Source organism: Neomonachus schauinslandi, chromosome 7, assembly GCF_002201575.2.
Source record: "Neomonachus schauinslandi chromosome 7, ASM220157v2, whole genome shotgun sequence".
Lineage (NCBI taxonomy): Eukaryota > Metazoa > Chordata > Mammalia > Carnivora > Phocidae > Neomonachus > Neomonachus schauinslandi.
In genome coordinates this window covers 74,684,527-74,756,615 of record NC_058409.1, presented here as the reverse complement: position 1 = coordinate 74,756,615, position 72,089 = coordinate 74,684,527, and positions in this window count along the sequence as shown.

Below are 72,089 nucleotides of genomic sequence, written 5' to 3'. Positions count from 1 at the left end.
GCAGTAATATATGTTCCCATAGATAGAAATCTACAGAGAAAATAAGATAGGGCATTTACTGAAATTAGAATATTTATCAAAAACAAATTGCATTTCCTTATGTATTTGCTGAGCTTAAATGTTAATGAAATTCTCTTTCAAATTATATCCACAAGGCAAATATTAGATAAGACCATGTTATCAAGGATTAAAAAATGATTGAATTGCTGTTTTTACACTTAATAATCTGGAACAGAGATGTAGGTCAATGGGGAAAAAAGGGTATTTTAAGATGTTACTGTTGCTTAGATAAAATGATAGTTCATTCAAAGAAATAATCAACCTTGTGCACACTTGGGGAAAAAAAAAGTGATTTCTTTTCATCCCAAATGTCAACTGAACTGTAAAGGGTGACATTTTGAATAAAGTGAAGTAAGGATAAAAATGCTTACAAAATGCTTATCAAATTGCACCCTTCGATTGCTTAGAACAAGCTCTTAGAATCCTGACTTATTATATTTTCAAATGTTCTGGTTTAGTTTCATTCAAAATGTCTAAACATTTTTTAATAGAATTAAACGTTTTTGCATAAGTGTTCTTGTTATAAAGCCTCAGTAAAATGGAAGCATGGAAACTTCTACCACCAACCACCATCTGTTCTGATGCAAAAACCACTCTGCAAATTTCTGACAGCAATAATGGCAAAATTCTGGCCTAGATGAATTTGTTTCCCTGAGAGAGAGAAAAGTTCAAACAGTGATACTGGATATTTTTACATGTGGATATTTTGTAATATGCTCTTTATTTTTTTTAATTCATATAAATGAAGAGAAAGGAAATGGCCTAACATTTAAGTCATCAAAGAAATGGTGTACATGAAAATAGAGAATTATCAAAGCAGAAAGTCTACTTTATTCCATGTGTAACTCCTGGGATTTATGCCAGTTTCATTCATAGCCAGAGAGAAAGCCTATTGCTTTTATTACAATTAAAATAAATTTTGCCTGGAGTCATTTATTATAATTTATTGTTATCAATATTAAAGATGTATCCAGTCTCTTAAAATATATGCATTGAAACCTAGTTATTAATGTTTCAGTCCAAAATACCTGAGATAAAACACTGTTCTAGGGATGATAAATTACAATAATTGATAAAAAGAAAGACCTATGGAATGACAGAAGAAAATAGAGATACATAGATATTATTCAGACTAAAATACTAAAAGCGTTTATATTGACAATCACTTTTTGGCTTCCCAAGTGTCATTCTGATCTATATTGGATTCTTTCAAACAGATGAAATCTTTGATCCATTCAGCTGTCTGATATTGTTATCACCCATTTTATTGGTAATATCATTGTTATCTCATTATGAATATTTATATAACTTGGTTAGAATCTCCTACAATTTGTAAGCAAATTTTATCTACATATTATTCAGAATCTAACCAAGAAAATAGAAATGACAATAAGGATTTAAATCGAAGGAACGTAGTGTAGGAATACAGTATAGATAGTATAGATCTGAGCATTAATTGCACAGATAATAAGGTTGTTGAGAAGCCAAACAATGGACCCTACACCACCCCAAGAAATAGTAAGTTGCTGCAGGAACAAAGGGAGGTAGAATTTACTGAATTCACGGAAGCTGAAAATGCAACAGCCTGTCTGGCTAGGGAAAAAGCCATAACTGAGAGAGGGGACAGACACTGTACCTTCTCCTTAATTCTATCTTCCAGTATCTTGCCAGTGTTTCCAGTTGCCAGCAAAGCTTGAAGCCAGCTGACCTGGGAGCCTACGAAACTAAGTGTCTCGGCCGTGTGCTGGGTCGCAGGCTTCTGCAATTTCTTTATACCTTCTAAACTGGCTTGTCTGATATTTTACGAAATACTTCTATTATATTCAAGATTTTTTATAAACACAGTATTATGTCTTGATATGTCAGATAGCAGCAAATAATTCTCATGAATGGTTCAGTTCACATTGTTTGGGTATATCTTGGTCAAGCATTAATTTTCTACTAGGGCTGTAAAGTGCTGGTTAACAGCTGAGGATATGTTTCACCTTGAAGCCCTAGAGATCTTTGAAATAATTCTCTCTTGGAATTTGCAAATACATACATTGACTACAGCCATTTTAAGCATCATTAGATACACAGGTTCCTAAAAATTGTCTTGAAACTTTGTATAAAAGCCTAGAATTACTTTGAAGTAATAGCCTCCCCTTTTTCTGGGTCCTTCTCATAACTAAAAACATTATGGGTTGGTTCCCAGGTATATGGACCAGAGCAAAATGTATAAATCCCAAGAGATCCAACAATCAATGCAAAAATCTAATCTTCAATTTAAAGGAGGTATTCTGACAATACGCAGAACACAGGTGTGTAGGAAAGTCACTGATGGGATAGGCACTTGAAATTTCACAGGATTCATCTGATATTTATTTGTCTTACTCCTGTTGCTACTACTTATTCACCAAGTCTAATCACATTCTGTATCATTTGTACTATTGGATTCAACTTAAGGGTGAAGATCAAGGAACAATCTGATTACTGACCAGTCCTTTAGTAAAATTCCTTACTGTGTGCTTGGATCATTTCAACTTTCTTTGTCTAGTGAAGAACAGTTGTAAAAAGTCCTCAAGGAGAACAGAGAAGTTGAAAAAATACTCTAACACTTTCAATAGCAATAGTTACAAAGCTAGTTTCTTAAAACATTGGACTATAAGATACTTGGTCTTAGGGAAGAAAATGTACCTATTCCAAATAGGAGAAAGGATTGGCTTATGATGAGAGATCTGTTAGGCTATGATGGGGAGGTTGAAAGACTGTGCGCACGAGATTGCCTTTCCCAGCACAGATTTTGTAAGGTTACAGATTGTTGGAGAGTTGAGACTTCCCTCGTCTCTTACCTCTAGTCTTAGATTTAAAGGGCTCCTGTGATTAGGTCAGCCTACCTAGATAATCTCTTTTGATTAACCTAAAGTCAACCAATTAGTACCCATAATTACTTCTATAAAATCTTTTGCCATTTAGTATGTAATACCTTACCATAATTACAGATTTCACCCATGCTAAGGGGAGGAGATTATAGAAGGACAACGGTCAGTAGGATCATTTAAATATTCTGGCTACCACAATTTCATTCGCTTTTGCCATTTTAAGGTAATATTACAGATTTTTCCCTTTTATATGTCTTTGAAAAGGCTCACTGCATAATAACTTGTATTATCATGTGCTTTTCACCATTTCCACTTGGTGAATGTAGACTACGTGCATCTGGATGTCAGAGTGACACAGTTCCATGACATTTCAAGAAGGTCAGTTCTGCCTGGGATTATGGATGACACATCTTCAAGTGTCAATGTCTGCAAGGAGATTAAGAAGGGGTTTCCCAAAACAAGATTTGTTTATTTTCAAATTGATTTATCCAGTCTCTCCTGATTGGCCACTTCCATTATTGTTTAGGAAGAAGCCAGAAATGCAATGAGATTTTTAAAAGCTTCATGGAAGTAAGGTTCTTCTTCTTCTTCTTTTTTTTTAAGATTTTATTTATTAATTTGAGAGAGAGAATGAGAGAGAGAGAGCACAAGAGGGGGGAGGGTCAGAGGGAGAAGCAGACTCCCTGCTAAGCAGGGATTCCGATGTGGAACTCGATCCCAGGACTCCAGAATCATGACCTGAGCCAAAGGCAGTCGCTTAACCATCTGAGCCACCCAGGTGCCCAAGGTGCTTCTTGAAAGAGATAAAAACCAGGGACAACAGTATATACTTTTGAACATAGCTTGTGGTGGAACATTTTTCCATCTCCTATATGTGACCACTTGGTGGCCTAACATGGTCAAAACTTCCTAAGTTGCTACAAACCTGGTTGATAGTTGTTTTTCTTTAAGATTCCTTAGGATGTCAGAAACCCACTCACTGTAAAAAAGGGGAATCCTGACACTGATACCAAAATATTTTCATAAACTTTCGGGTAATAGTTTCCTTATACTAAAATAACTTCTGTGCCTTTAAGCTGAGGATATCCTTTTCTAACGCTGGAGACCTAAGGGCCTTGGAAAAGACTTAAAAGGACCCAGAGCCTTCGTGTATTGAGTACAGTTAGAAAAGATAAGGGCCTAGAGGTACTTAGAAAATGCATAAAAGGACCTAGAAGAGTATAGCTGAAGGGGACAAAGAAAACTTGAGAAAAATTTATATTTGTCTTATGTAGGTCCTCAATTATTCGTTGAGCATCTCACACATGAAGAAGTTAAAAACAAGACCGCTCCATGTTCTAGCCTCAGTTGTCATAAAAGGAAGGAGATGCACCAGTACTACTACTTTTAAAAGAAATCTCTTCCAACCATCATCATACGATCAATGGCCATCATGTCATTCAAAAATTTTAAGAAGTTACAATAGACTACCCTTAAAATTGGGCAAAATAATCAAGATGTTAGGTAATGGGTTTATACTATTGTAACTCATATTCTTATCTTGAAAGTAATGATTTGATTAGACCAATGTATACATTTCCCACATATTTAAACATAGGGAAACTCATAACCATACGGTCTGACTAAATACACATTGACTATTAGGAGTGTTTTTTCAAAGCTTGCATGAATCATTTAAAATAAAACCTCACTAGTTATTCACTAAAACTATCAAATGTGCTCCCAGATTTTGCTTAGAATATGTCCTTTTACTCCTCTGGCTGGCAAAACCAAAAAAGTGTTGCAGGATTTTTCAATAAAATAAAGACAGAGTCAGATGCTTATTCATTGAACAACCAAGCAAAACAAGCTGGATAAGCAGAAATAGGTTACAGAGCCAATTCGTAGACAAGCAAAAGTGAGAAAAAGCAGCCCGATATGGCAGAGCTCCCACTGAGGTGGTCCTATTTTAAGCAAAGCCCAGAGGTGGTGAATAGAGTCCGTTATTTCTTCCTATTTTAATTCAATAAAAACAGAACAAAACACGATATCAATTCCATCAGCAAATTAGGTAGAGCTGAGCTGAATGGATTTTACACAGGCAAATGGAATCTTTGAGAGAAGGTGGTAGAAAGCAAGAGGGCCAAATCATTTTAAATTTTATTTTAATTTCCTATTTGGTTAAAATAAATTTCAAAGTATCAAAGGCAAATAAATTAGATATTCTAAGATCAATTTGAAATTCGGCAAAAGCATGCAAGGCAGAAGTTTAAATTAAAGCCAGCCAGGGACAATTTTATAAAATCATTTAGATTGTCAAAATTCTAGCTCCTAATATATTGTATAACAGCTCTAAACCATGTGTAACAAGTACTTCATTTTCCAAACTCTATTTTACTTCACAAATAATTATTATAGAATATTTGTTAAAAGACTAAGTTCCTTTGCAAATCAGTGTATGTGTGTGTGGTTTTTTGTAACTTTTTCAGGGTTTCTCTCTGTAGGCATAACAAAGTTAACCTTAGCATATGTATACATCTTTAAAAGTTGGTATTTGAACACAATTACAATCCTAATTTTTTCTATCATTTAAATAAAAGAAAGGTTAGATAGGGACGCCTGGGTGGCTCAGTGGGTTAAGCATCTGCCTTTTGGTTCAGGTCATGATCTTGGGGTCCTGGGATCAAGCCCTGTATCGGGCTCCCAACTCAGTGGGGAGTTTGTTTCTCCCTTTCCCTTTGTCCTCCTCCCCCTACCCCGACTCATGCACACTTACTGTCTCTCTCTCTCCCTCAAATAAATAAAACCTTAAAAAAAAAAAAGGTTGGCAGTATTTTTTAAATTTTTTATAAAACTTCAATTCATTATACTTTCCAGCACCGTGTCATTGCAGATGGCAAGACTCCATTCTTGTTTATGGCTGAATAATACTCCATTGTATATATATACACCACTCTTCTTGAGCCATTCATCTATGAATGGACACAAGCTATTTCCATAATTTGTAAATAATCCCCCTATAAACATAGAGGTGCATGTATCATTTGAATTAGTGTTTTTGTATTTTGGGGGTAAATACCCAGTAGCTCCATTATTGGATCATAGGGTAGTTCCATTTTTAACTTGTTGAGGAACCTCCATACTGCTTTCCACAGTGGCTACACCAGCTTGCATTCCCACCAACAGTGCAAGAGGATTCTTTTTCTCCACAAACTTGACAATACTTCTTGTTTCTTACATTTTTTTTATTTTAGGCATGTGACAAGTATGAGATGATACTTCATTGTAGCCTTGATTTGCATTTCCCTGATGATGAGGGGTACTGAGCATCTTTATATGTGTCTGTTGGCCATTTGGATGTCTTTTTTTTTTAATTTTATTTATTTCAGAGAGCGAGAGGAGACAGAACACACAAGCATGAACAGGGGAGGGAGAGGGGCAGTGGGAGAAACAGATTCCCTATGAGCAGGGAACCTGCTGTGGAACTGGATTCCAGGACCCTGGGATCATGACCGGAGCTGAAGGCAGATGCTTAACTGACTGAGCCACCCAGGTGCCCCTCGATGTCTTCTTAAGAGAAATGTTTGTGTATATCTTTTGCCCATTTTTTTTAAGAATATTTGTTTTTTAGGTGTTGAGTTTTATAAGTTCTTTATATATTTTGGATATTAACATTTTATCAGATACGTCATTTGCAAATATTTTCTCCTATTCAGGAGGTTGCCTTTTAGGCAACCTAAAACCTAAAAAAGGAAACCTGTTTCCTTTGCAGTGCAGAAGCTTTTTATTTTAATGTTGTTCTAATAGTTTATTTTCTTTTACTTCCCTTGTCTCAGGAGATATAGCTAGAAAAATGTTGATATAGCTGATGACAGAGACATTGCTGTCTATGCTCTCTTCTAGGATTTTTATGGTTTTAATCCATTTTGAATTTATTTCTGTGTATGGTGTAAGAAATTGGTCCAGTTTCATTCTTTTGCACGTTGCCGTCCAGTTGTCCAGACACCATTTGTTGAAGAGCCTTTTTCCTACTGAATATTCTTTCCTGCTTTATCGAAGATTAATTGACCATATGATTATGAGTTTATTTCTGGGTTTTGTATTCTGTTCCAGTGATCTATGTGTCTACTTATGTGCCACTACTATGTTGTTTTGATTCCTCTGTAATATAACTTGGCTGGAATTGGGATATCTCCAGCTTTGCTTTTCTTTTTCAAAATTGCTTTGGCAGTTCAGGGCCTTTTATAGAAAACACTAAAGGCTCCACCAAAAAAAAAAAAAAAAAAAAAACTACTAGAACTGATAAATGAATTCAGTAAAGTTGTAGGATACAAAATTAATGTGCAGAAATTTGTTGCATTTTTATACACTAACAATGAAGCAGCAGAATGGGAAATTAGGTAATCAATCCCATTTACAATTGCACCCAAAATAATAAGATACCTAGGAATAAACCTAACCTAAGAGGTGAAAGACCTGTGCTCAGAAACTCATAAAATATTAATGAAAGAAACTGAAGATGACACAAAGAAATGGAAAGACATTCCATGTTCAAGGATTAGAAGAACAAATACTGTTAAAATGTCTGTACTTCCCAAAGCTACCTACAGATTTAATGGAACCCCTATTACCTGAAATACGTAGCACAAGAGAATCTTCAAACTAAATTTGAGTGGCCCAGAGCACTGGTTCTGGTTGGCGGCCTATACATTGATTTCTGTATCACTCACTTCCTTGCCTTGTTGCCAAAAATTTGAAGGTTGACCATTGTCTCATGGTTCAGAAGAACATTTTATAAAAAACAAACATTGACATAGAACCAGAAAAAGTATTATTAGCTTTGTTGTATTTCATTATTGGCATCCTGGGAAATAATAAAACATAAAACCAATGCCTGAATAATTGTTAGCACAACATTCAGGGGAATGTTTTTTTTTTTTTAAAGAGGTTTTACTTATTTATTTGTCAGAGAGAGAATATAAGCAGTGGGAGGGGCAGAGGGAAAAGCAGGCTTCCCATGGAGCAGGGAGCCCCATGCGGGGCTCGATCCCAGGACCCCAGGATCATGACCTGAGCCAAAGGCAGACGCTTAACTGACTGAGCCACCCAGGTGCCCCCAGAGGAATGATTTTTAAAAGGTATCTCGGTGAAGTCCATAGCAACGCTACTGAATTTGGGATTAATTAATTTTGGGATTAATTTTGAACATCTGGTTCACTTGTTTCTAACTCTCCTGCACACCATGTGTCCTTGAAAGGATAATGGTAAATATATAATGGGCTTCATATGATACAAAGGGCAATAAGGCTGATTTATGGAGAATGACGCAATTTTTACAGAGAGTAGTCTGTGAATACTTGACTAAAATCATGGCATTTTGGCAGAGAGCTGATGAAACATGAAGCCAGAAGAAAGTCTTGTAAATGTTTGGAAGGAAAGATTCCCAGAAAAGGCGAGAGCAAGTTCAGGGACCCAGAACTATAATACACTTGGTAAAATAAAAAAAACACTCAGTAGGTTGTTAGTGCTGAAGGTGGCTTGAGAAGAATGGTGCAAGATTTGGTTAAAAGTGGACCATTAATGCGTGACAAATATTCTTAACACATATTTCTTGCTAGTACCATTATCTCAATTTAAGTTTAAAGCTCTAAACATGTGCAGAAAAGAAGTTCTGAAAAAATCTAACTTGGAATGTTAGGATATGTTTCCTTATAAAAATTATACATAAATCTCTGAATTCAATGTATACCACTGAAAAAATATTTAGAAGTCTAGATGAGATTTTTAATCTGTTTCCACATTAAAAAAATATCTAATATCCTTTTATTCTTCTTGTAACCTTTATTTATGAGGTAGCTGACTTCGATCAAGATACTTTGGTCATTCTTTAACAAGCTATCTTTGATCTGATTTAGAACAGATTATGCCGTTTTTAAACTTCTTTACACCACAAACATACTTGTAAGATTGTGTGTGTGTGAAAAGGATAAAATTTGTTCTGTGGTAGCATTATTAAAGGAAATAAATGTTTGAAAACTCCTTTAAGGCTTTATTTCTTATTTTTACCTTTAATTATATTATATATTTGGATCTTTACTTTTTAGGAATAATCTCAAAATTACAGAAGAGTTACAAGAATAGTAACAAAAAAAAATCCATTTACTCTTGACCCAGCTTGCCTGAATGTTAACCTATTACTGTATATATTCTGTGTGTGTGTGTGTGTGTGTGTGTGTGTGTGCGTGTGTGTATAACATTACGACCCATTTGGGAGTAAGTGGCAGACATAATGCCTTTTACCCTTAAATACTTCAGTGCATACTTCCTATTAAAAGGACGTTTTATGCATAAACACAACAGTGATCAATTGTACACAACAATCAGTTGTCTTGAGACCAGGGCAGTTATTTAGAAGAATGTCCCTTAACTAGGGTTTCTCTGATATTTCCTCATTACCTGATTTATGTGATACATTTCACAAGGACATCACAAAAGCATTTCTGTGTTTCTCTTGGCAAATTACATTTAGCGACTCACAGTTTTGAATATTGCCAATACGGTGAGGTTAATTCAGCTAAAGTTTGTGTGCCAGGTTGTTTGACTATAGTTTACTATTGTTTCCCTTTGTATCAGAGGAAGATATTTTGAGACTGCATAGATAAACTGTTTCTTTTTTTTTTTAAGATTTTATTTATTTATTTGACAGAGAGATAGACAGAAGAGTACAAGCAGAGGGAGTGGCAGAGGGAGAGGGAGAAGCAGGCTCTGCACTGAACAGGGAACCCGATGCGGGACTCGATCCCAGGACCCTGAGATCATGACCTGAGCCGAAGGCAGACGCTTAACCATCTGAGCCACCCAGCGCCCCGATAAACTGTTTCTTGTCAATCTTTTACCCATTCATTTTAGTATTTGTTGATGATACCTGCCTGAACTAAGCATTACTAGTAAGTTTGCAATACAGTGACTGAAAAAATCTATCTTCTCTACTTAGTATTCTATTATAAAAAAGAGCTTTTCCTTTCTCTTATTAATTAATATTACTACAGAATCAAGGATTCCTATTGTATGCAATAGGTTATGTTATTTATTTCAATACTAAAATCATATCGGATTTGGTCAGTGGAAGCTCCTCCGACTCTCATGTGTCCTTCTGACATACCTATCCCATCGTTTGAGCATTTCCTCTTTAGTTGAATATACAACTATTACTTTATTTTTGGCAGAAGCTAGTGCAGCCTCATCTTCCTTTTCTCTGTCCCATTCCTGGGAAATAGTCTTCCTAAAGGAGCCCGGTTTCCTTACCATGGTATACTGAGTAGAAACCAAATACTGGCCTTAGGCGTACTCATAGCCACTAAGGTTTCATTGTTCCTAAACCTCAGCAGACATAGCGAAGGGAAAAACATAAGCAAATATATAGACACATATACATATGAATGTATGTGTCCTCACATGTATGTATATCTCTATGTGCATATCCATCTACCTACCTGTCTAATAAATTGTGAATTCACAGAGATACCTCCAAATCCAATTCAACATCACAGGGTTCATTCTGTCTTTCCACTTTTTCATATATGTCACTTTCTTCTCTGTGAAACCTCTCATTATATTCAGAATACATTAAAACAAACAAAAACCACTGCAAATAAACTTTCCAAAATAGAACTCAGTATTTGCTTACATATTTCTTTTAAGGATTTACATCTAAAACTTTTCATTCAAATGTTAGTTGGATCAGTTTCTTTCTTCCTTTCAATGTGCTTATGTGAATTTTTTTAAATAAAATTTAATTTTTTAAAACTTTTTTTATTATGTTAATCACCATACATTACATCATTCGTTTTTGATGTAGTGTTCCATGATTCATTGTTTGCGTATAACACCCAGTGCTCCATTCAGTATGTGCCCTCCTTAATACCCATCACCAGGCTAACACATCCCCCCTCCCCCCTCCCCTCTAGAACCCTCAGTTTGTCTCTATTGTATTCAAATTTATGATTTTTTTTTGCTTTCTTCTTTAGTTTTCAGGTATTGGTTTAAAAGTCAAAAGTATGTTGAAAATGAAGGAACAGGGAGCAGGTTTATCTTCATTTGCTAACCAGGGAGAATTGGACACTATACAAATGAGCAGTTTTCAGACACTGGAAATAGCACAGGGCAGTGACATCTGAGGGGGGAAAAAGAGATAAATGAGCTGATTCCTATGATTGCCCCAATTTACTTCCAGGATACAGTGCAAATGCATTTAGGAAATAACTTGAGGTTTGAGAAATCTAAGGCAGTTAGAATTTATGGGACAAAATAACAGAGAGGAAGATTCCTCCCAGAGGTCAGATTGTCCTGATTTTTATCTTGCCGACTACTGAATGTGTTGACATTCCTACACATACACTGAAGCTATGTTCTGGGAAGCCTTTTACTTGAAAATAGTTAAATCTTTCAGGTCTTGCTTTTGAGATTGGCCACAAGGGACAAGTCTATGACTAATTATTCCCCATTACCAAGTGAATTATGAGGTAAATATTTTACTTTACTCATTGCTCCATATATTTTGAGATTTTTCGGTCTGGCTGGTGCGAGAGGCACTCTTTCTGGCCCCGGGTGAACATTGGGTACTGTTACCTCTTGTCCTTTTGGATGGTTCTTTCCCTGGCTTGTAGTGGTTTCCTCACAGGAATGCAGTGGTCACTGCAAATTCTCAAATGAGACTCTACAAATGTCTGTGGTTCATTCCCTGCATGGCACGGTTTTCTCCAACACTCTCTGTCCAAGAGCTCTGGCCCCCTTAGTGCCCCCAGATGTTCAGCTCTGTCCTTCCGGCCCACTAGGTTCCAGCTGGGCTCCTGCTCTCTGCATTAATAAGAGAAAGCTCCCTCCATATACTGAGTCAAGATTGTAGTGTTCATTCGATTTGTTCCCATCTCTAATGGATCCCTTTTGTTGCCTGATGTACAGTATCTTGCTTAATGTTGCATCATGTATGTTGTCTGTTTTTTGGCTGTTTCAGAAAGGAGAGTATATCTGGTCTCTGTACATCATTACCTTATATGCTGTCTGGTATCATTTGCCTCCAGTAATCCAATGCTCTGCATTTAGATGGTTGCTCTGTGCAGTGTCTTGTCTCTCTCTAGATTTCAGTTTATTTGGTTGCCCTGTGACCTCAGATTGCTTCCTTAAAGGGAAGTATTACCTTGACATTTTCCCAGTGGGAAAGACCCTCTTTTCATCTTTGCACATTTCCTAACTGAAATCAGAAGACTGTAATAGTTGTGTCAATATTTGTATGTAAAGGAAAAAATACTGTTAGAGAAAGGGAAAGCATAATGGATACTTAAAGAAGAGTCTGACTTACTTGGAAACAGAGTATCTAACATGGGCTAAGTCCATCCTCTTGCTCTCTTAGAAAGTTTCTCTAGAGCTAGCAGAAATTCAGGAAGAGTGAGTTGTACCAGTAAATCATGCATAGTGCTTAATTAGTGCTCACTGTAAATAACTTAGAGCGACACACCCTTTCTATAGTGTTATCATATTAACCCAAGATAAAGGTATTTACCTTTTGATTTAATGAGCTGCTGAAGTGTATTAACCTTTGCAATATGCCAATTTATTCCTTTTAATTGAATAAATGTTTTAAAGGATATCAATTTTATTCAGAATAATGAAAACAATAGAAGAACTAAGTACTGGTTTAAAGATGTAATGATAAATAAATAAATTCAAAAAAAAAATAAAGATGTAATGATAGCACAAGTACTTTATAGCCAATAAAGAAGATAGGGGTTAATCCATTCATGGGTAGGAAAACAGCAATATTTGTTATGTACTTGTCTCCTACTCCTTCTAATTAAATTTCCAGGAAGATAAAGGAAAATATAAAAGTAGATTTGTAGCATCTTGGGAAATTTAATGAAGACCACATGAAATTATTGGGAAGAAATTTATTTAACACCACTGCTAATGTGCTTGAGTTAATATATATAATCTCTAAATGCTGTTACTAAATAATATCAGCTGTATGTTTGGATCTATTTTAATAGTAACTGAGAAAAAATTTTATACCATATCCAAGTGAAAATTTTACTGGGCCCTTTGAATTTGTTTTTATGACTTCAGATTCGAAATAAGTGAAAAACATTTAGTTTTACAAAATCAATGAAAAGTTAATAGCTTTCTTTGTATGTAATAATTTTGTGACTCATGAAAGTATATCTGGTATATAATTATGTGGGTTATATGTGTCGAAATGCTTTATTTTAATAAATGTTTCTTGTAGGCTCAGTAGTAGTAAAATGGTTTTTTTCATTTTAATTCATTTTTTTATGATTCTTTAGTTTTTTTGGCTGTAAGTGTATTTTGTAGTTTTAGTTATTAACTTTTGCAATGATAATGTATCTTGTTACTTTTTTAACGAGAAGTGTTGCTGTGTGCTATTTTCTTAAATACATTTACGTAGATAATTCACAACCACCATTCCTTTTTCGTCACCACTTGCACAGTGTGTGTGCACCATACTTAAGGAGGTGAATCAATTTTACTGAGGTAGACAGTAATTAAACAGAGTAAGATGAAGCAAAGGCCTCCACATCTTCCATATGGTATTTCCAACACCTGTGAAAATATTTGAACAATATCATTAGGCTTTACATGGCAAATACCATTTTCCACCAGCTTTCCATTTTAATTTTTTTTTATGTGTGATGGGATTTCTTTTCATCATGTGTTCTTATTATAACCTTTTTTTTGTGATTTTTTTTCTCCCCACTTTTTAAAATCAATTCATGCAGATTTCAAAATCTAATGAATAAGAGTGCAAAAAAAGAATTCTTAAGACTCACATAGCAGCACCTGGGTGGCTCAGTCCTTTAAGTTTCTGCCTTGGCCTCAGGTCATGACCCTAGGGTCCTGGGATCCAGTCTGCATCGGGCGGGCTTCTTGCTCAGTGAGGAGCCTGCTTCTCCCTCTGCCTGCCGCTCTCCCTGCTTGTGCTATCTCTCTCTCTCTCCCTCTTTCTCTCAAATAAATAACTAAAATTAAAAAAAAAAAAAGAATCATATAGACTCTAGGACAAGGAGGGATCATTTCTGGGCTGATACTCTGTAGGAAAAAAGAAAAGTCTTAAGAGTAAACTGATTAATTTTGCCGATTCTGAAGGTTTAGATTATGTATCAAATTATTATTAAATGTAAGACTTCCATAGACAGTGTCTTTTCCATTTCCTTGCACTTCTCCATAGAAATTTTCACTGGCTAGTTATTGGAATTAATTCCTTTGTCTCTGGGGCGCCTGAGTGGCTCAGTTGGTTAAGCGGCTGCCTTCAGCTCAGGTCATGATCCCAGGGTCCTGGGATCGAGCCCCGCATTAGGCTCCCTGCTTGGCGGAGAGCCTGCTTCTCCCTCTCCCTCTGTCTGCCGCTCTGCCTACTTGTGTTCTCTTTCTATCTCTGTTAAATAAATAAATAAAAATCTTTAAAATTCCTTTGTCTCTATTATGGGACCCTTTTCTATTAAATGGCAGTTTAAGTTAATGAAGGTTCCTGTGTCATTGTATAATTCTAATTTACAATCCTGATTCTGCTGTGGGCTAAGAGAGTTACCCAGAACAAGTGAGCTTACTTACAGGAACCTTAGTTACCTTAGATCCCCAAAATGCAAAATATGAAATTCATTTCAAAAGATTAGGTAGGTGGAATCAGTGTATCTTAGGATCCCAGGGGATACTTTGAATGTCATAGTTCTCAATTAGAGTTAACTAGTTCTCCCTCTTCCCAGACTTCACTCTATGGTTTGTGCATGCTGTGAAAATCCCAGCTCATTCCACTAGTAATGAGGAAAGAAGCCGGTCCATTCCTCTTCTTCTCAAGCCTCAGTTGATTCAATCTGTTCAAGATTTTCCATTACAAAGCCTTTGTTTATCCTGCACACTTTGCCTGGTATGTCTTTACCATTCAATTAAATCTATCTCCGTTTCCAAGTTCATGTTTCTTCCATGAATCAATTTCAGTGCCTTGAAATGCCTATCAGCAAAGCCAGACCTTATTGCAGCATGGCTTTTAAACATGTAATTCATTTTGCTTTGTATCTTAATACAGTAATTATTGTTTAAAATATTTCTATCTTGATATTAAAGATTGTGTATCAACCACAAAATGTGTTCAAAGTGTAGTTAAGTAATTGCATTATTTTAATACTTAGAAGTGTATACACCTATTAGATACTAAGTGGATAAGGCCTTTATTGCTTATTAGAAAACCATTTATCTCCTACCTTATAGGATGCTTTCATACCTTAAGAGCAATAATTTGAGTTATAGTCATAGTTTGTCATCAAATGCAAAATAAATTTCTTAGAAGGGATTTAAGGGGATATGCAGTCAGTCCTCCCTCTGTTCCAGTCAAAGTGGGACAATAAAAATATGCTTTCTGTGCTCCCTGTCCTCTGAAAACTACAAAGCACGCGGTGCTTGGCAAGAGGTATGGTGTAACATGGCAGGGCGTAGTTACTGTGTATCAAGCACAGCTGGTTTTCTGCATGTGTTCACTAATGTGCAAGTGAATGGCCAGGTCACTTCATACTGAGTTTAGAATTACATAGGGCTCTTTGATCAATAGAATGAGTTTGATTATTCATCCACTGACCATATTTTGTAAATGTATAGCAATGCCTTTATCGTAGTAAAATAATCTGGCTCTGTTTTTAATCTATCCCAGGACTACATCTGTGAGAGAGATGGTGAGGAAATAGCCTAATGAAGGTTTTCATTGTTCTTTTATGTTCCTTTTTCCACCTAGACCCTTGTTTCCTCTCCCATTGGTCTCCCAAAGACTACTCTGTACCTTGAGGTTTTCAGTATCTCTCTGTAGTACAGTGCTTCATGCAGTTTGTTACTCATTTATGCCTCTTTATTTTTTTCAATGAATAATAGTTTAGGCTACCCAGATGCAAGCCTTGAGGTAGAGTTTGAGTAAAGACAACTTTTTTTTTTTTTTTGAGAAGTGATTCTAGAAAAACATCAATAAGGTAGTGGGGAATAATAGTAAGCAAGAAAAAAGCCAACACAGAGGGGCAATTGAAGTTCATCCAGCTGGGGAACTCTGGGATATAGTAAAAACATCTTAGAGTTATATCAGTTAAGGCACAGGAAACTAATAGGCTTATCTACTGTCTCCAGTTAGTCATTAGTCAAGTCTTACTTGAGTCAATAAGTCTGACACTTTTGGCTTGTCCTGATTGAAAATAAATGTGCTCCTCCAGCAAGAAAAAAAGAAATTGTAAAACGACCCTCAGATAGAAAGTTGGTATGTTCTGTAGAGGCAGTCTTCATTGTAAAATGTGAGTGTGGATGGGGATCTGGGCAGGGGCAACAGTAACTGCTACAATGTTGATTTGATACTTAGTGATTATGTGGGGTATACAAAATCTTCAAATTGTTTAGGTTTGAACATTAATCATTAAATAGAATAATGATTTTCTTAAATACACCAATTAGTATAAAATTAAAAGTACATATAAATCATTTAAGTTTGAAATGGAACAATTCTAGATGGGAAACAAAAGTAATAAAAATAAGAAAATGCAGGCTAACTTCTGAATAAAGGGTTGCATTTAGGTCAAGTTTTGCACAATATTGTCATTCAGGACTGGATAACTTTTGAAGTGGGGGATATCCAGTGGCCAGTAAGATAATTAATAGCACCTCTAGCATTAATCCATTCTTTATCCTACACTGAGTTTGAAGAAAATACCCTGAGTTTTGCTCTAAGCCATGAGTATATGAAATACTAAGCAACAATATGGAAAGAAAGGGATTTGGGGGCAACTTACATTTTCTTAACAAAAATAAGTGAAACTGCAAACTCAAATACTTTGGGGCAAAAAATGATTGGACATAAAAGGAATGTGGGTTCATGGGGTCCTCTTCATTCAGAATGATTTACAGTGTAAATGTATACTGAATCTGTTTGCTATATAATTGACTTCTATATAGTTTGAGCATCCCTTAGCACTGTCAAGTTGACACATAGTATTAGCCATTAGAGAAGATAACGTCATCACTTCTGTGATGCACTAGATACTTAGAAGTTTGTGGGTTGAAGGATTTAATACTAAACTAAGGTTAGGTCACCTTTAAAAAATATTTTATATTGAAGAACACCTCCTAAAACAGCGGTCATAATGAGAATTACATTTTGAGCATTTCATTTGTATTTGCTTGTATGGAAATTGCCACAGATGTTGAACCCAAAATTATTATAAGAAGGATAATTTTCTGCTTTGATAAGATTTGGGGCCCCATGGAAAAGAAACTGCTAAAGTTGAATATGATTCTAACAAAGAAAGAACAGCTGTATTTATGTGAATTTAAACAGTTTTTAAAATGTTTGAAAACACCGCAGGTATCATAACACAGTAATCAACTTATCAAGCCTAATACATTCAAGAAAAGGGGGAAATAAAACTTAAAGAGAGATAAAAGTTAATATCTACGAGTGTGTGTGAGAGTAATACTTTTGTTCTGAAACATGAGACTCATATATATTTACTTTTAATATACTAAAAAATGATCAAGTTCTAAATATATATATATTTTTTACTTATAGAAAACTGTTAAGTTCGTGAGACTAAAAAAATTCAGAAAAAGAAATTCTAGAAAAGGAAATCTGAAATGGAAGTCTTGTGCTGTTTGAAAAATAATCTTTAACTTATTTCAAAATTCATTATAGTCTAATTTGAAATTTCAAAGTGAAATAAACTCTTCAGAGGATTCACTCCAATTTGCTTATGTTTTAAATGAAGAGACTGAAGTTGTAAATACTTGCTCCCTGTATCAGACAGATAATTAATAGCACATCCATAACTGGCAGTCATGGCGTCTGAGTCAACATCCCATATCCTTCCCTTCTGTTTTTTTTTTTTTTTTCCTTTCTAAATAACTCATTTTGGTGCTCTAAAAAACTTATGTTAAGGAAAATTATCATTGTGAGGGACCTAGAAAGAGTCAAATAAGCGGAGGTAGAGAAATTTATTAGACACTTTTCTATGGATTTTGTCCCCCAACAATGAACCCTTCTAATGGTTTCCATCTCTTTTCTTGCTTGGAGTTTTCAAGCAAGCTGTGACTAAATTACACCAAACTCAGTCTTCGTTTTAGGACAGACACCAAAAATGGTTTATTAAATTTATCTCTGGGGAAAAAATAGATAAGTGAAAAAGACACAAGGTAAGTTAGAATTTCTAAATGTGAAGTTTTAAAGAGATTAATCCAATAGCCCTTTCATAAGTCTTTTATTAGGATAATCATTATTAGGATAAGAAATGTGGCCATTGCCTTTATTTTTGTTTGCTATTCATACTTGTTAATATCATCTAATTTTTTAAATTTAATTTTAATTCCAGTACAGTTAACATACAGTGTTATATTAGTTTCAGGTGTACAATATAGTGATTCAACAATTCCATGCATCACCCAGTGCTCATTACCAGAATTTCATTCCTTAATCCCCAACCCCTATTTCACCCATCCCTCCACCATCCTCTCATCTGGTAACCATCAGTTTGTTCTCAATAGTTAAGAGTCTGTTTCTTGATTTGTCTCATTGTTTTTTTCCTTTGCTTGTTTATTTCTTAAATTCCACATATGAACAAATCATAAGGCATTTGTCTTTTTCTAAGTGACTCCTTTCTCTTAGCTTTCTAGCTCCATTGATGTCATTGCGAATGGCAAGATATCTTTCATTTTTTTTTAAGATTTTATTTATTTATTTGAGAGAGAGAGAGAGTGAGCACGAGAGGGAGGAGCGGGAGAGGGAGAAGCAGACTCCCCGCTGAGCAGGGAGCCCGATGTGGGACTCGATCCCGGGACTCCAGGATCATGACCTGAGCTGAAGGCAGTCGCCCAACCAACTGAGCCACCCAGGCGCCCAATATCTTTCATTTTTATAGCTGAGTAATGTTCATAGTATACACACATACACACACACACACACACACACACACACACACACACCACTCATCTTTACCCATTCATCTATCAATGGACACTTGGGCTGCTTCCACAATTTGGCTATTGTAAATAATGCTGCTATAAACATAGGGGTGCATGTATCCCTTTGAACTAGTGTTTTTGTATTTTTGGAGTAAACATCCAGTAGCGCCATTGCTAGAGCCTAGGGTAGTTCTATTTTTAACTTTTTGAAGAACCTCCATACTGTTTTCTAAAGTGACTGCACCAGTTTGCATTCCTACCAACAGTTCACGAGTGTTCCTTTTTCTTCATAGCCTCGCCAACACCTGCTGTTTCTTGTGTTTTTGATTATAACCATTCTGATAGGTATGAGGTGATATCTCATTGTGGTTTTGATTTGCATTTCCTCATGATGAGTGATATTGAGCATCTTTACATGTGTCTGTTGGCCATCTCTATGTCTTCTTTGGAGTAATGTTTCTTCATGTCTTCTGCTCATTTTTTAATTGGATTATTTGTTTTTTGGTGTTGAGTTGTGTAAATTCTTTATGTATTTTGATACTAACCCTTCATAAGATAAGTCATTGGCAAATATCTTCTCCCATTCAGTAGGTTGCCTTTTAGTTTTGTTGATTGTTTCTCAATATCACATAATTTTGTCTAAAAATCTTTTCTCCTTTTTTTAATTCTACCTTCCATGTTTAAAGATCTATGTGTTGATACAAGATGGATAGGAGGAAAAAAGTATCATATAAAATGTATGAAAGATGATATTGACTAATGTAAAATATCTAGTTATTCATATTTGCTTTCATAATTTTTTAGTTTTCTAAATGTCATGAATCTCCTCAACAACAATTCCAATATTTGATAATAATGTATTCATCACCAAATGTCTTAACTGTTTTATTTTTCTGTAGGTTAGGAAGAACATAAGGGTATTAAGAGCAAATGTGTTATTCATATTTTATACCTATGTCCTATACATATTTATATATAGCCTATATGCAGGTTATAATTTTTCTGAGAACAAGACTTCAGAGATAACTGTGTGCAATATCCCATTGTCATCCAGAGATCTTAGTTTTTAAAGAAATATTACAATTGTCATCCACTTTTTAAAACATTTTATTTTAAAATTTACACATAACAAATTTATTTTTTCACGTACAATTTTATGATTTTGGACAAATGCTATAATCAAGATACAAAATAGTTGTATAACTTCAAAAAATTTTGCTTTACTGTAATAAAATTTTCCTTGAGCCTCTTAATCCCTGGAAACCTGTTAAAAATACAGCATTTGAAGAATAAATTCTTGTGCTTGATACTGATGAGAGACTTAAAAGGATGTAATGGTGATTTTTACATGTTACTACAAACCTAAGAAAAAGTGCAGGTAAGCATTTCATTATACACCATGTCATATTTTTTTTTAAAGATTTTATTTATTTATTTGAGAGAGAGAATGAAAGAGAGAGAGCACAAGAGTGGGGAGGGTCAGAGGGAGAAGCAGACTCCCTGCTGAGCAGGGAGCCCAATTCGGGACTCGATCCTGGGACTCCAGGATCATGACCTGAGCCAAAGGCAGTCGCTTAACCAGCTGAGCCACCCAGGCGCCCCACCGTGTCATATTTTAATTGCAATTTGCAACTGGGTTTTAATTTGTAATTTTCTAAACTTAAATATAAATTGCTCATTTACATACAAAATCTCAGGATCACAAATGTTACTGACTTGAGAGAAAATATTTGATTGTGAAATTGATTTTGAGTATTAGCAATTACTAACTTAATCTTCCAATTTGGAAAGAGATAGTTCACAGAATAAGGAAAAATAGAGAAACAAGGGAAATAGGACACTGTTTTAGGACATTATTTCATCAAAGGGAAATCTCACTGATTATTCTGTGCTTCTGTTTACCAGTAAATCCATAGAATCCGTATGTAGTTGTGGAAACTTAGAAAGTGCTAGGGTATCCCAGGATAATAAAGCATAGACATGATAAATATATTTCATTTAGTTACAGTATATTTTTTGACCAATGTTGTGGAAAACAGATGGAAATTCAAGCTTTGCTGCAATGATTATCACGTGGGGTCAAATATATCAAGGAGCTATTTCTAATCAAAAATAAACATTACATAGCTTCTCTTTTAATGGAACTTATTTCTTTAAGAAAATGAGTTAATCAACTTTCTCATTCATAAAGACAAATTTTCATGGCCTAAAACATTTAAAATACTAAACAGTAATACACTTATAAACAAGTTATTTTAACTCACACAGAGCCTTTTTTCTTGGGGACAGCATGCAAATAAATACATCTTGAATCACGTGTTGTGATTAGTTTATCTAAAATTTTTTTGGTGAGGTATTTTTCCCATATGTGTCATATCGTACCATCTTCAAGAGCTGACAGAAAAATTGTTTTTACATACTTAGAAAATTAAAATTTCCTAGCAGAATGGCCAGAATTATTCTAAGAATACTTAAAATATTCTTCCCTTCTGCTGTTTTTCTTTCCATATGTATGTCTTAGAAGTCTGTTTATCATTAGATGAATCTCTCTGAAGATTTAGAAAAATGCAAAAGCCATATGCCCATGTAACTTTAAAAAATATTTGGAGATTTCCTTTTGTCATGGTGTAAGTTGGTTAATTAAAATAGTAATACAGAAATATTATAACTGTTCTTCCAAAATCCTTATGACTTTTTATGAGTGAGTAGAGCTTGGCTCAAATAACCTAAATTACTAACTGCATATAAACACATCAAAAGCCTTATTAAAATTTAGCTCTGTGCTTCTGGACGTACATTTCAGAATCTGTGGCCCTTGGAGATTATGGGGGTACCTTGAAAGAAGTCAGAAAACGTCTGGCTGGGAGGTTTTAGAAGATTCTCTTGGCATTTAGAAAATTTAGAAGAGTCTTCAGGCATTTATAAAATTCCTTTGATATCATGATGTCTAATGAGAGTAAAGGCTATGTATATCCTCAATCCTAGCTCCCTAGTGGACATAATGAATTGGGCTTTCAGGAGGAAAAAAGGCAAGATTTCATTCTTATTGCAATTACATTTTAATTTTCTACCCAATACCATAAGCCCCTTATCATTTAAAATAATAGGGGCAAATATATTTGAGAAAATTAGCCTGCCCCTGCATCATATACCTTCCTTAGCAGTGTTTGTTAATTAACTCTAGGTTTTTGATCCAGACTCCCTCCCAAATATCAAGCATCAAGACATCATACAGTTGCCCTGAATTACCATCTAGGTTTTTTTTAATTTTTTTAAATTTTTTTTAAAGATTTTATTTATTTATTCATGAGAGAGAGAGAGAGAGAGAATGGCAGAGGGAGAAGAAAGCTTCCCGCGAGCAGGGAGCCCGATGCGGGACTCGATCCCAGGACCCTGGGATCATGACCTGAGCAGAAGGCAGATGCTTAACCATCTGAGCCACCCAGGCGCCCGAATTACCATCTAGTTTACATTACAAATAAGAAAGGCAAATTAAATACACAAAGGCAAAATGGCAACAGATGCACAAGTAACAATGGGGGAATCTGTTAATGGATTAAAAAGTCAGTTGTTGGGATGCCTGGCTGGCTCAGTCAGTAGCGAATGCAACTTGATCTTGGGGTTGTGAGTTAGAGCCCCATGTTGGGTGTAGAGATTACTTAAAATCTTTTTTAAAAAATCAGTTGTCATATAAAGATTGAACCATATGAAATTGCTTATATCAATGATTTTTGGCTGAAAACAAGTTTTTTAGAGATTTATTTATTTTAGAGAAACAGAGTGAGAGCGAGAGTTAGGGGAGGGGCAGAGGGAGAGAATCTTCCACACTGAGCAGAGTCTGCTGTGGGGCTTGATCCCACGACCCATGAGATCATGACCTGAGCCAAAATCAAGAGTTGGATGTTTAATTGACTGAGTTACCCAGGCGCCCTGAAAAGCAACAATTTTATGCATGTATTAGTTTTTCATTATTGCTGTAAACAAATTATCACAAATGTTAATGGTTTAAAACAAATTTATTATATTATGGTTTTTGAGGTCAGAAGTCTGAAATGGGTCTCACTGGCTAAAAGCAAAATGTCAACAGGGCTGCATTCCTTCTAGAAGCATTAGAGAGGAATCCATTTCCTTGCCTTTTCCAGCTTTCAAAGGCCATCTGCATCCTTTGACTCATGACCACTTCCTCCATCTTCAAAGGTAACATCTTTAGATCTCTCTTGACTTTCTTCATACTCATCTTTCCACTTTCAAGAACGCTTGTGAGGGGCGCCTGGGTGGCTCAGTCGTTAAGCGTCTGCCTTCGGCTCAGGTCATGATCCCAGGGTTCTGGGATCGAGTCCCCACATCGGGCTCCCTGCTCGGCGGGAAGCCTGCTTCTCCCTCTCCCACTCCCCCTGCTTGTGTTCCTGCTCTCGCTATCTCTCTCTCTGTCAAATAAATAAATAAAATCTTTAAAAAAAAAAAAAAAGAACGCTTGTGATTATGTTGAGCCCACTTGGATAATCTAGGATATTCTCCCTATCTTAAAGTCAGCTGATTAGTAACCTTAATTCCATCTGTAGCCTTTATCCGTGAAATACGTTTATTTGGGGTCTCAGCTTTTGGTATTTTTCCTCTAATGGGTTCCTGTGGATTTCTTTTATCTTATACCACTGGGGTAGTAAAGTGGTAGTGTTGATTTTCACTTCAATCTAACCATTGTTATATTTGTGGGAGGAAGTGTTTTTCTGAATAAGGAGAGCCCTTAAGTGAAGAATATAGAAGTCAAAGTATTGCACTTAGGACTTTAGATTTTTTTCTACCACTCAGGTATCATCTGGACTTACATTCTGGCTATAAATGAAAAAATTATATATCAACCACTGGATCAAAGTATATAAAATATCATGCAGGAGAGCACCCACCTTTGTAAAGTGGTGTCTCCCCACTGGCACAGTTATTAAATTTTCAACAGATCATTCCATCATTCTATCAGACCAGCTGCTTTGGGTGATATTAATACCAATAAAATCCAATTTGAATGAGTCCTTTGCCTTATATGTTATGAAACAAACTTTTTAATACGAGGTGCATATTGCTGAGGCCCAGTGATTGTTCAGGTATGTACATAAATAAGTGTATCAACCAATTTAAGTTTTCTCTCTATTATTTTATATAAAGTTTGTATAGAATGGTTAATTTCATAATTTTTCTGTGGTCTCGTTTTCATGTATCAGGACTTTCCAGCTCAGAGACTTGAGTCTCATATCTAAAGTTAACTACTAAATGGAAGAATACCTTGTAGCCCTTGTCTTCTGGCTCTAAGTGCATTTCTCTGTGTGATACCAGAGTTGATAGCAAGAGAATGGCTTAAATGTTAATAATACTTGCAATGTATTACCACATTGTGGGCTAATATAATACAATTTTATATTTTCATTGTGCATAGGGATAGTTATTCCTGATTCAATATTTTTTAGATTTCAAATGAAAATCTAAGATGTGATGCAAAAAAAATAATTTATTATTCTATATGAAAAAGGTGTTTTGAATTTCCTGTCAGTTTCAAGAGCTTATATTGTCATATATTTTGGGAAATTATGCTGACAGGATTTATCCCTACCAGTTAACCTGCTTGAGCAAAAGGTGAGATACATTAAATAAAAAGAGATCATTCTAATGAGATACAATAACTGAAAATAAATAGTAATACCTGTTTACATAAAATTTCAATGCTGAAGTATTTTTCCTATAATGTGACTTAAAAAATATTAATCTAAGTGAGATGGATCAAAATGCACATAGTTTAACTTCCATTTACCATATAGAAAAATCAATATCCAAAGGTGAAAATTAAACAATGAAAACAAAGTTAAAATTAAAAAAACAGCATCTATACAAATAAATTGATACAGAGAGTCCTATTCCCTTTCCTTAAAATTAATGTCAACTTTATACTGGCTGAATGTGATGTGGTATCCTGTACTGAATACTAGAACAGAAGAAAAGGAATGGGAACACTGGGGAAATCTGTATAGAATCTGTAATTTAGTTAACAGTATGACACTAATGTTAATTTATTAGCATTGAAAAATCTACCATGCTTATATAAGATGATAACATTAGAGGAACATAATTACATTTATAACTCATTAATAAATCCAAACTTAAAGTTAAAAAATTAATCTTCAACCTAATTTATGTATGTTTGATGTACAGGGGCAAATAAATTCATTATCTCATCAGATAATTTTCCATTTATCTTCAGCTAGACATAAAGAGTTTCATACTGTATGTAAGAACAATGCTAAATCTTTCAAAATTGAATGTTTTCTGTTGAGAATAATTAAGGTGACGGTTACATAAATTTAGATAAACTGTAAGAAAATAGCTATGCGTTTATGATTTATTGAATATGTGTACTATTTATAGTGAGAGTGTTGATGCTGATTGAAAAATTATCAGCTCCTCTGGGAAGGTCATCTAAGCACAGATGTTATAGAGATGGTCCATTATATGCATATATCTAAGATAATGCCCATGGTTGTAAACTAAAAACATTCTTTATCAAAATACAATCTTCACTTTATATGAGTCTCCCAACACTGAGAATATTTCATCTGTCAAAACATGTGATGCAAATTTTGAACAGAAAAGTGATATTTTGGGCATATTTAGTTTACAATAAGAACATGGTCAGATGTAGAGAAGTCACTTTTGGACAGCAACAAGTGACAAATATTAAGGAAATAAAACTTTTTTTAAAATTTTTTATTGTTATGTTAATCCCCATACATTACATCATTAGTTTTAGATGTAGTGTTCCATGATTCATTGTTTGTACATAACAGCCAGTGCCCCATGCAGAACGTGCCCTCTTTAATACCCATCACCAGGCTAACCCATCCTCCCCCCATCCCCTCTAGAACCCTCAGTTTGTTTTTCAGAGTCCATCGTCTCTCATGGTTCATCTCCCCCTCTGATCTCCCCCCCTTTATTCTTCCCCCCCTGCTATCTTCTTTTTATTTTTTTCTTAACATATATTGCATTATTTGTTTCAGAGGTACAGATCTGAGATTCAACAGTCTTGCACAATTCACAGTGCTTACCAGAGCACATACCCTCCCCAGTATCTATCACCCAGTCACCCCATCCCTCCCACCCACCCCCCACTCCAGCAACCCTCAGTTTGTTTCCTGAGATTAAGAATTCCTCATATCAGTGAGGTCATATGATACATGTCTTTCTCTGACTGACTTATTTCGCTCAGCATAATACCCTCCAGTTCCATCCACGTCATTTTAAATGGCAAGATCTCATTCCTTTTGATGGCTGCATAATATTCCATTGTATGTATATATATATATATATATATATATATATATATATATATATATATATATACCACATCTTCTTTATCCAATTTCAAAACTACAGTGAGGGGCACCTGGGTGCCTCAGCCAGTTGAGCAACTGACTCTTGATTTCAACTCAAGTCGTGATCTCAGGGTCCTGGGATGGAGCCCCACATAGGGCTCCACACTCAGCAGGGAGTCTGCCTGATGATTCTTTCTCTCTCCCTCTGCCCTTCCTCCAACTCATGTGCTCTCTCTCTTTTTCTCTCTCCCTCTCTTAAAAATAAATCTTTTAAAAAATAAAACATAAAAACTGTAGTGAGGTATTGATAAATTTCTGAGAAGGAATTAAAACTGTCAGAAATAAAGTCTGAACTCTTATGGAAGCAGATGATTTAACTTTATAGGTAAATGATGCTGGTAGCCCGTATATATAAAGGATAAAAGTTCTTCAGAGTTAGGGCAAAATTGTACGCTTTCATAGGGTTCAAAATCAGTACTCTAACTACAGGATTTAAATTCTTGGCTGCCTTGTTAGAATCACTTAGAATAAAAATAAATTGGAAAATCATTTAAATGAATATTTCACTATGCTTAGAGCAAGCCAGTACAGGAGCTGTGATACTTAAATGGAAATCAATGGAGAAGTAATTGGTGGAGAAATACATATGCCTTCTTTAAGAGCACAACAAAAAGCTTCAAAGCTTAGTCAGTTGTTGAAAACCTTGAAAACGAAAAAAAAAAAAAAACCTCTTCAGAACATGACAACTCAAATGTGGTAATCACATGTAATATGACAAGAGAGACACATGTAAGTCTTTATATATGCATTGAAACGAGCCAGTATTTTATGTGAGCCATTTCATATGCAAAACATATGCCAAAATAAGGCACTTTACTAGAGATCGGAACTATAGAGACCTCATTACAAGGCACTAGGCACGAGTTCAGAGACCTGCCCTTAAAATGGCTGTCACTATCAAAATTTTATGTGTGCCATAGAACCCCTGGTTTATCAAGAAGAGTCTTAAGGCACTGCAAATTTGCTATTGTATTAACAGTATTCTACAATACTGTTTCATATTCTAATTTATATGGGAGCTTAAATTTTGTGATTCAACTCCAAAAAAAAATTTCCAGGAAAAAAATGCCACATGTGCTTCCTCATCTGAAAAAAAAAAAAAATTGCCCCAAAGTAATTCATATACATATATATGAATGCATAAGTTTTTTTAATCCACTTTAGGTTTTGTTATGCATATCATTGGTAAAGATAACTTAAATTTGCTAAAATCAAGACCATTTTCAAAGAACATTTTCTAACATTTTCTCATACTATTTTTCACAATAACTTACATAGGTTGACTGGTCTTAGCTTTCACCACATTAAAATAAGTAAAAAGAGGCTTCAGGAACACTTAGGTATGAAGCTTAAGGTCTTACTATTTATTAGTAAGTGGCTGAATGAGGCAAATAACTTAGAACTCCTGACAACTATACCATTGTTCTTTGCATTTTAGCATCCTGCTCTGTTTGCTTTTTGTCAGCTGTGAGCATGAGCTTCCCTGGACTTTTTTGCATAACTTTGTTTTGGCTAGAAATGCAACCTGTGTGCCCCTTGACAGAATGAGCCAGAAGCAGAAGTCTTTGACAAACCCAATTTTCATTTACAAGAAAAGAAAGCAGGCCATCAATAATATGGTGACTGAAAACAGTTTCAAGTTGCTCTTTTTCTATTGTTATTGTTTATTGTTGTATATGCCAATAGGGATATAGACAAACGTCTGTGTTTATAGCTGCTTGGAATAGTTATTTTCTGTATGGTAAACCCACCACTGAAATACAGTCAGGTTTGTTTGCTTTATTTGACTATTGACTTTTACAGATTGCTTTTTAAGTTTAATTTGTTTTATAATTATATAAAATATTTACATGAAACCAAAGTCATCCTCAAAGCAAGGTAACATAAAATTTTAGCTTTTTTTATATATCACTTTCATCTATTTCCTACTAAACCTTATAATAATTTTTAAATTGTGCTTTTGTTTTCCACTGTTAATCTAATGAAATTCAATGTGTATAAATCTGTATAGTATCTCCTGTCAACTTTATGGTTGGCATGTGTAATATAAAAATAAAATATATTTTATAATATATACTATAATATGAAAATAGCATAATATATACCTTTTTTCTATCTTCTTCCTGATTTAATGAATATCCTTGTGATCTACTCCATAATAATACATAGAAGTGGTCCTTACTATTTTCTATGGCTGAATAACTTCCATTATGTGGATAGACGATATCTTAATTTAACCGGCCCCGTGAAGAGACATTTCATGTTTCTGATATATTGTCATTAAAAAATGTTTAGTGAATAGTCTTATGCATATATATATATATATATATATATATATACTATATATATATATATATATATATATATATATATAGTATTTTTCAGTTAGTAAAAATTACTGGACATATTATTACTGGTTGGAAGTGGTAAATGCATAAGCACTTTTGCTAAATATTGGCAAATTTCTCTCTAAAGGATTGTATTGTTTGACATTCCACAACTGTGACAACAGAGTATGTTATCAAAATTTTGGATTCTACCATTTTAATAGGAAAGATTTGATATTTTAACATTGCTAATTTTTCATCTTATTGTCTACGAAAATTGATAATATTTTATGTGATTAAGAGCTATTTGCATTTTTTTTCTGTTAGCCATTCTCTTGAACTTTCTAGCTAATTTTTTAATAGAGTTATTGGCCCATTTATTTTCAATTTTTAGAAGACATTTAAATACTAGATGGGGGGTATAAATTATAAATATTTTCCCATTAGTCATTTTTTTAAATTGTGGTGTTTATTTAAAATATTTTGGTTTTGGGCGCCTTGGTGGCTCAGTTGGTTAAGCGACTGCCTTCAGCTCAGGTCATGATCTGGAGTCCCTGGATCGAGTCCCGCATCAGGCTCCCTGCTCGGCAGGGAGTCTACTTCTCCCTCTGACCCTCCCCCCTCTCATGTGCTCTCTCTCATTCTCTCTCTCTCTCAAATAAATAAATAAAATCTTTAAAAAAAATAAAATAAAATATTTTGGTTTTTTCCATGTTTTTAAGTAATTAAATTTGTCAATTTTTCCTTTTTTGTTTCTGGATTCTTAAAGTTTTTGTCAGTTCTAGTTATGGAGTTACTTATGCATATGTTTTACTGGTACTTATATATGTACATTTATTTAACATTTAAATTTCTCATACATTTGGACTCAATTGTTTACCAAACAGTGTTTTCATAGGACAATTTTCTCAATTTTTTCCATCACTGGTCCTTAAAAAATTTTATTAAAAAGTCAACATATTTTCCAACTTACTTGAGATATACTTTTCATGTATTAAATATCCATATTTTTCCAATTTCAGTTTTGATATTCTTTTACAATAATTTATCTGACTATTTAGATAATGCCAGACTTCTATGAATGCAAGAGCTCTCTTCATACCTCCTGCCAACTTCTTTCTTTTGGTTTTTCCTAGCCATTTTTGTTTTTGTGTGTTTTTTTTCCTTTTTCAAATACAATACTTCATCATTTTGACCAACTACAGAGAAAGGGCAAACACACAATCAGTGGCCTTTTTATTGAGATTGCTAACTTAGTAAGAATTGACATCTTTAAGTTGTTGACTTTTCCCATCCATGAGTATTGGATTTATTCCATTTAATCAACTCTATCTTTGTCTCTTAGGAGCATTGTATAGTGTTCCTGGATAGGTTTTATGCCTTTTTGCTAAGTTTACATGTGTATTTCTTGTCTTTTCTTTTTTTTTCTATCTTTTCTATCCCTCTTCCTCCTCCTTTGTATTTTGTAGAAATTTCCGTCCTTAGGATAATTAGAATTATTTTAACCAAAACAGGATAATGGAATTGTACCTATTAAATAAGGAGGCTTTGTAAATGAATATGAAATCCTTTGCTTTTTTTCACTTTTGGAAAATAATGCCCTTGAAACCTTGTAAGGGGACATTTATAGTTTCATGAAGATTTTTTAACTTATCTTAGTTATTTTTTAATGTTTTATCCAAGTGTAAAACATATTACTCTAAGAACCTTGTTTTCCCCTTTGTATACAGGAATTTCTTCCTTAGGTACTCTTTCAAAAGTCTCCATATTTATCTGAAATGTTTACATGTAGTGAAAAGTTACACCTTTTTCCTTTGATAGTCTCCTGAAGAATATCAGATTTTAAATATAAAGTGTTACTTCTTTGTATTTAAACACACACAGTGAAAGAGCTCTTGTTGCAGCAAGAACATTTTCAAGGGGATTTCAGTCTATAAATCTAACTCTAAACCATTCCTTAACCTAAAATTTGTAGCTTCCTATATATTTAGCTCTTACAGGGGCTCAATCTGACAAGTACAAACTTCCATGAAGTGTGAATAAAAATCAAGCTTTTCTAGGACCCTTCTTACCCCTGTACATGGCTGTGTTCTCCCATATTTAATGCAAATAAGTTTTTGTGTATAAGTCATTTATTTGATCATTGTGTGGTGTGAATTTGATTTACATCTAGGAGAACAGACTAGTGTATAACTAAAATGTTGCTTGACTATGAAAGTTAGGCAGATATTTAAAAAAAAGACATTAGAATTTGTAAAATCTTACAGAGTCATAATAAAAGTGGAGGAAAAACCCACTGGAATTCATTAGAATTGGAATTCATAAAATCTTACAGGATTCATAAAATCTTCATTAGAATTCATAAAATCTTAGAATTCATAAAATCTTACAGAATCATAGTGGAAGTGGAGGAAAAACCCACTAGAATTAAATAGTACTTATTTTTCAATGGATTGATTTAGTCATCAGAATGATAATCTATATATGTTTTCTAAATTACAAGTGATTAAAAGGAACAACAGGATACATTAAAATTTACCTTTACATGATCAACTGATTGTTGATATATTTTTCTTAACTGTAAGCAGGGCAAGGCTATCAGTAATCTGGTGACATGGGAGTCTCCATTGGCTTCTAGTATTACGGCCAGATGTACAGCCTGCTAACGGAAGGAAGAGAGCATAAGTTATTTGGTAAAGTTAGTGTTTGTGAACTACCCAATTTAGAACTGTATGTTGAAATCCTAAGACAATGAGATTAGATGCTGCCTTTGCAAGTTCTGATAAGAGGAGGCATCCCCAGCATTTCATCATTTACTTTGCCTTGTGCAGTGACCACTTTGTTTGGTATGCAGTTTGTCTTTTTTTTTTTTTAAATCCATCTCCTTTCTGAAAGCTATTTAAGCTCAGGTGCTCTCTAAAGCATGAATCTTCTTTTGGTCTATGGTCCCATGTGCCAGGAACATTTGTTTACACGGCACACAAACTTCTCTGAGATATTAACAGTGGGAACCAAATATCTGTCTTAGCTGTCAAATTAAAAGGTGGGGTGGGCCATGGGGGTGGTTGTTGAGAATACAGTTTGGAAGAAAAAAGAATAGGAATAAGCTAAAACATCTTTATCTTTTTCCTCCTTGATTCCACATGTCTTAATCCACAAAAGCCAATTCATATCCTTTCCGTTCTTCTCAATGACTGTCTGCTTTCCCTTCTCCCCCTGTTCCTCTTGGAAAATGTTTCACCTTGACCTTAGCATAACTGTCCCTCTTCAGTAATTCAAACTAACAAACTCGATAACTGGCTTCATTCATACTTCCTTTATCCTATCTAGAGAAAGACGTATTTGTGTTTCTTTTTGAGACTGAACATAAAGGCCAAGGATTTTTATATAGTTAATTCATTAGATGCCAAAATTTCTTCAAAATTTAAACACAAATACAAGTATTCTAATAAATAAGCTATTTTCCTGGGCAGACATCACAAAGCAAAGCACACAATGGAATGTGGATTTTTGTTGTATTCTTTTTTATTAAAATAAGTGATGAGCAAATTTTTCTGTTAAAAAAAAAAGTATTTTTGACATAATAGCAATATATTCTCTTGAGGCCAGATTTCTAGAAAGGATTCCTTGTTTCCTATCCCACAGTACAAACTTAAAAAATGATTTTGCATTCTGTTTTGAGCTACCCTTTGATTGAATCTGGCATATTACATAGCAGATAATTGGTCTATCTGCTGTGAATACCAGGATCTCAATACATATTTAGGTTTAAATGCAAACATTTAAATTTATCCTACCATTTCACACACATATGTGTGTGTATCTTTAAAATCTTTTGCAGTCTATGTGTCATATGCCTCCTATGGGATATACTTCATATCTGATAAATAAAAAGTATTTGTTGAATTACTATATACATTTAAATATCAATTCCAAGCATTTCAGTAGAAACCAGATTTAGTCATTTGTGAATGATAGTGTCTGTCATACCGTGTAGAGGAAAAATAAATTATTATTCATTTTTTTGCCTTGCAATTAAATTTATAAGCTATTAAGAGAAATACATATTTAACAAATTATAGAGCTTCCATGATAATTAGATTTAAAAAAAATTTCTCATATTCTTTACTACATTTCTCTTTAAAATGACTTAAAAAGTAAAAAAGGGCATCCAAATGCATTTGAATAAATATTTTACATGACTGTACATGAAAAAAAATTAAGACTGTACATGCTTAAAAAATAACACTGCTCATATCAATCTTTTCTTACCTCTAATGCTGTCAAAGATGACTTAGCCTCAATTAACATCGCACTTTTGACTTAGAACTTGTCAAACAATTCATTTTGTCATCTCTAAACTTGCCCCTAGACACAGAAAAAAAAAAAAGGCAGCAATAATCATTAAACATGAAAAGCTGCACATTTCCCTGTAAATAGCAGAATGGCATAGGGTAATGTAAGTAAGTGGGTAAATATATTGACAGTTTGCTTTTAACAAATCAACACTCTTCAACATTTGTTAGCAAGAACCAGGCAGTGTGACAGGAGAACAGAGTGGCAGATGGATCCCTCTTCCCTTTTAGAAAACTGAATAAAATGAATGAATATAGAGAGAAATGTGTGTGAGGTTGAAAAGGCGCATGCTCGACTTGAGAGACTAAATGGATCGTGTTTAGTATTTAGGCAAAAGGATTTTTGCAAGAGGCAAACACACTTCCTTGGATAATATTAAAATGGGAATCTGAACCCTAAGGATCCCCTTATGAGATTTTGACAGTATAAATCAACAGCTTCAGGGTTCCTCATTCCAGTATAGATAGGTCTTAGGGTGACAGTTCCCATCATGGAAAGATTTCTTCACTATTTGGCTTGTTGACACACAGGTTGGTTTGCTTTGTGTTCTGACTTGGGGCTTACAAAATAAAATACTACTCAGATTTTGAAGACAGAGAATGATTCCCACTTGCATTTTGATACTTGTTAGCTGAGATGTCTGAGGGGCCTCAACCCTATAATGGGGATAAACAGCTATGTAACTACTCCTCTTAGGGAAATACGTGAGCTGGCAACTGGAGTGTTCAGTAAGTAATTGAATCCTTTCTTAAGTGCTTGCATCATTTCTTTATCTCTAGTGTTCATTTCTGTAATATAGTTTTTATAATACATTTTTAAAAAACTTGCTGTAATATAAGCAATTTTTAAAATATTCATTTATTTATGTGAGAAAGAGAGAGTGAGTGAGTGGGAGGGGCAGAGGGGGAGATAATCCCATGCAGACTCCCTGCTGAACACAGAACCCAACACCAGGCTCCATCTCACATGACCTGAGCTGAGATCAAGAGTCCGAACCAAACCCATTGAACCACCCAGGTGCTTCTAACAAAAACAATTTATACAGCTTGTCACCACAGTATCTGATTCTTCCCAGTAGTGGATATTTTCCACCAATAGTCCTTTAGTAGAAGACAATAGTAAGACTAATGATCACTGTACCTCAAGAAGAACAGGGCAAAAAAAATAATTGTGCTATAGATGTAGGCAGAAAAACTGAGTTTCTTAAACTTACACTCTTTTATATAAAACATGAGTAACCACTGCTTTACAAACAAAAGTAGTTATTTCAGTCAAAATGAATAAACCTTTTGTGAGCACTGATAGAACCTTAGCTCAGTAAACTGTTTATTAAATTAATGACTCCGTAGTATAGTATTTAATAAAACAGAAGGTAAATATGTGAAAACAGGTAATTATTGGCCCAAGCTTTCAAAATGTCTTGTGTGTCTAAAGTTAAAATTATACATAACTCATCATGTTTCTTTTTAAAAATTTTCCCCATACTGGATATTGGTACTAGATCCATTCAGATCTTTATATGCAAATTATAAGCACTTTTCTTTTAGATAACCTCGCTATAGTGTTAACTTTGATTTTAACAACAACAACAAAATAAGTTGGCTTATTTGAGTAAAGAATAAGCCTTTGTTGTTTAAAACTTAGGTAAAATGTATCTCTACAGCGAAAGGCTACATTTCTTAAAATAGACCTGAATACAAACTAAGCCTCATTTTACTAAGGACCCACAGTGCTCTCAAAGGATTTTACCAGTAAAGAAGACTGTAGTATTTAAGGATGCAAGTGTTACAACTATTTGAAATATTATGAATTGCTTAATGCACTCTCATACTTCTCATAAATTATAGACAAACTAATGAGCTTTGCCAGTCACAGATTCACCCAGTAATTCACATTCACTTTTAAGATCTTAAGTCTATTTACAGGCCATTTCTGAACAACAGCTCACACAGGCACAAATAATGTGTTTGAAAGACCTTTGCCAAATGGAATGCATTAATACTGTTATTTCTTTTGACTTTAAGAGCTCAGAAGTAGTTTGGTCATAATCTTTTGTAAACAACTTTCTAGTATATTTAGTACATATGTAATGTTTTTCTTATTTTACTGAATTATTAAAAAAATACTGAAGAGTATAAGGTGTGTGTCCACAGTTATTTTACCTGTCATCTGAGCTAAGAATTAAAAATTGTACCCAAAACTACTGTCTATTGGCTTCTCCTCAACTTTTACTGAGTGACCCCTCTGAAAGCACTATCTTGAATTTTCTGTTTATCATTCCCTACTTTGAATAAATTATATATAATTTTAATATAAAATATACATGTAAATATGTGTTTACTATATATGACATATAAATATGTTTTGTCGTGTATAATATATACTAAGGTATATTATGATATATGATTCATGTATCACATATGTAAGTATATAATGAAAATAGGTATGATATAGCATGTTATTGATGTATAAATTGGTATAAATGTCCTTTACCATATGCACATATATTTGTGTATATCATGTGCTTTATCATATGTGCGTATATTTGTATATATCATAAACATTTATGATATATATGCCATATATAAATGCATGTAAATGTTTTATATAGAACTACAAACATGTCGTAGCTTCATTTGTTTTGAATTTATAAAGAGTCTATCATATTGGAAATAGTCTTCTGGAAATTGATATTTTGAAATTATTTGCCTATATTCAACAAAATTTTTCATATGTTTCTGGTTTTAAGGTACTCAGTACTTTCTTTTCATTCCCTGATTTTGTAGTTGTGCTGATTTTTGAGTCAAACTGTCTGGGTCTTCTCTTATTTGTCTTTGTGAATTTTTTAAAGGTATATCTCTCCTGTTCATAAATAATTTTGGTTTCGTTAATCTTTATTTTCTTTTGATTGCTGATCCTTCCTTTATTTTTTCATTTCCTTTATTTTTTTCAATTTATTCTATTGTTTTCTTAACTTTTTAAGTTGGAAACCCAGTGTGTTGTTTTTCACCCACTAGACTTTCATAGTGTAAACATTAAGGGCTATAATTCAAATCATCTTTCATTATTACACAAATTTTTATATAATGCTTTTATAAGTCATTAACAGATAATTTTAAATCCCATTATAAATAAGGTATTTTTATTTCCAAATATACATTTTATGTTAAATTTTGTCATAAACTCCTAATTTAATTTTATTGTCCTTGGAGGATATGGTTTGTATAATGCTACTCATTTGAATTTCAGATTTGCTAATTAAAAAAATACAGTCAATTTATATAAAATTTCCATGTGTGCTCTAAATTGCCATGTTAAGCTCCTGAACTCTGTTCAAATTTTCACCTTGGTTTTTCTTTTTACTTGTCCTTCCCCTGTTCTCCCTTTCTGCTTCTGTCTCTTTCTGCTGCTTGTCCTCCATAATTCAGAGATACGTGTGAAAATCCTCCACTACTATTTTGGTAGATATGGTACTTTCTCTTGTTTTTCCCAATTTTACTTGTTGTGATTATAATTTTTAGTGTTTATGATATTTATCTTTCAGGTGAACTTAAGTTTATCATTATATAGCCATTAATATAGGTATACCAATGATTTGCTTTAAAAAGTGTTTTCCAATGTTTTTGTCTTCAATATTTCTATGTTCTTGGAATTAAATTATATGACTTGTAGACAGGCCATTGCTGAATTTATTTTTTTAAATTTAATCAGCTAGCCTGTGTTTTAAAAATCTTGTTTAATCCATTTTTTCTCGTTGCTGATGAATACCTTCTCAACAGTTGTCCCTGTCACTTAACGTCCCTCTGTTCATTAAGGAATGAATGAACAACTTCCTGCTATGTTTTACTGATTTTGTATGTTAAATACTATTTAAACAGGTATTTTTTCTTACTAGCTAAAATAGCATTTTCAGAGAATATTTTAAGACTAGTTGAAACTCATACTTACAAAATTACATCGACTTCTATATTTTATGAGTTACAGTCAGGGCTAAATTTTAGTGGATATAAGGATTCTTAAGACGTGGATCTTGTCCTCAAGGAGATTATTATCTTGTCGATGTTCTCAATCCATTCAGTCTCTTAGAAGTCAATCTTTTAAAAATAGATCTTAGCAAACTATCATATTGAACATTTTTCAAATCTGTTCTTGTCAACATCATAGTCATCAGTATCATTGACAATATTCGCTAACTTTTATTGAGCTCACTGGAGTGTGAACATGTAGTGGTATTTATGCTATTGCATCTTAACCACATACACAGTTATCATTCAACTGGTGGATCCTGGATATCTTACTCATATACTCTCACTGATTCTGTACCTTTCTTTCTTTCTTTTTTTTTTTTCCAAGATTTTATTTAACAGAGAGAGAGCGAGAGAGAGAGCCAAGCACAGGCAGGCAGAGTGGCAGGCAGAAGCAGGCTCCCCACTGAACAAAGAACTAGACATGGGGCTCGATCCCAAGGTCCTGGGATCATGACCTAAGCCAAAGTTAGACCCTTAACCAACTGAGCCACCCAGGCGCTCCAATGTACTTTTCTTTAATTATATACCCGTCACCCTAATTCAGATTTGGTAGTGTAAGGAGTCATGCTTGATGCAAGATGAAAGAAGGAATCATAGTTGTGATAAAATCATTCAGGGACTTGTAAAGCACAGGAATTGTGTTTTAGTTTTAAGAGTAATGGAAAGATGTTGACATGTTCTAGGCAAAATGCCAACTAATGAGATTAACATTTTTTAAAGTACCGTTTTATAGGTTTGTATTTGATACACACATATGGAGTTGTATATGTTTATATCATATAGAAACGTATGGATGGTGACTGGTGTGGAACCATTTAGGAAACTGTTGTAATAGTCCAGATGGGAATTGATAATAGCTGATCTAATGGGATGATGGCTAGCAAGGAAGAAAGGGGACATATTAAAGAGTATTTTAAACATTAAAATTAAAAAGAGATATATTTAATAAGAGGTTAGTCAGAATACAGGTGATAACACTTGTAGTTTTCTGGTTTGAACAACTGGGCTTATAGTGCTATTTACTTATTTAGGAAAAATTATTCCTTAACAGATTTAGAAAAGAGGAAATAATAAATTCCTACACAAGATGGAATCTAAATTGATTTTGAAATTTTTAATCTCATGGGGTGCCTGGGTGGCTCAGTCGGTTGAGCTTGTGACTCTTTGTTTCAGCTCAGGTCATGATCTCAGGGTAGCAAGACTGAGCCCCATGCTGGCCTCTGTGCTCAGTGAGGAGTCTGCTTGAAATTCTCTCCCTCTGCCTCTCCCCCCCCATGCTCACTCATGCTCTCTCTCTCAAATAAATAAATTAACCTTAAAAAAATAAATTTTTGATCTTGTGTAAGATCCTGGTTGGCTTTAGACCTCATAAAAAAGGTAAGGACCAGAGATATATAATGATTAAGTCTAAGTGAAAATTAAACTCATTTTGTGGATCCAGATACTATACTTCTTACTGGTGTGTGTGTGTGTGTGTGTGTGTGTGTGTGCGAGTGCGTGTGCATGTCTGCTTTGCAAGATTAGCTTCAGAATAAAACTAATATCCTCAAACAAATGCAGAATAATTCTGAAACTCTAAATCAAATAAGAGTTATTAACTTTGCTCAAGGTGTTGAGTTAAGGGTCCTGTGATCAGGGATGTGCTGGAAAAAAAAACACTCATGTTCTCCCAGCACACCACAGCTTATATATTTAACATGCTAAGTTAGATTCTGTGCATTTCAGTTGAAAATTTTTTCCTATAGCTTAGCGCAAATCAAAAACAGTCTACGGAAAAAAAAAATGAGTGTACTTTTTGTTAACATCACTCGTTTCTTAGACCCTCCTTGTCAGTTTAATTTTTGCTTCTTCCACATAAAAGACTTACCATATTCCTTGTGATTGGCATTAAGATCAGGTCTGTCTTGGTCCCTGTAAACAAGAACCGTACTTCCTATTAAGTTCAGAACTCTCAGTAAGAGGTGCATATGCCTTCACTTCTGGTGTGCCCTTCTTGACTCATAGATATGGAAAAATTTGACCCATTTACTGAGGTTGGTCTTATTTAGAGTTATCTCCTAGAATGTGTAGAATATTTCTTAGTAGAAATCTAGGAGGTTCAGTTGGAGTATCTTTATCAGTGAATGCCTCATCGTCTTGGTTGTGATAATGCATCTTGACTTCCAGAAGGTAATTATACCTGATATATGTACACATAACTACCTCTGTGATTCCTAATATACTTGATCCTTTAAATTGAAGACGTGGTGACATGGATTCCATACTGTTCAGTTAATTTCTGAACCTGAACCCATATGTGAACAGTGATTTTCTCTGCCTCAGTGTTCTGACTCTACACTGGCTCTCTGGAACCTGAGAGAGTCTGGAAACCAGACTCTCTCGTTTTTTATGATCTACCAACTCACAGATTTCAGATGCTATAGCAACTGTTTTTCTGACAAAGGTGGTGGTTCTCTAATTTTTAGATATTAGTCAGCACTTAAGTATTTAATATTTAAATGTTGGAGTTTTTAAAAGCACTTGTCTTGGAGTAACTCTGAGATTGGATTCATGTTTTTTCCATTTTTTTCTTGTGTTACTTAGGTAAATTGGTGAGCCTTCTTGGCCTTGGTTTTTAAAGTTTTGTTATCTTGGGATGATAGAAATAACAGTAATAATAGTAACAGTAGTACTAAGTAAGGAACATAGTCATAAAAAGAATAAATTGAAAAGATAAATTAGTAGCAACATGACATTTTTAACCACCTGTACTGAAAGTGTACCTAAATCTAGGTAAAAATCAAATTGAATTTCTATACACATAGGGTTTTCCAAATATGATGTTTACTCTGATTCTACCACTAATGATTCACCAAATTTCAAAAGGATCACCTCATTTGACTGAAAATACTAGATTAGGACATCTTTTTCAATTCTACCTCTGATGAAGAACTGAAACTAGGTTTTAGTTAATAATTGATCATCTGAAAATATATATTTTGTAACCCAAGTGACATGTAAATCTACCAAATTCTTTACTATTCAAAATATTGACACCCTCACATTCATTTTTTTAAAATAAAAAGCTGAGTATTTCATGCAAATTCCTTGACATTAAACAAATGATGCTTACATAGGGGCATCAGTTAGGCACTCAGTCCAGTAAGTCATCTTATCTACCTGACTATAAGACCTGTACAATGTTTGATATCCTCAAGTTCTCTCTTTGAGCCAGTGGATTTCAGTTAAATCACTTGAGCTATACTTGGGTCAATTCTTTTTAAGGGTGTATACTAGACTCCCATTTTTGTCTACTTAGCGCTGCAAGATTGCCAAAATGCTGTTTTGCTTTTCAGTGACTTTATAATAATTTGATTGTGCAATTGACACGAACAGTTTTAAGAAATGAGTTCATCGTTCAGTGGGAAACCAGACTCTCTCATTTCTCAGTGTTTGCTCCTCCTACCCCTGGAATATTGGATCCTCTCTTCAGGGCTTTGGCAGCTCTGAACTTCATTTTGTGACTAGAGCAATCTAAAGCTGGCCTTGGCCTGTCTGCTTCTTAATCATGACTCCTTTCTTGGATTCTGAGTCTTAGCTTCTAATAGACTAATGCCTTCAGGAAAACAATGGCTCCCTTCTCTTACACTTCCTTGTCTCTGGGATCTTAACCCACAGGCTAAATCCTGAGGCCCTAGCTTTCACAGAGGCACACCAATGCTTTCATTCGTGAGTTATTTGCATAGGATCTAGTTTTCCTCACTTGTTTTCATTAGAGGGGTCAGTCATCACAAGTAACTCCATATTATCCAGGAGACCAGTATAGTTTTCCCTCGCTATTCTCTTGTTCATTTATCCCTCACTTTCTCCCATTCCCCATTTGCTAAGCGTACAATATGGAGCAAGAGTATAAGAGATGTAAATTAAAAGAAATATCTAGCAACTCATGAATGTTTCTGGGGTGTTCAGGCCTTAAGATTTTATTAGATTTCCCCATTTATAGTGGTGTTTTCCAAATGTTTTGAAATTGATTATGGTGATCTCATTGCTTTGGTAATAGGCTTGGTCCCACGTGGTCCTTCAGCTTTCAGTCTTCTCTCTACATTTGCTTTTTATACAAGTCTGCATAGACAACATAAACAGGAGTGTGAAAGTATTTGTAAACTGTCCCTTCCCTGGAATCCATCCAAATTTAGTTAAAATCTACTTTTCCTCATCTTGTCAATTTTTTTTTCCCAATAAGAAATGTCTTAGTACACCTTTCTGAGTTAAAATTCTATAGAAAGGTTAAGATTCAAACAAATTAAAATATTTGGTAGCAGTCCCAGACTCCTGAAGTACGTATATAAAGGGAATGCTGCCATGAAAATTCTTAACTGTACACATAAGCAAAAAATAATCATGGTAATTTTAGAATCAGTCCTGTCATGTTTCACATATGTCAAAAGAATTTGCAAGAGAATATCCACTTTTACATAAAACACAAATAAAAAAACAAAACAAAACGACTATTCCTTTGAGAGATAATAACTGATACATAACAATTGCTATATTTGCCTTCAGATTTGGGAGTATTATTTTATGGAATAAAATTTTTAAAAATGAACTACTTGAACTAAATGAAGGGTAAACTAAAAATGTTTATCATAGAAATGGATTCACAATTAAGTCATATGTACAATGTTGTTTCTGATATTCCATGGGATTATATGTGGACTAACCATAGAATAACTATTACCAGATAAAAATATCAAAAGTGCTTTGACATTCCAGAGTATGAGTGGAAGAATGAATTTATAAATTTGAAAGATTTATAAATAATAAAACATTTTCTTCCACTAAATTTCAATGACATGTTTGTCATATATCGGGTGACCATATATGTAATGGTGAGTTCATCAATTCTGTATTCAGTACCAAGGGTTTATTTGTATAGCATTTCACCAGTACCATACTGTCTTTATTACCAGAGCTTTGTAAAAAGTCTTGATATCTGATACTATAAGTCTTCCAGCATGTTTTTTTTTCTATTTTAAGATTATTTTGATTATTTTAATTCCTTCAGAGTTCATGTTAGTGTTTTAAATCAGCTTGTCAGTTTTCACAAAGTCCTTCTGGGACTTTGAATGAGACTGCATTGAATCTTTTAATCAATTTAGGAGAACTGGCATTTTTCCAACGTTGTTTATCCCCAAAAATCATAAGGATTTACCTTCATTTTTAAAATATTTTCCAAATTTCTATTAACCATTATTTTAAAACATTAATTATATAGGTTTTATATATCTTTTGTTAGATTTGTTCCTTTTTATTATATATTTAACTCTTTCTGAATTTCAGTAGTATGTGGATGTACAAATTATATTTTATATTAAGCTTTTCTCTAGTATCCATCAGTGAAAATAATTACTGATTCTAATAATTTTGTATATTTTTGGATTTTCCATCTACACAATAATTTCCACATCTACATTTACTATCATTTGTGATTATTGGCCGTTTAATTTTTTTTTTATTTACCATCTTTAAACTTTTATTTTTTACAGTACATCTCAGTGTTACTAATATCTGAGCATTAAAATGTAGAAGATATACATATTGATATTAGATATTGAATATGAATCATTCTAGATACATTCCATACAGCTCTTTTTGGAGAGGTTGAAAGACTAAAAATGTTATTTCAACAACTCCAAAGCTACGGGGGCTTTGAGGGCGCTCATGAGATTTCCCATATATGGTGGTAACAGCTCCAATAGCGCAGTATCATGATTGGATTTCCTAATCTCTGAAACAAAGCTTTGGGTGTCTCTATTTTAACTTTAGATTTGGTGGTAGGGGTAGCAGCTGTGGGAGCAACAGTAACACTGGGTTAATCAATTCGGCATCATTTTAATTCTGGTCTCACTAGTAGTTGCTTCCGCGTTGTTTCAGTTCTTCATGATTTTGGACCCAGGTGAATAATTTCAGTTGAGAATCTTTTATAACACTTTCACCTATTTCGCTCGTACCTATTTTTTTTAACATATTTATTATTTTTAATTAAGCTTCCTAGAGTAGTTTATTCTTTGTACTCATCCCTGATTAATAAAGGGTTTTATACAAGAGTCCCTTAAATAAATTAACCTAGGGTTAGTTATCTGGCATGATTATGGTTAAAATTAATGATGACTGAACCCCAAATCATCATAAATCAAATTATACTAGCAATTCTTAACATATTAGGCCAAAATTTTTCTAAAGTTGAACTTGTGGGGCATTTGCCTGCCATAATAACTGGAATGAGAAATACGGAAACTTTGAAGTGGGTACATAGATTGAATGTGTTTGTTTCCTTAGAATTCATATATTGAGATCCTAACCTGCAAGGTGATGGTTTAAAGAGGTGAGTCCTTTGGGAGATAATTAGGTCTTGATAGTGGAGCCCTCATGAATGGGATTAGTGCCTTGATAAGAGGCCCCTCGACCCTTCTATCATGTGAAGTTACAGGGAAAAGACAGCTTTGTAGGAAGTGGGTGCTTACTGAACACTGAATCTGATGGCATCATGATCTAGTGCTTTGCAGCCTCCAGAACTGTGAGAAATAATTACATTGTTTATAAACCATCCACTCTATGGTATTTTATTATAGCAGCCCAAACATACTAAAATAGTAGGATACCTGCTTCTGATTACAATGCACAATTTAAATACAATAAAAATATTCTGGGCTTTATTTTCTTTAAATTTTTTAAAAGATTTTATTTATTTATTTGAGAGAGAGAGCACAAGCAGGAGGGAGGCGCAGAGGGAAACAGAAGCAGACTTCCTGCTGAGCAGAAAGCCAGATATGGGGCTCGATCCCAGGTCCCAGAGATCATGACCTGAGCCAAAGGCAGACGTTTAACCAACGGAACAACCCAGGCACCACCCCCCCCATTCTGGGCTTTAAATACTCCATGAAAGTCACCATAAGAAAATGAATTAATTATATGACTACCTTAAAAAATATAATAAATTTTGTACCATAGGACCAATGAAATAATAACAAATAGTGTCTAAGCCAAGGGATTGTTTAAATACATTGTACAGATTGTATTTTTCAAAGGTGACTACAAAGTTATCTTCCATTCCATATGCTCTTTTGAAATGTGACCTGGAACATCCCATCAAGAGGAGGAGTTTATTTCTTCATTGCTTGGTATGTAGACTTGCCCTGAGACTGCTTTGTCTAATAGAGTAGTGGCAAAAATGATCTCATGTCAGGATGTCAGGTCTAAGTGTCTTTATAAACAAGAATTACCTTACATTGCTATCAGTTACTACAACTTACAGAGTTGTACAGTAGCTCAAAGACCGAGACCAAAATTAGATAACATGGAATTGTGTCTTCTTGATCATGGAAAAGGACAAATTGGACATGGAAAAGGACATTGAAGGACAAATAAGCCTAGCCTACTCTGGTGATCTTGAAGGTGGGGTGAAGAGAAAAAGAGGGAGAGAGTGAGAGAGAGAGGCTGATCACATGGAAGTATAGAGGAACTAGACATGTAAATGAAGGAACCATCCTGCATACCTAGCCCAGTCTAGCCTCAGTTGACTGTAGCATCCATCGCTATATGATTACCACTGCATGTGAGATCCAATGAAACCGAGCCCAGTAAAGCTACAGAACCACAGGCTAATATATTTTTTTTTTTTTTCTAAGCCAAGAAGATTTTAGTGGTTTGTAACAGTGTCATAGATAGCAGAGTGAAACTTGTTGGGAACAAAGGTGTTGCCAAACAGAAATCTACAACATGTGGCATTGGTTTTGGAACTGGGTAGCAGGAAGTGGCCAGGAAGACTTTGAGGAAACTCATGAAGAAGCTTGAAAAATACTGAGGAGATTATTACCGGTGTCTGGATGTAAAGCAACCTGTGTTAAGGAGCGTTGGAAAGTATAGTAAAACTGTCACAAATTGTAACTGGAAAACGGAAAACATTTATAGAAAGTATTTAAAGAACTGGTAAATTTGGCTAAAGATACTTCCAGGAAGAATGTTAAAAATGCCAGCTGATGATATAGAGAGAGAGATGAATTAAAGAAGGAAACGGGAAGCCTGGGGTGGCTCAGTCGGTTTAGTGTCTGCCTTCAGCTCAGGTCATGATCCCAGGGTCCTAGGATAGAAGCCTGAAGTGGGACTTCTAACTCAGTGGGAGCCTGCTTCTCCTTCTGCTGGCCACTCCCCCTGTTTGTGCTCTCTCTCTCTCTCTCTGTCAAATAAATAAATAAAATCTATTTTTTTTAAAAAAAAAAGAAGAGAGCATTCAATTTTAGAGCAGTATTTACAAGAAATACAGGGTAGCCTGTACATCTTTCTAGCCAAAGTGTTCTTAAAGTAAGAAATGGTCTCAGGGTAAAGATCAAGGTCAGGGCACTTCCAATACAATGTGTCCTCCCAGGAAGTTTAAATTAAGGATGTTGCTCAAACATTCTTTAAAGACATTGGAAAGATTTAAGGTTACATCTCTTAGATAGACAAAATGAATATCTTAAGAGCATGCTTTCTAGGCTTTATCTGCTAAGCCAAATGGCTTCTAAGAATCATTAGGCTGTTGTGTAACAACAATTTCATGCTCAGTTTCCAGGTCTCATTGAGACAGACTCACATCTCTGAGAATAGTGTGTCTTGAAGTAATTTGTGAGTATGAGTTTGGTTGAATGGTAAAAACACTAATAAGATTCATAGAACCGGGACACCCGGGTGGCACAGTCAGTTGGACATCTGACTCTTGGTGTCTGCTCAGATCATGATCTCAGGGTTGTGAGATCGTGCCCCACAATGGGCTTTGCATTCATTGTGGATTCTGCTTGAGATTCTCTCTCCCTCTTCCTCTGCCCCTCCCACTTGGGCTTGTGCTCTCTCTCTCTCTCTGTCTCAAATAAATAAAAAAATCCTAAAAAAAAAAAAAAAAAAAAAAATTCACAAAACCATCACAAAGCTTTTAAGAGAATTGGGTCAGCAAAAGCACCATTGGCTTGATCTAAAATATGCAGAGACAGTTCAAAATGAAAGTCTCCAGGACTCCCAACCTTCAAGTGTCAAGAGACAGATTAAGAAAGCTAATCAGCTTTTTTTTTTTCTTAAAATATGAAACATTTTTTATCAAGAAGATGGCTAATCAGAGTTAAAATAAAAGGAAAACCAATTCTCAAGAGCAGAAGTGATTCTTATCAAGGAACTTGTGAAATGTGCCCAGGCAAATTCAAGAATTTCTATGGAACAGTGACTCTTTGCTTTCCTGTTGTCTGCTTCACCCATCTATTTTGGGTAAATGTGGAGGTAGATAACGTCACTTTTTAGTTGACAGGTCTTCAAATAATCCCCAATTGGGGTGCTTATTGCCTAATTTAGTTGAAAATGTTATCCATAGCTTCTCTTTCACTCGGCCTTTTTAAGGATTTGTGGAAGTTCAAAAACAAAGAACTATCCATCTCCTCCACATACTTACTACTAATAATATTCTATGTTGCTTAAAATAAGAGTTCCAGGGAATTCCTTGATACCCATTTGGATTTTTTAGGTAACTTTCTCTCTTTTAGTAATTGTTGATTCATTAGTTTGTAATCAGAACTTAACATTTTAGACCTCTTTTTACCTCATATGTGAGAGTTTCATGAGATAAACTTAATAATGTTTAGATAAACTTAAATGTTTATGATCTTTCCAGTATCTTATCAAAGAATTTTGGCACACATATTTGATCTAAGTTTTGCCCTGAGGCCACATTCTACTAGAATGCCCTGGATTTGATCTTCACCCTAAGGCAATTTCTTGCTTTGAGAACATTTTGTTGGCAGAAAATACCATAACTATAGATTTCTAAAGCTTTAGCTTGGTTTTTATTGTTGGTTTTTTTTTTTTAAGTTATTTTTCTTTCATGTTTTCCTTAAATATAGAAATCATATGTGGCTAAACGTGACTTCAATTTTTATGCAATTACAGGCTCCAAACTTTAGATTCCATTTCCTTCCCTAAGATCTTATCATAATCACTTTTCAAGTGATTATTCCTAAATGGTCAGTTAAGCTGAAAACAGCATTTCCCACTGTGAACAACTCCTTGAATCATATGGGGGAGATACAATTTTAACAAAAACAGATCAGATCTTCTATTCCAAGTCTCTTCTTTTGGAAGTCCATCACAGAATATATGATAAAATGGAATTTATAAACTTTTGAATAAGATAGATTTAATTGTTAGGTACATGAATTTGAGGGATGCAGTTAATAATTCAAAGTCTATCACTATATTGGAATAACTTAAATATGAATGTTTTTATTTTATAAATTTTAAGATTAATGATATCATGCATGTAGAATGGGCAACAGAACTTAGGTCATAGAAAAGGGTTCAACAAATAAATTCTCTTTTCCATTTCCCTGTTCCATTTTTAAAGCTTTGAATAGGAAGGCATTATCTGTGCATGATATTTAGCCAAAAGACCTGTAGTATATGCCCATGATATCCCAGTTATCATTCAGAAGTTTTCACTATATTTTAACCCTTAAATCCCCCCTACAGATGATGCCCCCATTCACATACAATGCTATTCAACACTCTTTGCTCTTGACTGTACATTGATTTGTCAATTGATACACTGGTTTCTTTTTTTTTTTTTTTAAGTTTTTATTTAAATTCCAGTTAGTTAAAATACAGTGTAATATTAGTTTCAGATGTAGAATTTGGGTTAGCCTGGTGATGGCATCAAGGAGGGCACGTACTGCATGGAACACTGGGTGCCATACGAAAACAATGAATCATTGATCACCACATCGAAAACTAATGATGCATTTTATGGTGACCAACACAACACACACACACACACACACACACACAAAGTAAAGAAAAGAAAAAAAAAATAATTTAGTGATATAACACTTCCATACAACACATACATGCATTCATGATACTGTACATAAATTATACATGAATCAAGTTGATTAAAAATCATGAGTTCCATACATGGAATTTAAAAGACAAAACAGAGGATCATAGGGGAAGGGAGGGAAAAATAAAACAAGATATACTGGTTTCTAAGCCAAATGCTGAGGTTTAAAAGTAAACTCACTTTGCCTTACCCATGAAAATTCTGATTCAGTATGTATGGGATTAGACCAAGATTTTGCATTTTAAAAATATCCCCCAAGTTTTTTTTTAAAAAAAAAAAAAATTTTTTTTTTTTTTTTTTTTTTTTACTTTTAAAGAGGAAGGAAAAGAATTTTATTTGAGCCCAAGTTAGGACAGCTGCCCAGGATATACAGTCTTAACAAAGAAGAGAGTACTCTGGGGAAGGAACATTTGGTGCAGGGTTATATAAGTTTTTTTATATAAAGAGTTACACATCATCATGATGAAGGGCATTACAGAAAGTTACAGACTTTATATCATGTTTTTAGTATTTGCAAGTCTGTAAGATGAGGGTTTTTTGTTTTTCTTATCCTTACATTTGGAATGCTCCTTTTTGGTTATTTACTTATTTATTTATTTTTAAAAAGTAGTTGTACAATATGTGCTCAGGGCAGAAATAGAGCCCATGCTTTGAGGTTTTGTGGAGTCATTCTGACCTTGGTAAATGTTGAAGTGTATCTTCTGCTGGACCCCAGGAGCAGGGCCCACAAATGTTAAAAGTTGAAAATTTCCCTTCTTACTCTGATACATTTTCAAGCCTTTGGATTAAAGAAACTAATATATACGTCTTTTCTATAATCTGAAAAATAATGTCACAATAGAAAAAAACATTAATAAGTGAACAGAAACAACTGTGATTCTTAAATTAATAATAAGATACTGTTGGCAAAAGTGTGTAATTGAGATCCTGAGATATGGCTCATTTTCCTTAATCAAACTAATAGTTTAGCACTATTTTCAGAAAAACACTATATCACTGGACTTGAAGACCTGAACTTGTATTAAAAATTAGGTAATTTAAATAATTATGTAAGTCAAAAATTATATAAGTTGTATAATACATACTTGATATTCCAAGTCTTCAAAAATTTCATTTTTCCTAATTTATTTGTGTAATATCTAGTTAGCTTTCTCCCTTCTTTTTTCTTTAGATTCTTTTCTTTACATACTAGGAAACCAAGAAGAGACTCAGTAATTCCTGATGAAATATATTGTTTTAAAAGAGCTATTGCTAGTGGAGAGAATGTATTAAATAGAGTTCCACCTGTAACCTCTGGTAAAAAATTAACCTTTAGCAAATAACTTACCATATTCTGTTAGTATTTTTACAGTTTAATTGAATTGTATTCTGAGGATAAAGTTTTAGCTCAGGAAAGTTTTCATTAGCAGAAACTTCAGTCATTTACTACCAAGGCCTATTTTTTTTTTTTTAAATAACACAAAGTTACCTTAGTCTTTTGAGTTCTGAAAATGTTGGTCTTAGTGTTTTTTGGAAAACATATGATCGTATTTTCTTTGTTATTCCTTTGGGTGAGATAATCTGTGAATGGTGGCAAATGCGGTTAAGTTTCTCCTGTAACTTCAGGGTTTGGATTTAGCAACCGCATCACAGAAATTGCTTTAAGTCAGAAGAAATGGTGGTTTGGCAACCCTGTCTGGCTAAGCAGTTTGTTCTGGCTCTTTTGTCAATAAGTTATTTTAATAAATGCATCTAATTTTCTAATCAAAAACTAAAAAGATAAATGAGGAAAGTCTAAAAGAACCATTGGAATCAATAGAATGAGTGTATAAACCCAGGATAATTTAAGAGAAAGATCCCAGTTTTGGTACTCCAGCTTATTTCATTTTAATGAAAAAGATAGATAGGTAGACAATACATCATTAAGTAGTTTTTGATCTATCAATAGATTAAGAAAATCTTCTAACTTATTATAATGGAGATAAAACACACAAGCATAAAACAAATCAGGATTTAATAATTGATCTAAAAGAGACATAAAGTGCCAATGGTCACAGAAAAAAAATACTTTAGGTATCATGGAAAGCTTCAAGAAGATTACATTATTTGTGGAAGTAAATCATTGGTAGGATTAAATCATTTGTAATATCATACGAAAAATAGGTCTGTGGGCTTCAAAAAATCAAATGTGATGATACCCACAATCTTGTTATTTTAATGCCTTTTATTTTTCTCCATTTCTGTACCAGTGATTATTGCATAACTAATGAGCTATTATCCATGCTGTGTATAGGTGGATGATGTTCTCTATTCTTACATTTATAAACAGCAATAAAGAGTACACCGAAAATGTGATGGAGTAATGCAATTGCATTTTAGGAAAATATCTAGTATTTAGGTAGCCTTACATTTTGGGATCAGATTAATATCCAAGTGAATTTACTGTATGCAATCTCCAATATACAGAGAAGAGTTTTCTCCTGCAATCAAGGAGAGACAGAGTGATAGTCCTCAGAAAAATCACCGCTGCTCTTATACCAGAGAGAAATCTCTTACATTTGCCTTCCTTAGCTCTAATTAATTTTATTTTAAGAACACCAACAAATAACATAATTTAACACAATAAAATGTTAGCATACCAGTCGCTAAGGCTTTTTAAGATTTTAACAGTCTTATCTGGAATGAAGGTGAGTAATTCTGGGACAGATTTAACAGTTTCTCCCTAATTTAGTTGAGGCTTTGAACTTTTTTCAGAAGTTTTTCTGGGAATGTTTATCTTCATAATTATTTCATGAATCAAGAAGCAAAATTCTGTGCATTTCTGAGCTATCAGGTGAAGCAACATGTGACCACTGACCCGAGAATCAGTCACAGATGGAAAAGAGGCCGTCACAAAGACTCCGACTTCAAGGCATGCTCGGCTGTCCTGTGGATGTCAGCCACATTCATTAGCAATTAGTTACCATATCTAGACATGGCAGATGGCAAATTGTCCTTCAAACAGCAAATAGAAAAATAATTTTAAAAGTCAGTGCACATTAATAGGAATAGGAACCATTTTTAGAAAAGTTTTCCAAGTCAACTGAATTAGCTTTTGATTTTGAGAGTCCCATTCCAACAATAAACATACACATCCACAACAAACGTTGTTAAGTTGAATGCTACTGTGGTGCAAGGACGTTATCTTTTTTGGTATTATTTCAACTAGTTGACACAAGCAGTGAAGCTGATGACTTAACTTAAAAACTGGGTTTGCTGATAGGAAGAAAAGTAAATTGATTAATGCCATAAGACAGCAGTGTTACTTCCAAATGATATTTGTTTAATTCCATAGGCAATATACTTTTCCTTAATAATCAGAAAGCCAGTACATCTAGAAAATGTAGAAAAAATGATTTTCAAAGGAATTAATTATAGTCAAGTGATGCACTCTTACTTCTTCTGGTTGTTTTTCAAAAAACAATTAAAAACATGTATGCTTTAAGGGTGCCTGGGTGGCACAGTCAGTTAAGGGGCTGACTTTTGGTTTTGGCTCAGGTCGTGATCTCAGGGTCATGACATCAAGCCCCATGTCTGGCTCTGTGGTCAGTGAGGAGTCTGCTTGAGATTCTCTCTCCCTCTCCCTCTGACACTCCTGCTCTCTCTCGCTCAAATAAATAAATACATCTTTTTTTAAAAAAAGTATGCTTTATTAGAATCAGTTTTCTTTTTTTTTTTATTATGTTCAATTGTTTTCTACAAATAGTAACTCTCAAATGAAATAAGAGCGAATGATTTAAAATAGTGGATCTGCTTTAGTCTGGTACAACATTATGACAAAGAATAAAGGAAATAATCCACATGTTGTAAAACCTCTCTGTGGGATTTTTGTATGTCATGGAGCACATCCAAACCTACTGCATAAAGGTACATAACATCTTGGAAGGCTAATGCGTTTCTTGTTTTTGTTTCTTCTAAAAAGCTTAGCAGAGGAAATAACCTACTTTGGAGGTTAAGGAAGCGTCTAGAAAAATGAGTAAACGTAGTTTTTCAGTTCAGAGAAATACATCACTGAAAATAATTTGGAGGTGAGTTCAGACAATGAGCCTTTTGGAACTCCATCTCAAGAATGTGACTCAGGCTACAGGGGAATTATTTCCTTTAAAATGAAAATAGAGCAATAGATAGAAGGAAAGCAGCGAAGGGAAGATAGATGTTAAGTCTTTGCACTGGTGCGTAAACATGGTGCTGCAAGGAACAGATTCCATGGGCTGTCTGAAGAAAGTCTTGAGTAGCGGGTGACAGCCACTTAGCACTGCACCTCCTAATTGCAGAAACCTTATGAAGGCCCTTTTGTACCTCCGCTGTAGCAGTTCATGTTGTGGTTCCTAAGCTGAGGTCCTTGCTTCTGTGGATGCCCACTCCCATATCATGAGGTGTCCTTGTCTCTACAGTATCACTGATCCTGGAAATCAAAGACCGAAGTCATACAGCAGCACTGTAGAACATTTCATTACCCAGGCTGGAGCCACACATTGCACCACTTAGATATTAGTCCCACCGTTTTAAAATTGAGAACTAGGGACAACTCGTTTTGTTTCTCCAAACCTAAGTTATTTCATTGGTAAAAGGAATATTTTAATATGCCTTGAGATTGAGTATTTGTAAGAATCAAATGAAATAAACAATAAAAGCATTTAGCAGAACATATACCCAATGGATGAAAAATGTCAGTTTTCAATGTAAATATTTCTGAATTTAGCTCTGCTTCTGATACATGACTATCTAATATATAATAAAAATTTTGAAGAACCATTTTAGACAATGAAATACTAGTATAATTTAGATGTGTCCTCTAAGGTTAAATATAATTCTCTTAAATGTTAGAACTAGATGTATTTTACTACACTCTTCACTTCTTTTGAGCATATTTGTACATGACAAACTCTAAAGACTATGAAACTTTATTTTCTCCTTGATAACTCATTAATGCAAGAGAAGGGCCTCTCTTCTAATATAAAACAAACTTATTTTCTTACACACTTTGTTGATCCTCTTTCCAGTGCTACTTTATTCTTTTTTTTTTTTTTTTTTAAGATTTTTTTTTTTAATTTATTTATTCATGAGAGACAGAGAGAGAGAGAGAGAGAGAAGCAGGCTCCCAAGGAGCAGGGAGCCCGATGCGGGACTCGATCCCAGGACCCTGGGATCACGACCTGAGCCGAAGGCAGACGCTTAACCATCTGAGCCACCCAGGCGCCCAAGTGCTACTTTATTCTTGGCATAAACTTCTGAATCAGTTCTCAGTCAGTCCCCTTTCTTTAGGCCCTTGTTTCTAGCTTGATTTTTTTTTTCACTTTCTTATGAGTTCATTGAATAGCTCTTAGTAATTATGTTATCAAAGAATGTCCCCCACCTTGCATATTTGGTAAAATGCTGGCTATTTGCTTGATAGTTCTTACTGTAACTTCAATGTATCTTTCTTTTCCTAGTCTAGGAAGTACATTTCCTAGATGTGTGCGTGTCTGAGTAACACAAGGGTTTTTCCTTATTACCTTACCTTGAGACTAATATTCTTTTATTATGATCACACAAATTTATTTTCCCATTAGACAATGATGCTTATATTGAAATGGTATATCAGATACTAAACTGGAGACAATGTGATTGATGGTGGTTTAATATTTAACTATATATAATATTCAATGTAATTTAGAGAGCTGATATTGGAGTTCAAAAGAACAATTTTTACTATAGCACTTGGAAACTGTTGATTATTATGGTCATTATTGTTATTTTGTTCTTGGGTAATTCTAATGCACACTCATGATCACATTATTAATTATCACAGTAAATATAAGAAAATTCAACATTAATTATAAATATTAAGTCTGTGTAACATGAATGGAGAAATAGAACATGAAGAATTATTGAGATACATTAATGCAAGCTATCTTTGAAACTAAAGTAGAATTAGACACTCTTAATAAAAATATTTACTTTCTTCTCTTTACACATTTATTTTCTTCCTTTTGGCCAAACTTAATGTTATAGTTCTTCTGCATTACAATTGAAAAATAAAGTAGCAATTTAATTAGGAGGAGAAAAGTAATGTCACTTTGACATAAGACATTCATCATCAGAATTGCCATGTAACAGAATAAATTCTCAAAATCAGTTGTGGATGGCACATTAAAACATGACTTCTCTGATTAATTAAGTCTGTTACCGAAGGAAACTTCTCAATTTTTCACTCAACTGAGTGTGAAGAAAATTCTAAATAGTTCATATAGGTAAAATACAGGTTTAAATATGTACTGTAAGTACAGAGCTGCTATAGATTCATCTCAACATATTATAACTTGTAAAAATTATCCAGGAAACATTTTAAACAAAGGGAAGATGTGGCAAATATAAAGTTATATTGTATAGATGCATTATATACTGAATTATAACTAGTAAGGTAGTAATTTCAATGACATATATCTATTTATACCTACATTCAAATAAATATAGTTCCTATCATAATTTCAAATATATATATACTATAATATATATAATATACAGTCATTGAAATCTGGGGTATTAGTAACAGTATGTCAACTGCGTCTTTGAAGAATGACAAAACAGAGACTAAGTGATTTGTTCATAATATTTTAGCTGTCAGAAGTACAGTAGGGACACAAATTTCAGTCCCTTTCTCTAAATCTTATATTCTTCCATCATGGAATGGCACCTGTGTAATTGAATCAAAGACCTTGAAAGGGTCCTTTGAGATCATGTGAGTTAGACTTGTGCCTTCATGCAAATCTAACTATTCATAACTGATAGCTTCAAGAAGATATCTATGACCTTCCTTATGCTTCCTCTCCCAACAGAAATCTCCTTTCCTTCAGTTCCAATTCATTTACTTATCTATGACTCCCAGTGGCGATGATGAACAAAGAGAGAGAGAAGGAGAGAGGGCAAACACTCCTAAGTGTATACTATCTAATTGGCTTCATTCCCTTTGTTCATTTCCCAGGGTCTAACTATTTTAAAGAATAATCAAAATGTTAAAAATTTGGTTTGTTGGTTTTTTTTTTCTTGATCTTCAGCTATTAGGCTTTCAATTTTTAAAATTATGTAAATTCTTACAGCTATTTCTATCAAATATAATCAAATACAATTTCTAGCTTGCAGGTTGTCTTATTCAGTTACTTGAGCCTTGTTATACCCTTCTCATCATGAGTAAGCATTATTAGTTCCTTTTTCATAAGATTATCAGTTATATTTTCACTAATAAATTACTTTGTTTTGTGGAATACTGATTTCCTAGTTTGTCTTCCCAAATATTCAGCATATTTTTTGTCATTGCAATAACAAAAAATTAATATGATGAGTTCTCAGGAAAAAATTGTATTGGGACACTAATCAGTACCTTTCTACTTAAATAATAAGAAATATAGGTAAGATGATCTAAGTGATTTTTCAACTAATATTTTAAGTATTTTATTTGATTGGCATTTTTAGTGAATATATTTAGTAGAAAAATTGTTAGATTTTGCTGAAATTGGACATTTATTTTTCCTTGTTTATCCAAGAGTTAACAGTGATAGCATTTGAGAGATTTATTTTTTTATCCATTCGCATAAACTTTTTAGATACTCAAAGTTACATTTTGTATTGCTGACTAAACTTTCTTTCTTCTATTAATTGCAAAGGAAAAAAGTCATTACAGTTATCTTTCATCAACTTAACTGTGTGAATGCAATTTGGCTCTCTTAATAATGGGACACCTTATATTATTCACCTCTGTCATGCTGAAAATAAAGTACACAGACTCATGTATGATTTATTTTTTTAAAAACCCAGATCAGGAGCGCCTGGGTGGCTCAGTTGGTTAAGGGACTGCCTTCGGCTCAGGTCATGATCCTGGAGTCCCAGGATAGAGTCCTGCATCAGGCTCCCTGCTCAGCAGGGAGTCTGCTTCTCCCTCTGACCCTGGCCCCCTCCCATGCTCTTTCTCTCTCATTCTCTCTCTCTCAAATAAAAAAGCATAAAGCAAATCAATTAGAAACAACAACAAAAAACCCAGACCTAACTTCTAGATTACAGGAAATACAAAGAACAGAGAAAAAAGTAAATTATGCAAGAAGAATACCCTCAGGCAACACTAAAATGTGGAACACCCTAAATGATAGCTGGCCTGGACACTTCAAAAAGTTCATTTTCTCACCTCGTGGCTCCCCTAGAAAAATTGGCCAAAATATCATCACCATCATGGCCACAGTTTCATGAACTACAAACAACAAGGGAGAACATATAACATCTATTTCCCATGCTTTCTGCACATTTGGAGTACAGAGAGGATCACAAACTTTAAAGTACATATAGTGAATGGGCAAAGAAACCAGAGAGTAAGTTTCTAGATTGACTTAAACCTTTTCTAAGAATTAGTTTAGAACTGAATATAATAGAGAAGACTCTATCTAAAGGTCCTCAGAGAGATAACTCACAGATCATATCAACCAGGGTTTACCTTGGAAGGGGAAAGTCCAATCTGAATTAGGAATTATTGATAACAGGTCTGAACTCTGGAAGATCGCAGCAATGGCTATGGGAGAAACAAAATAAAAGGACTTGGAAAATGTATGGAAACAAATGCAGCAGTTTCGGGTGTATCCTCTCTGGGGGATACAAAGGCATATTGTGTGAGTAGCTGTCCTTTGGATGACTGTTGATGACAGAAAGAGGGTAAGCCCTACAGGATCTTGGCAAGTGTCAGAGAAAAAGGAGGTATTGCTAACTAATCTCCCTAAAGGTTTCATCTATGTAGAAACACAATTTAATGGAAAAATAAAGAATGAGAGTTTAAGCTACAAAACAGAGTAGACAATGGCATTTTAAAAGACTTAGGGTAACAAAAACCATACAATGTTAAATTGCATAGAGACACTTTTGACTTTTGTCTCCTGATCCACTGTTATAACTATAAGTTTTATGTTATTCAGTCACAAAAAAATAAATCCAGAAATTTAAACTCTTTCTAGGGTCTTTTTCACAAATAAAAAATAACTAAAACATCTTCCAAGAAACCATTTTTGTGTGTGTGTTTTTTTTTTTTTTCCCCTCACTAATTCTCCCAGGCTTATTATACAACTGCTTTAAGATTTAATCCTCTTTTTTGGAGGTGAAATTATCATAACACAGAATAGTGGATAAGGAGACAAGTAAAACATGTCTTTACCCATTTTGAATTGAATGCTATCTTCAGTAAGTCTTTTAACACGCCTTCCTTATTTTTTTTTTCCATTAAATTTTGTGTTGGAAGATATGTTTAGCACCTTAAGTATGGTGATGTTATCATGGCTGTGTGCATATGTTCAGACCCATCATGATATATACACTTGGTATGTGCACTTTTTTATATATTGATTACACCTCAATAGTCTTTTTTTGAACTTGATTTTTATTTTTTATTTTTTAATTTTTTTATTATGTTCAGTTATCCAATATATAGTACATCATTAGTTTTTGATGTAGTGTTCAACGATTCATTAGTTGCATATAACACTCAGTGCTCATCACAACACGTGCCCTCCTTTATAAAGTCTGTACTGCAATTTAGGGTTGACATTCTATTATAGGTCACAATAGATCAAACACTTCTTGATAAGTAGAAGAATCTTTCCATTCTTTAGAAGTCTTTAAGGTGATTCGTAAGTATACTCTATTGTGCAAGTCACCACTGCTGGTATTCTTACAAATTGCTTTGTTAAGACTTATTTTTAGAGGAAAGGAGAGAACTATAACAGAGCTTTTAATTATTTAAAATAACATTATTTGGGGATGCTGGTAGTTTTTGTGAATATAAAACAATTTATTCTGAGTTTCTGTGCAGCTGAACATGCATTAATTATTCTTTGTGCTTCATCAGAATGAAATTATTATGAGCTCTTAAAATAATTCTAGAAGAGTATTTTTAAAAGAGCTAAAATTTTATGCCAAAACCATATTTAAAGAGATTTATAATCAGTATTTAAATTAGTACTTACCAATTTTTAAAATGTCAGGATTTTATAACATTTAATGTTCTTTGTAATTATTTTAAAGTGTAATGAGTGTTACCTTCTGGTACCTCCGTTAGAAAATGTGGTTGTTAATATATAATCATAGATAAGCTTCAGATTTGTAAAGCTGTGTTTTATTACTTCATCTGTGTTACAGTTAGCTCAGTAAACCTTATTCGGGCTCTAAGATGATTATTCTACATTATGCTAAGCATGGTTTTTGGATAACTAAGTTGTAAACTTCTGAATTCAAGTATTTGAAATGCAAAAAATCCTCCAGATCATTTAATCCTCTATTCAAACTTTTACATAGTTTGGAAACTAACTAGAAAAATACCGTCTATTACATACAAAAAAGGAATTATGAGAATTTTGGTTATTTCTAAAATAAGATATAATGAAGTCCCTGTGAACTTTATTTGAATTAATTGGGACAGGGAGGCAGCAAACCTATTTAGAAATCTCCTTGTCTTTGTGACTTACTGATTTATGCCTAATATAAAAGCAGCACAATTTTACGCAATGAATTAAGCCTCACAGCATTTTTGTTTATTCTTTTTTTTTTCAATTTTAATTCCAGTATAGTTAACATACAGTGTTAAATTAGTTTTAAGTGTACAATGTAGTGATACAACAATTCTGTACATTACTCAGTGCTCATCAGGATAAGTGTACTCCTAATCCCCTTCACCTCGTTCACCCATTCCCCCACCCACCTCCCCTCTGGTAACCATCAGTTTGTTCTCTATAGTTAAGAGTCTTGAAACATCTATTTTAAATGAATGAGGTAGATTTATATGTGCTGATATAGAATAATAACCAAATAAGTATAAGAAGCAGTTTGAAGAATAACAAGCTTAAATGGCCCCACTTGTGTTACAAAATAACGGACTATCCATATAAGTGTTTGTTAGACATGTTTGTATATGCCCAGACATTTTTTAGAAACTACCCATAAAATCTTAACAATAATGAACTTTTGGAGGTGGAGATAGAGTTTAAGAGAATGAGAGAATTTCAGTTTTTCATTTGTTTTTTTCGAATTTTCTTTCACGAGTATTACTTTAAAATAAAAAGCAAACCACCATCAGGAAAAGAAAAAAGTGAAGAGGCATTCTTGGTAAATATTCTAAAATAACTATATAATACTTTGTATCTTATGGATGTACCACAACTCTTTAATCATTTCCCTGTTGATGGGCATATTAACTGAGGGTTCTAGAGGGGAGGGGGGTGGGAGGATGGGTTACTCTGGTGATGGGTATTAAAGAGGGCACGTTCTGCATGGAGCACTGGGTGTTATACGCAAATAATGAATCATGGAACACTGCATCAAAAACTAATGATGTAATGTATGGTGATTAAATAACATAATAAAATAAAATTAAAAAGAAAATCATCTGAAAGCTGCACAGAGCTCTCCCAAGCATTATTTACCGTAGTGAAAAACGGGAAACAATTTTTGTTTATTCTTGAATGCCTTTAAGAATCATGGTTCCTTTTTTATCTCTAAAACACTATTTTTCTGGGGTTTCTCTGTGTATGTGTGTGCATATGTGTGCACAGCACACACTCATGTTCGTGTTTACTTTTTTGTGTGCATTGTTCTTGCATCTTAGATCCTTGTGATTATCCTTTATTTATTCATTTTTTTAACATACCTGAACTGTTGCTCTAATAGGAGCCTTCTAATTTTAAAGCCTAGGTGTCTACTTATGTGAAGTCTTATTCTTTCTTGAGAGGTATTTTTGAACCTGTCATTTCCGCCAAGCTATTATTTAGAGCTTCCCTAATCTTCAATATTCCAAAATTTTACAAGAATGTGTCTAGGTATGGATTTATTGTGTTTTATAGCATGATTAGGATATGCTGCATCATCTCTTCTCTGTAAAAATATTGTCTCTTTACAGAAGTCAAACATGCCTAAGACATCTCATTGTATTTTTAATGTCTCATAACCTCTCTCAAATTTTATCTCTTCTTGTTCTCTTACATCAAACAAAACAATCTTGGAGTTGGTTAATTTTCTATTCTTCTATATCTAGTCATTGTTTAGCACATTCCTTGAACTTCTAATTATTTTTCCTCTTTTGTTTCTTTGGAAGTCTAAGTGTTCTTACTTCATATCCTGTAATTGCTAACTCTAGTATCAGTTGGGTTTTTGGTTCTGATTATGAAAATTTTTTTTTCTACTGATTCTGGCTCATGGTGGCTTGTTTCCATGAATTTATATCAGTTTGTATGAGATAAAGGGGGGGAAGGGAGAGGATAGAGATTCATGTTTTTGCATTTCACAGGAATATAATGAGGCCTGGATTGAAAGTCATTCCTAGATGGATAATTTGCATTTGTTTCCATAAATACTTACCTGAGGAAGATAAGTTTAAACTAAGTTCTTGGCTGGCAGTAGGGGAGGGAGGAATTTAACAACACACAGATCTTAGGCATTCTAGGCATGTACCCATTTGAAGGCTGGCTTCTGATGATAGATTCTGAGGACAGTCTCTGGTATTACCATCTTGCAAGTATGATGGCCAAAATAGGCATATTTTCCTCAACTTCCTCCCCATTTTGGTGGGTTTTCTTCTAGTTTACATATTGCTGGAATCAATTTTCTGGGGATACCTAACTCTATGAAGATTCTCTTGGTTTCCTTTTCTCAGTTTGATCGGCCCCCAGTTTTGTCTCCTCTTTTCTGTGTTTTGTAACAAAGGAAAATCTAGGCAAGTCAGATTTAATACATGTTGCCTGGGCAGCCACCAGCTAGACTTGCTCAATTTCTTTCCTGGCTTCAGGATATTTCTCTAAATTGTTGTTGTAGAGGATAACTACATGGTAGGTTGCCAAAAATTGAAGGCTCCATTGTTATTTTACATTTATGCTGGAAGACAAGTTCAGCTAAAATGGGTGAACAAAACATGTAGCAATTATTATAGCATTTGATTCAATATTTATGTTCACTAACTTAAAAGTTGAAATAATTTTTGTCATTTTTTAAAAGATTTTATTTATTTATTTGAGAGAGAGAGAGAAAGAGAGAGAGAGAGAGCATAAGCATGGCAAGCAGCAGGCAGAGGGAGAAGCAGTCTCCCCACTGACCAGGGAGCCCAACTTGGGGCTTGATCCCAGGACCCTGGGATCATGACCTGAGCTGAAGGCAGACGCTTAACTGACTGAGCCACCCAGGCACCCCAATTCTTGTCATTTCTCCCTGTTTTAAAAACTATCTGTGAAAGAATATACCTTTGATTTTAGTTTTTACATCCAAAGTTACTACCATTGTTGAAAGTTAAGCACAAAGAAATGATACACTTCAAATTCCACCTTATTTAAATTTCCTTCCTTAGATCATTTAAAAAGAAACATTTTAGAGTGAAATGGAACAGCACTATAACTATAGTCATTTACTTGGGGTTGATCACATAATGTACAGCTTTTTGAACTGTTTTCTGAAATTGCAAAAATAAAAGCAGTTTTCTGTTGCTTGTTGAGTTTTTAGCCTGTATAATCTTGCATATTTTATCTTACAAACAGATGAATAAATATAAATGTTTGAAAAAAAAATGTTGGGCTACAAAATGCTTCTTAGAGAAGAAATTATGCTTTCATTTAGGGAACGAAATTGCTAGTTTAATTAATGAGATCTTGTCTTTTTTCTATATTTAACTTTCACATTAACAAAAAGACTCCTGAAATTATCTCCTAAAATTTTCTGGTTCTCATACATATCTTTGTTTATGTGAGCATATTTACTTAATTTTTATTTACATATGTAGCTATGTATTATTTATAGAGAGGGAGAGAGAGAAATGGGGGGAGGGGCAGAGGGATGGGGGAGAGAGAATCTTATGGCCCAGCCTGGAGCCAGACACAGGGATCCATCTCACAACTCCCAGATCATGACCTGGGCTGAAATCGAGTCCGATGCTCAACTGACTGAGCCACAGCTTTTAATTAGACAGCCCTTTACCTAATTTGTAAAAATGAAATGGCAAGGCAGTTTAATGGTTTTGGGTTTGCTTCGTATTTCAATAGTGTCCCATTTTCACAGCATTACAGTTAACATTTCAACAGTCTTCTCACATTAATAGGAAAAGAGTACTGTAATCTCCAAACTAAAAGCTGGCAGCACTATTATACATCATCAACTTCTTGAATTCATCTAATTGGTAGTCAAAATGTTTACCATGACAAATGAATATATTCATTGGTTGTCTTTATTTTCATTCTATTGATGTTTAATTCATTGGGTCCATTTTTTTTTTTTTAATGTAACATAAGGGTGTTAACTATGGAAAGTCAGGCCCACATTCCTAGAATTCAGTGAAGAAGTAGAAAGTGTTTCAACAAAAATGTAGAGATAGAGTCTTGATTAGATTTAACTGAAAGGCAGGTTAAGAACAATTACGTTTCATAGCTTCTGAAGAAGTTGGAAAGCCACAAAAGAAAAATCTCTTGCTTTAATTTCACTGAATATTCAAAAGTAAGTATATCGTGTTCTAGAAATTTATATTTGTCATGTAGTTTAAAACCCCCCAGACATTTGGTAGGATATGTTTGGTACTTGTGAAGTTTGATGGAATGCTTGTATTCATTGTTGCTATAATTATTGTTTTAATGTTACGGTTTTTCCTTTTTACGGGATTTTGTCCTTTGCAGGGGAAAACACTTCTGAATCAGATCATTAGTCTTCATCCTGTTTTGTTATCAGAAAAAACAAAGACTAAATATAGGAATAACTCAAATCCAAGCTTCTTGTTATTAGAGATCTGTATATCTATACCTACGTTTGCATCAATATCCTTATCTATATCTATATTCTATCTACATCTATGAGATAAATGGACTCCCAGTATGACATTCGACATTGTGAACTTGACTGGCACATACCCGACCTTGTCACTCTGAATTCCCTATATTGTGATTGTTTTTTCCTTATCATATAGTAAGGTATGATGTGATTACATTTTGGACTCCAGGTCCAGACTACCTGAATTTGAAATCTGAACCTGCCACTGACAGATTTCAACCTCATTGTTCTCATCTGTGGCAGTGACAGTACCTATCTTAAAGGTGGTTAGGACAAGGAAATAAGTAAAGCTCTTTGACTAAAACTGGGTCTGTGGTAACTGCTATTTGTGTTGTTTATTAAATAAATGAACATAAAAATACTTGGGACTCTTTCCCTAGTTCCAGCATGAATGGCATATTCCCTGTGTGTATAAAAATGTATAAACATTTTAAAGAAATGTTCCAAAAATACCTGAAAAGCACAGAAAATGAGATTAAGATGAAATTTCACTTCAGAAATTCTACTTTCATAAGTTAAAAACTGCTAACTCTTTTGTGTATTTTAAATACGAATAAGAAGATCCCGTTCGGTACCTTATTTTTTCATGTAATACACATCTAGAAGTACTTTCTGAACTTGTAGAAATGTGTTTTTCAAATTCTGCAAACTATTTTATCATATGGATATACTGTAAGTTATTTAATTTTACCCTGTATTAAACATAGATTGGTTTCCAATCTTTGCTATTACATACAATGCTACATTGATCTTTTGTTTTATATATACATAAATATATGCAATATATTTAACTATATTGTATTTAATTTAATATTATAATAATTCTATCAATATATAATTATATACAATTTATAAATAGATAATATATGTCCATAAATATAAATTATACATAAATATATAAAGTTTACAAATATAAAAATACAAAATCAGGAACAAATTTTTAAGGATATTTGTCTGTTAGAAGTCAAGCATTGAGAGGAAAACAGCTATCCCACTTTATGGATCATTGCAACTCAGTTCATTAGAGAAGAGTGTGCTATTCATTGGAGTATAAGTCTCATTATGGGCTGAATACCCATAGGCTGGTCACCTACACCACTAGCTCTGTGTAGTTCAACAAAGTTGTGTCTGTTTAATGTGTGGCTTTTCTTTTTTTTTTTTTCTTTCTTTTTTTTTTTTATTTTAAAGATTTATTTATTTGAGAGAGCGAGAAAGTACATGAGAGGGGGGAGGGTCAGAGGGAGAAGCAGGCTCCTCGCTGGGCAGGGAGCCCGATGCGGGACTCGATCCCAGGACTCCAGGATCATGACCTGAGCCGAAGGCAGTCGCTTAACGAACTGAGCCACCCAGGCGCCCTAATGTGTGGCTTTTCTAGCGGGAGTCTTTTCAGCTGTTTCATTGAATACTAGATTATTTTAAAATCAAAAGGAATTTCATTTAGAGAATGTAATAGATGTCAACTTTTTGAAACAGACTTAAAACAAATGTATTTAGTTAAGTAGAGAAAGGAAAAGGAAATGAAAGTTTGTCATCTCATTATGTTCAGTTTGTTAGAATATCTTTCCAGTTTGTTATAAGAGGTAATATGTTTTAATGAAGGATTTAGACAGGATGCTTTTGGTGCTAGGTGTCCCATCATAAGCCTCATTTATCATGAAGCAGTTACTCATGTTTATTCCAAAGTTTTATACTACCTCCTATACTTGACTTTTTAGTAACCTATATACGTCAAGGTGTAAAGAAATTATTTATGACTTATAATCTGAAACTAATTTATGAGACTTTCCAGCCTTAAAGTTTCCTTTATGATAAACACATCATATTGATATGGTAAATATACATTACCAATGCCATCATATATTCTTCTTATTATTAATACTACATTAATGCCACATAAGATTTTAATCAAATTCAAAGATTTTTTGTACAATAAAATAAGTTGTAATAAATTAGCCATAGGTAAAATATTTTGTATGCGGATGAATTCGAAAAGAAAAATAACAAGTTAAGAAATGAAGTCCAGACAACAATTCTTAAGGTTGCTATCAAAATAGTACAATCCTGACAGTTAATGTAGCTGGCAGAGTTGGGGAGGGGGACAATGACAGAAAAGTATCTTCTATATGTTGAGGATCTGAGATTCATACTTGATGCTAAGAAAAATACTCAAAAATCAAAAGGCAAGTCAGGACATATATTGAATTTTGAGATTAAAACCAAGTGTTTTCCTTAATAAAATTTTATAAATTACAGTTCCTCTAAGCCCAATATTTCAGAATGTTTTAAAAATCTGGCTTTCAGTTGTACAAGAAATTATTCACTACTCACACATTACGTATGCATTATGCATTCGTGATCACGTAAATGTTGAGGAATTCTCCTCTTTCTGTCTTTCATTTCCCCCCCAGACTGAAAAAGTCTAGATGAAGTAACAGAGTCTTAACTATGACTTTCTTTTTGGATAAAGACACATTTGTTCAATCCGAAAAATAATAAGTAAAAAAATTAAGTATAATTGAATTCATGTTATTGAACGAAAATTGTCATTTTACTAAACATTTAAATTTAGAGAAGAGAAAAATATATAAAAACTACTTGTTTTCTTTAGGGTTTTGATATTAACTTTGAATCCTTACTAAACAACTGATTAAATTTCCTGGCCAAATTATACCTAAGAAAATTGCCTTGTTTATGTCTGCTTGGATTTGGTCTTACTTTCTGCTTTGATGTATGTGATGCTGTTTTTAATCACCCACTAGGGTAATTACTTTGTTTCAGGATACATAATTGCTCTGATCAAAAAATTCCTCTAGTCTACCACAGCATCTAGTGACTCTTGATCAAGTTCCTAGAATTCCTAATATTAATGGCTTATTTAGGCTTGTGACTTTTGTCAAAAGGTTCTGTAATCTTATGTAAAATTCGTGCTATCAAGATTTCAGAATGCTTCTAACTGATTAGGTACACAAATACTGATCACTTACTATGCAACAGACACTATCAGTTTGTGGTGTAATAACCATAGAGTCCCTGCTTTCAAGGAGGTTACTGCTTAGTAATCTATCAAAATGTGTTATCAACTGAGTTCTGCAAGCAGACAATGAAGACAGTAACTGAGCCTAATTGATGAAGGATTAGCAAGGCTGTGGTGAGGACTTTCTAGGCAAAACAAAAATGTTCGAATGCATGAATACCTGAAATTTTAGAGAAATTTAAGGTAATTTGGCAGTGTTAAAGGGAAGGCTATATGTAACCATGTCTCAAGCAGCAATGTAGAGGTGATTCAGGAGAGGTCTGTAGTATTGATCTCTCTCTGACAGGGGAAGAGAAATAAATCAGATGGCTGCCTGTGCAAGTGGAATTACACAGAAAGTATTGTGTTAAACAGAGACTAACCACATATATAGGCGGTGAACAATTAAACTATAATAGTATGCCCCATGAACTCTGCTGTGAAGGAAATGAACAGGGTGCTGTAATAAATAATAGGCTAGAGGGAGATTAAAAGGATCAAAAGGGATAGCTTTCAAAGAATTAGGGCTGTGGCGGTGGGAATTGAGAAACATTCCTAGGGAACAGCACAATTGCTTTCTGGTAGAAAGAGTGCTTGCTACCTTCTAGGAACTGTTAGAATGTTGCTAGGGGGTTGCAATCTGATGAGTGACAAGAAAAGTGGCATGAGTTGGAATTGGTTATAAATATTGGGGCTGGAGAAAACAGGGATGTGAAAGTTCTGGGTAAGGAGTTGGATGTAATATATAGATGAAAATATGCTCAAACTTTCTAGTTATCAGGGGCTATCAGGGTAAAACTCCAAAGGATGTAATGTTTTATCTTAAGAAAGTAACAAAGAAGCAATATGATTTGTTATTTTTTTTTTTTATTTGAGAGAGAGAATGAGAGAGAGAGAGCACATGAGAGGGGGGAGGGTCAGAGGGAGAAGCAGACTCCCTGCTGAGCAGAGAGCCCGATGTGGGACTTGATCCTGGGACTCCAGGATCATGACCTGAGCCGAAGGCAGTTGCTTAACCAACTGAGCCACCCAGGCGCCCCATATGATTTGTTATTAAAAGTGTGAGATACATGCGCATTCTCCTATCCAGTTAGTGGATATATAATTGGTAAAGTATTTTGGAGGGAAATTCGTTGTAGTTATCAACTGCACATTTCTTTTGACCAAGTTTTAAAAACTCATGGACTCTAACTAGGAATAACTTACAACTTCAATATTTTATCTATTAATATTAGAGAAAATCTTTCTGAATGTATTCACATGTGTGGAAAGATATTTATAATCAATTTACCTTTATTTAATTTATATTATTTCCATATGTAAGGAAAAGATACATTCATCATTTAACTTTGTTTAAAAAAGTATGTATTTCTGTTGAATCACTCCATAATACACCTGAGACTAATATAACACTGTATGTTAACTAACTGGAATTAAATGGAAACTTAAAAAAATTAAAAATGTATCTTGCTCCATGTCTTCAATTTATATAAATAGTATCTTAGAAAATATTCACAATAAGCTTAAAAGGTGTTTTGCTCCTATAATACAATTAGTTTCTTTAAAATAGTGGCCTGACGAGCATTAAGACATTTCTTAACTCTTAGTTTATATTTCTTGTATGGTATATTTATTTCCACTTGTCTTTTTCTAACTTTTCATCAAACATGAGAGTTTATGATATAATAAACTAATTTTTTTTTTTTTTTTTTTTACAGAACTGAAAGACTCAGATTAGAGAAATGGGAATTGACTCCGTGTTTTATAAGATTTAAGGTTTCTTTGGATGGTGGGACAAAACAGTGGCTCTTGGATCAGTGAAGGGCAGAACTTGTTTCGTAGAGCTTCAAACCAGAGAAGGCTGCCAGGCAGGGCCACACAGATGACTGGACCCAGGGACAGATTATAACAGCCAGCTGGAGCTTTAAGAAGGCAGCTTTTGTAAGCAAGGGATTGGGTTAGCAAAGTTTCCTGGGCTTTCTGTTAAATAGCTAATTGGAAGAATTCTGCAGGCTCCTGGGGATAGGGCCTGTCCTTCCTTATCTGATACCTGGCCCTGGGCAGTTAGGGCTGGTGAATAATGGCTCCTTGAATGTAAGAACCTGATAAGGGACATGTCTGGGGTGTGGGCTTAGCTGTTCAAGAAGGGGAACTGACCAGACTTGAGCCATGGACAAAACTGGTTTGAGACAACATCAAACAAACAAACAAACCAAAACAACATAAAACAAAAGAATAATACTATTTTTCGAGTTTAACCTAAGTGCAGACTGTGGATTCCTGAAGAAATGAGATTCTATTTTCTTTTCTTTTGGAATCAGCATTGAGTGATCCATCTACACTACGAGCTCCTCTAAGGGAAGGTTCTCTGGTAAAATATAGTCATTTCTCATGAAGAACACTGTGATTATTAAGCCTAGAGGAATTATGCTCAGCTGTTCTGTGGCTTATCCTGAGGCTTTAGGGAAGTATGGATTGATTCATCAGGCAAGAAAATTGTGAATAAGATTTGATAAAACACCAGCTGGAGACTATATGAACAAAGGGTGGTCTTTCATTCTTGCCCTGATTCTTGTAGTTACTCTCTCTTACTAATGCTTTATTTCAGAAGGAAAGGATCTAGAAGTTTACTGGAACATCTTCCATAAAAGATAGAGTTTATTTCTATTATTTTAAGAAAAGAACATTCATCTATTTGGCAGTTTCACTCAAGCCATGTGTTTGTTTTGCAATAATACGTACAGCTTAGTAAGTCTTTTAGAAGTAACAGTCTTTCCCTACATATTATGAAAAAACTCAGCAAAAACAATGAATTGGATTTGAGTTTGACATACAGAAGTTGGGCTAATATGCTAACGTACGCCATAAAGAAGTAGTAAGTAGAAATCTTCCTAGAGGGACTCTGTGCAGTACAAATGACCTGATTTCATTATCAGATTAACGACAAGTAAAAAAAAAAAAAAAAAAAAGATGGTAGAAAAATATAGATCAAAGTGAACATAAGATATATGTCAATCAATCATAATGTGTGAAATTATTAGATCCTGATTCAAGCAAACTGAAAAAAATAACCCAGACTTCCTTTGGAATTTGACCCTGAAGCACATTAATATTTGATATTAAGTAGTGTGTGTGTGTTGAAACCATTGTCTTGTCATGTTGAAAAAAATCCTTATCTTTTGGTGATATTTGAAATATTGAGAGATTAATCGGTAATGATGACTAACACTTCAGAATATGGGTACACATACGGTACAAATAGGTTAGGATTGACCTTTGAATTAATAGTTACTGTGTTTGAGTCATGGGGTTTCATTATGCCATTAGGTCTGCATGAGATGTGCATTTGAAATTATCCATAATAAAAGTCTTCATTGCATTTCCAGTGTAAAAGATCGGCATAGATGAGAAAATAATCTGTCAATTTGATAGGAAAAAGTGAGTAATGAAGCACTGATTGGCGAACCATGCTGACTCGTTAGAAGCCAGTCCCAAACCTCAAAGATGGCCATGCGGTAGAGCCAGGGAGACTCTAAATGGCAAGTAAAATTTGTTTCCTTTCTACAGAAAATTTTATGATTTGTTTAGCTTTAAAAGGACAAAGCTTAGATTTAAATGTCCATCATGTAGTTTTCTTTTTAAGGACTTGAACAGAATCATTATTTATCCCAGAAACCCAAAAGTGTGTGGGAGACACTATAATGTCTTCCTTGCAAACCTGACATTACCCTGTCTTTTTGTACAGTTCTGAGCTTTGAGACAATGTTTAATTAGTTTCTTTAGATGTTAGCTACATATTCTGATTCAATTGTCATGTAAGAGCTTTAAAATTTTCATTAAACAATTTTATTAAAATAGTGTCAGGCAGGAAATAGTAGGTTATACAAAACAACTTTACTTTAAAAGTAATATATTAAATTGTTTCAAATAAAAATAAAATTCTGGCCTAGCCTATCAGTAACTAAAAGTTAAAGCATTTTACTACTACACATGCTCATTGTATTTTGAAAAAAAAAAAAAAAAAACTTCTGACAGCCGTCAGTGTTATCTGTAACTGCTAGCACACTGCTTTGCTTGGTATCATTAAATTAACAATCCAAAATAGTATCTATCTTTAGTAAAAATCAACACTTTCACTTATCCTTCTCTAATTTTTTTTTTTTAATTCATGACTTTAGTCTGATGGTGAGTCTTTGGTAACTTACAAAGAAATTTTAAAACTTTTAAAAGGTCAGTGTATATTTTGTATTGAATTTGCACCTTATTACAATACCATATTACTCACATCCCTATTTATATGAGCAAAAATAGAAGCCTTTAATTTTCAGAAGAGGTCTATTTCAAGTAAGATTAAAATGAACAGTTGACATTGGGAGGAACAATTAAGATAAATTATTATTTGGATAGGTATACAATTCTAACTTCTTTTGTTGATGGATTAAAATGCTTTCAAAATAAACACAGATGAGAATAAACTCCACTTGATTTCTAAAGAAACATGAGAAGGATAAAAAAAAAATAAGGTGTGTAGTAGAAAGTTGGCTTGGCAACCTTCCATCACAAATCCTTGCAGACCACTGTGGGTCACACCGCATGGGCCCCTCCAGCATCTTGGTACCATGAAATCTCCAACAGATAATTCTCAATGTAGCCGCATCACAGCCCATTCCCCAGCTACCTTTAGACACTCCCCTTCTTTAGTGTAGTGTCATGTACTACATAACTCTCATGGACTTGACATCAAACAATTGAAAATCCTGTTAACTATTGTAAGGGCAAGTGCTCCCTTTTCCTAGCGTATTACATTAGAAAACATTAGTCTTTTTCTCTGTCTCATTGAAATGCATACAAGTCTTTTTAGAGCTAAATAAGTTTCTTGCCAGAATTATGATCCTGAAATGTTTTTCTCAAGAACTTGGGAACTGTATCTTTAAAACATAATCATTAAGGAAGTTGGAGTCCCTAAGTACCAGTTTCTGTTGGAGGGTAGTAGCCTAACTGGTTTGGTTGTCTTACTCCAAACTGCAAAACTACCTGTCATCATAAAGATAGGGGCAGTTTATTTTTATTTTGAGTGAAGGCTCTTGGCTAACAGAGATTGTTATCTCAATTCCTAAGTGAATTGAGGATGAATAATGTATGACAAGTGGTGCTGTCAAGTCTTCTTATCTAAGGACTCATTTACTTTGAGACCATGTATAGAATAGGTGATATCTGCTTGGTTGTATAAAAGGGTGAGATATTTTTTGTCTTTGCAGCCTCTTGCTGCACATCATGTTCTGGTTTAATACTTCATAACTGTTTCTTTTACATCTGCCTTTGTAGAGAGGTTTTCTAGGTTGGGAGATTTGGGTTTTAATCGTACTTCTCCAAACACTGTAGATTTCTTTTTAATTAGTTTTCTTCACTACATCTCTTGTCTGTGCTTCATTCTGATCTCTTTTCTGCTAATGTGCTACTCTCCATCAATCCACATCTGATTTTCTTCCAGATTCTGGTGACAGTGATTCTTAATTATCTGAGCACATAGTCCAAGTAGAGGTAGGAAGAACTCAAATCCAGATTGCCCGGCCCAGTGGGGTGGTTAGATCCTGCTGCCTTCATGCCTGGTCCCTCGCACTCTTGAGGTCGCAGCCAGATAGCACAGGAGATGCTCCAACTGTGAGCTCTGTCATGGGATATTTATTGCAAGCACAGAAAATCACAGGGAAACATTTGCTCCAGTCTTGTTCCTGCCCGTTGTTTCATCTTTGTTCTTTCTTATCTACATCTAATTTATATTTTCTTAAATTTTATAATTTATTTAAACCATTTTACATGCTTCTGGGGAGGAACATAGTTTATAAATAAATGAGAAAGAAAAACAATGGCCTGGGGTGCCTGGGTGGCTCAGTTGGTTAAGCATGCAACTCTTGACTTCCACTCGGGTCATGATCTCAGGGTTGTGAGATTGAGTCCTGCATCAGGCTCCATGCTGTGCATGGAACCTGTTAAAATTCTCTCTCTTCCTCTCCCTTTGCTCCTCCCCTGCCCCTCCCCCTCTCTTCAAAACAAAACAAAACAAAGAAATACAATGTTCTGTAATGAGAATTCAGCCCAAATAAACTTTGGCTGAGCTCCACACATTCAGAAACACAAATTTTGAGAAGTATTTAAATAAAATATGTATTAAAAGATTTTACAGTGGGATCTTTTTGTTTGTTCATTCATGTGTCAAAACTAAGTGTCCAGAGTAGATATTAAAATTGTAAGACAGGCTGTATGTAAGAGACATACAATATGATCATTCATAAAGTATTTCTTGGAGATTACATTATATTCAATAACCAGACATTTTAAAGCCAAATGT